The sequence below is a fragment of the Mercenaria mercenaria genome, chromosome 1, assembly GCF_021730395.1.
Source record: "Mercenaria mercenaria strain notata chromosome 1, MADL_Memer_1, whole genome shotgun sequence".
NCBI classification, from domain to species: Eukaryota; Metazoa; Mollusca; class Bivalvia; order Venerida; family Veneridae; genus Mercenaria; species Mercenaria mercenaria.
Window position 1 is genome coordinate 27,202,324 of NC_069361.1, and position 72,089 is coordinate 27,274,412.

At 34.5% G+C, this 72,089-nt stretch overlaps 2 protein-coding genes across 2 annotated transcripts in view; both read left to right on the plus strand.

Annotated features, from left to right (window-relative positions):
- LOC123543029 (uncharacterized) overlaps nucleotides 1-12,833 on the plus strand; it is a 16,773-nt gene extending 3,940 nt beyond the window's left edge. The window contains exons 7-19 of the mRNA XM_045329092.2: nucleotides 1,439-1,543; nucleotides 3,486-3,612; nucleotides 4,053-4,254; nucleotides 4,771-4,915; nucleotides 5,586-5,750; nucleotides 6,133-6,200; nucleotides 6,863-6,944; nucleotides 7,406-7,475; nucleotides 9,066-9,291; nucleotides 10,247-10,337; nucleotides 10,775-10,897; nucleotides 11,540-11,769; nucleotides 12,216-12,833. Coding sequence (XP_045185027.2) covers nucleotides 1,439-1,543; nucleotides 3,486-3,612; nucleotides 4,053-4,254; nucleotides 4,771-4,915; nucleotides 5,586-5,750; nucleotides 6,133-6,200; nucleotides 6,863-6,944; nucleotides 7,406-7,475; nucleotides 9,066-9,291; nucleotides 10,247-10,337; nucleotides 10,775-10,897; nucleotides 11,540-11,769; nucleotides 12,216-12,352 — 1,771 coding nt within the window. The 3' untranslated portion in view covers nucleotides 12,353-12,833. The remainder of the gene's footprint in view (nucleotides 1-1,438; nucleotides 1,544-3,485; nucleotides 3,613-4,052; nucleotides 4,255-4,770; nucleotides 4,916-5,585; nucleotides 5,751-6,132; nucleotides 6,201-6,862; nucleotides 6,945-7,405; nucleotides 7,476-9,065; nucleotides 9,292-10,246; nucleotides 10,338-10,774; nucleotides 10,898-11,539; nucleotides 11,770-12,215) is intronic.
- Nucleotides 12,834-20,220: 7,387 nt separating this feature from the next.
- LOC123543018 (alpha-mannosidase 2-like) lies at nucleotides 20,221-43,623 on the plus strand. Its single transcript, XM_045329081.2, has 4 exons — nucleotides 20,221-20,313; nucleotides 28,049-28,177; nucleotides 28,866-29,323; nucleotides 37,933-43,623. Exons 2-4 carry the CDS (start codon nucleotides 28,065-28,067, stop codon nucleotides 40,605-40,607), a joined length of 3,246 nt encoding a protein of 1,081 aa, XP_045185016.2. The 5' UTR covers nucleotides 20,221-20,313; nucleotides 28,049-28,064; the 3' UTR covers nucleotides 40,608-43,623.
- The last annotated feature ends 28,466 nt before the right edge of the window (nucleotides 43,624-72,089 follow it).

The window sequence follows — 72,089 nt, forward strand, 5'->3', positions numbered from 1 at the left end:
TGTTTTGTTTTCGTTGGATTTCGAGTCACACTAACACAATTTAGGTGATTTGGCGACTTTTCTAACCTGTGATGGTGAAAGAACTTCCCAGGGGTCCTTCTCGGCATTATTTAAAGACGACCATCTGTAAGTCAGTTGGATGTCATCTTTATATGAAGAATTCTGCACCTTAAACGGGGTTTCGAACCCACATCGGTAAGAGGCAAGTGATTCGATGTCTTCCATCTTAACCATTCGACCATAGAAGTTCCTTCAAGAACGGTTTTAGACTATTTACATTTGCCTGATTTTAAAGCAACCCACAAGAACCGTTCTTCATTTTTATATTGCATTCCTGAACTAAACTCTCTTGTTTGATTGTAAAGTGTAATGCAAATTTCTCTTAAAAGATGTTCTCTTGACCGTACAACAAGAACCGTGCTGATCGTAATGGCCGTTCTAAGTCATTTCCTAGTCTGAATTTAAAGCCTACAACTACAACCATCTTGAACGCGCTACAATAGCAGTCGTGAGTAATTCTCACGAACTTTTGGTAAAGTAATAAACGACTTTGAAAGCTGTGTGAACAGATATGGTTAACGGATAATAAAAGCAGTTTTTCAAAAGCGTTTACTTCTGTTCCTATCATGCAATACGTCAGGCCTTACGTGTTTAATTCTATTTCGTTTTTGATCTGTGGACAAAATATACAACTAGGTACATTCTTTCTTTGTTTTAAACCTTTTATTATATATGTGAACCCTATGACCCTATGATCATAATCATGCGGTAGACATTACCTGTACGATCATGCTTTAGATACTTTCTGCTCAACCTATTTTTACAAAGAATATGAGGAAAATTGATTCCGACTAAAGTTTGTAAGCAATGGGTCAATAAATGTTTAAAGTAAAAACAAAATTTGTTTGTGGAGGGCACTAAAATGGTATTGTTATTATGTGTACATGTTTTGGGATGATATAATGCTAACTTTGAAGCTTTATGACGGATTTGTAGGCGCAAAGCGGAAAGTTTTATACAGATTATGTATTTGACGCAAAGATATGGAATAGTTTAACAACTGCATCTCAATATTGTTATTGGATATTTAACTTAGTAGTGACAACTTTTTACGAAAATAACGTTAAAAAGAAAATGCTTGCTGGAAAACCTTTCGAGCTAGTATCTGCTTTATTATTATTTTTGCATTTTTGTGTTCAGCAATAGCATGCCTTGGATTAATTTCTATGATAAATTCCAGTTGAAACTGATTTAGTTACTTCTATATTCTAAAAATAGTAACATGGATTCAGGATATTATTTAATGTCGTTCATGATGTTAAATATAAGTTTCCAATTTAAAAATTGCGGAAAGATGGTGAGAAGTGTTTCATTAGTCTTTAAAAATAATCAATTTAAAAATAGCTTTTGCTTCCTTTATCTGTTTTGATGATTTTAGAAACGATATGAAGTACCCGGACGGCAAAGACTACTTCAAGAACTATATGGATAGTGTGTGGGATCTGTATGTGCTCGTTACAACTTCAAACAACCCTGATGTCATGTATGTAACTATATAAATACCGTAGAATCCTGCTGATATGGTAACCCATGATATGACAGCAGAAGTATTGTCAAACTTAACTTTAAAGATCTTATTTTTAGATTTATAACTCTTGCTTTGACTGTTGTTTGTCGCTCCGTACTCGAACTCAGTGTTGTATTTTTTTCTAGTTCTTTTGTATCATGGAGTCAACTCAACGTCATTTTTGTAATAGTTCAATTGGATCCGCTTCTAGAGAGACGTGAGAGTGTTTATATGTTCCATTACCTCTCCTGAAGAGACTCTGTCAAAGGATTTCGCGGTCATTTTAGTTGCGTTCTTTGTTCACAAAAGACCTTCTAAATATTTATTGACCTTATAACTGTGTCAATAACCACTTCTTGTGACTTCATACTTGCCGTGAATAGTGATAAAACCTTAAACATACATGCAGCTGTTTTGCGGTCATTATAACTATTACAAGACAGAAAAATTATATGTTTAAGCAACTGCTTTATATCATGTAGCAAACGATTCATAATGCTCAAATATTGATTTGAGCATAACAATTCCACATCGTCCAAGCTTAATGCTTAATCTATGCGAGATAGTATTTAAAGATATATGTAGTCTTTAATAGTTTTCACATGACCTATGGTGGGAAAAGATGAAACAGAACAGTTTGAAAATACTAATTAGAAGCGAATGTCCTGATTTAGTGATAACCTTAAAACCGGTCATTTACTTCAGCTAAATAAACATCAAACAGTCTCATTAAATATAACGATTGAAAGACTGAAAAACTTTTGTCATATTGGAAATAGTTTTCACAGGTTAGGAACAATGTCGTTAAGAATGTTAGTCCTTTGAAAGTGTGGATGCGTTTGGATGTACATATTTCCTTATACTAATTATTTTTCTGTTAAAGATAATGACTGAATGTTAATGTATGTCCCGGTGAGCTAATTAAATCAACCTTTGAATCAAGTCATCAAACGACTTAGCGCCATCTATTTGCGTCAGTTTCGCATCTTTGTCATGAACACTGACACTCCTGTGCGTAAACTGAGATCTTCTAACAATGAAACGGAATCACCGATCTACAATATATATCTTTCTCTTTCACAAAGTATGTCCTCAATATTTGAACAAATCATGTGCTTCAATATTGATGCATCAATATTTTTTACTTTCAGCAAAGAATGATCCTGCTATGGTACTGAAATGCCCAGTCGCCATAGGTTCAAACTTAAAATTACCACTTTTCTAAAAACAAATATCTAAAACCACAAACCTTTCATCATTATCAGCACCAAATAATGGTCTTGAAAGTGGCCTTGTATGCTGTTGTGAAATAATAGTGTATCTAGCGATACTTTCAATTCCAAGATCAGTGCTAGCCTTACAGTCACAATTACTCGTCGCACATTTGATTTGCTCACTCTGAAATGTGTTGACAACAATTTATTGTATATTCCAGACCGTAGGCTCCCGATGTCTTCATTGTCCGAGTTTGTATTGTTTTTACTTTGCCCCTTATATGTATAAAGTCCAGTTAGAGTTCTCATTTTGTCATCCTTGGTATTGTCAAAATCCAGTATGATTTGTTTCTTACAGCACATTGTTCTCATTTGCTTGAGTAAATTCAAAATAACTGTTCTGTTCATAAACGATATATATGCAACTGTATAATGTCTAAACATTCTTCTTTCAGCAAAGATGTTTTTTCTTCAATGTGGCTTTGACAGTATCTTCCTACCGCATGTATAATAACATTATGACGAAAAAGTGAGCTGTTATTTCTAGGGACCCCCATTTTAAATAAATTAATTATTTCTTCGATGGTTAAGTCATGTTTAAATATATGCTTGAATGTTGTCGTGTCGTATTCAACACACTTGGACTTATCTCTTATTTTTTCAGTATTATGCCTGAATAAAACTGGATTAATTTCTTGTTTCAGGATGCCGGCTGTAGAGAAGAGCAGGTTCTATTGTGCCTTCTTTTTCGTGTACATACTTGTCTGCTTCTACCTGCTTCTTAACGTCTTCCTTGCTGTCGCCTATCACAGTTATAACGAAAACATGAAGGTAAGTTTCTCGCGGAAATTACAGACAACAGATTAATTCTATATTTCATTTCCCGAAGGAAAGTAATCATTCAAAGATACTGTTTGTGGTTTAAGAATATAAGGAAACTTTTACATATGATAGACTGCACTTGCTACTGCCTTTAGTTTCCTCTGGTTGTGGAAAAATCCTGTTTATTGTAGCTGAAACATGTACATGTATGTTTCAGGTAATACCTTAATTAAATGTCAGCTGATAACTATGTGACTTAATTCTTTCGTTATTGCAGCAAGACAAATTGAAAAGTTCACTAAAGAAACTATCTAAAAACATTTTACTATGCACATACACTTTAAAGAATGATCAATTCTGTTATCGCTGTTGTTGTTGTATTTGTTGGTGTTTAATAAAGAACTCAAATTGATAACTGACAATGGCAATAATGATAACAATAATGACAGGTTGAAATAAAGACAAGCGCTCGAGACAAGAAGAAGAAACTGGTTCAAGCGTTTGATGTGATCAAGATCAATCATAAAGGAGAGGACATGGTTACATACAGGATTTGGAAGCGTCTTATGACCCTTGCACAGCCGAAGCTCTCCAAGAACCAGATAGACCTACTCATGCTGATATTGGATATGAACCGCTCTGGACATATAGGTTGAAATTTTGCACTACGTTTTTCATAGTTTTTGTTTGCAAATATTGAAATATCAAAACTTCCGTAGATAGTGTGTACGTATATCCTTACAATCTCTTTGTCATCTATGTACTTAATGGTTGACGCGTGAGATACTGCACATCGCAGCTTAATGAGAGATAAGGAAAAATATTACATAAAGATGTGATTACTTTCAGGCGCATTTTTCAGACGGTATGAGAAAAATTGGGGAAACAAAGGGTGTCTTTTCGAGAGTGGTTCATAGAAAGTTTTATAGGAATAGAATTATGTGTTGTCTTTTTATTCCGGATAGTTTTCTTCAGCTGTAATTATAAAACGACAATCAAAGAACGTCAGAAAATTTAGAGGAAATTTTCAGTGGAGACCATTATTCTATCACGCTCTTGAAATAAATGCAAATGAATCAAGTCTTAATATCGCTTTATTTTTGTCAAAGTGTTACACTTTGACGGAACACCTAGTATGGTGTCAGCAACTGAGTAACGTTTTTACAGGTAGACGAGAATTTATGAACGTTGCTGATCTCCTAAATGTACCTGTATCAGAAGTTGCTGATCGGACCACATACCTAGAAAAATGGTTTCCGAAGATCTATAATTCCACTCCAGCAGAATACCTCAAAACTTTCGTAGATAGTGTGTACGTATATCCTTACAATCTCTTTGTCATCTATGTACTTACTAGTTGACGCGTGAGATGCTGCACATCACATTACATATCATGATGAACAGACTCGGTTAAACCGGATCTGTTATTATCTTGCTACGGTGCATACTGTTTGTCAAGGGTCTTTTTACAGAGTGCATAGTATCATGGTTAGTTAGAATCTAAGTTAGAGGAAAATATTAAGTTGCTTTCACTGACCGCCTATTTAATTTGGAAATAATATTTATTTTGTTTTACATCACCCTGACAAGTCGGGTATACTTAATTTTGGTTTCACTGCCCATTTTATCGTTCCCAGGTTGTGAACCTATGTACGCCAGAGATAAAATCTGATTAGTTTTACCTGCGGTAGAATGTTTTTATTTCGATGTAAATGAGATGTGGAACCAAAATTTGTAGTCCTGTTTGGCGCCATATAGCCAATACTGTGTTGGTGCGCCGTAAAACCCAAATAAATAAATAAATAGAACAAAGAAAATCGCATAATGAATCTTGGCTTCTTTCACTTAGATTCCTGGTGCGCCACTGCAAGTTGTTAAGCACATTTCCTTAAGGTGTGCATCACCTTTTACAGCCATTTGCTCGTATTATTTACATATTATTTGCAACAATCATTAAAACATATATGTCTTTATTTAAATAGTTTCTTCAAGTTTATGTACGATATTGTCGTTATTATCGAGGTATTCCTTATTGGGTTCGACGTTGCACATATCGACGTCCCGTTCTGCTGCCTGTTTTTTCTGGAGATCCTGATAAAAGTTTTCACTTACGGACCATTGAGATACTTCAAGCGATTTAGCAATTGGTAAATTGCATATTTCATATTATTTATTACTATTATAATAACTACAATTAGATACATTTCTTTTCATACTGACAAGACTTTCAAAGTGTTTTTATATATATCTACCGATAAATGAAAACATACGTTTACAAAATATTTCGCAAAGCAAAGGTTTTTCAACTTTTTATTGAACAGTAAACAAACGGGAAATAGAAACGCCACCCCATTAATAACTTATCTAAATCTACAAAGCAATTTCAGGCCGTCATTTGTACGTTTTTCTAACTCCACTCCAGCATGTCCTACATGGTTATGTTTGTAAAATGTGTAATGGATATATTTTAATACATTCAAATGCAAATTTGTGTTTTGTTTCAAATTATTTCACATTATTTTTTTTCAGGTTTGATGTCTTCATAACATCAGCATCTTGCATTTTTATAATCACAAGCTATGTCTACCCATATCAAGGTACAAACACTAAAGGATCTTTCCTCCAGATGAACATAGGAACTTTTTAAAGAATTTATAGCGACGAATATTTATAACCAAATTTAATGAATATGTATTACCTGAGATGATATTGTATAATTATAATTAGGTTCAAATGTTCGTCTCTATTAACATTTCTTTTGTTTGACTCATATTACTGATGCATTAGAGAGTTTTCCATATTTAGCAAGTTCCGGTCCATAATATAAAAGTTCTAAATTCGAAGTTAGGATCAGCGAAATATAAATATGATATTTGATTATTATTTTTTTTTTCCATTCGGGTTGTTATTTGTAAAACACTGTATGTTGTTACATTACCATATTCAAATAAATTATCTTCACATTGTACACTGTCTGTATAACTAAATTACTAAAGATATTTAACAGATCAGTTTAAGTTACTGGCAACAGAAGTTTATTTCACTCAATAGATTTAGTCAGTTCACTGATTTCTAAAACAAGTCTTATAACAGGAAAGTGTTCGTGATCAGTGCATTGTTTACTTTTATCTGAAATCGGTTTAATGTCCTTTATATTCACTAATATAAGATATTCCTGTGGACGAAAATAATTACATATACATTTTGTATTGTTTATATTTTCGATGTGTATTAATGACTAAATTACTTTCCTTTCAAGGTGTTGTTTTTACAGAAACATCAAAGATTATACAAATAATTAGAATCTTTAGAATCCTACGCCTCCTTGTGCACATCAAAAGGTAAAGATCAACTTTCTAATATACCGCCGAGGATAACTATAACTTCCTGTTTATCAAATCTTAATTGATATCCCTCCAGTACAAAATAAGATATTTTCATGACTTATTTTAGAATCTGATGTGAAACAAAGGTCAATGCAATATACAGTCAAATTTGTTCCAGATACCACCACACCCTTTCTTCAGTGCCTTTTATTTAGTTAAAGAACAAACCAAACTGTGATACAAGCTGTTTTGTTACCATTGCCATTGGTGGTATCTTACTGCAACATACATAAGCAATTTATATATATATATATATATATATATATATATATATATATATATATATATATATATATATGCGGTTTGTTATGTCTTATGTCTGTAAACTTAAATACTTTTTTCTTATCGTCATGGCTGGTTTTGTTTAAGAAAATGTATCCGATGCTGAAAACTAATAACTTATTATATTATTTCAGGTTTAAAATCATAACGGATACATTAGTCAACATTTCTTTATCCATAGTTATGTACTGTGGCATTCTGTTTGTAAGTTGTCATTCTTAAATTCTTGTTTACCAGGTTTTCGTAGAAAACAAGTTATTAGATTGGGCTGTGTCGTCGGGCGGGCGGGCGCTTGGTTTCCGCGCAATTACTTTAGTTTGGAACAAGCTATAGACACCAAACTTGGCCTGTAGAGAGATGGTTAGAAGATAAAAGTTGAGATTGTATTTGGGGTCATTTAAGTCAAGGTCAATGTCTCTTTTGCTAAAAATAGAAAAACTGATTTCCGGACAATACCTTTAGTTTGATGTTTTGGAATTAAACTTAGCCTATAGGTAGGTTATAGAAAAACCAAGGTTGGGATTGTATATGGGGTCATTGGGGTCAAGTTCAAGGTCAGGGTAAACTTATTTAATCTTCATACTTAGAAAATTCTACGGTGGCGCAGGGGCCTTGAGCGTTGGGTCAAAAGCTACTCTTTAGTCAGTGGGACGGAAGGGTGTCGGTTCAAATCCTACTGAGATCCATTTTTGTTTCTTTTTCTTTTTTTTTCTTTGTAATAAAAAAGTCATTTTAATGCCATTTGGGCACGGTCAACGTCACAGTTACTAAAACTAGAATTTTTTCTCAGTGTGATCATTAAAAAGGTGGTTTCGGCTTTATAATTTTAGTTTGGAATTACTTACTGCCACCAAACTTTGTGTTTAGCAAGCTTATCTGAAAAATTAGCTTTGAATGAAATTTGGGGCGACTGTTACTAAAAATAGGAAAATGGCTTCTACTCAATATCTTTATTTTGGGTACACTTATTGTCAGTATACTTGGTGTGTAGATAGCTTTTATCAAACACAAATGGTTGGGAATGTATTTGAGGTCATATGGATCAGGGTCAAGATCAATATAGCTAAAATAAAAAAGTGTCATATTTGAATATTTGAAATAAAAATAGATTTTGTGCTGTGGAACGGAGGGGTGTCGGTTCAAATCTCACTGAGATTCAAAAATTTATATTTCTTTTTTTTTTTTTTTTTTTTTTTTTTGGTGATAAAAGGGTCATTTTAATGCCATTGGGCCACTAAAAATAGAAACATATGGTCATAGTTATAATACAAAATATATGCATAATAGAATATGACCATTTTTAAAGAACATGTTGGCGTGATGCAATTGAAAACCTGGTTTTCGTGGAATTTCCACGTTTCTTGTTTTATTTATATATTCTATTATCTCGTTGGTAAAAGCATTGTTCATGAAATATAATGAAACTTGGCATACTGAGCATACAATAGTAGTATCTTTATTCAGAGACTTCACTTAAAGTTATAACAAATCCAAATCTTACATCAATTGTAGAAAAGGTTCTAATAATGTAAATTAACTACGTTTAATATATGTTTTCTTTGTACCTGATCCGAACCTCTGATTGTAGAAACCGCGGAAACCATGGCCAGATTCCTCTCCCACCGAAATTCCAATCAGCTATCACCGGTTAGGGAAAAGCGCTCTACTCGTACATCACCGCGAGTTCACATGTTTTTGGTGATATCGCACCATATGTAAATTTATATATATGTACTTTTAACTGGTATTTTAGTTTCTTTCGTTTCAGTTCTTTGCTTCATTTTTTTATTTCAGATAATATTTTACATATTTGCAATCATCGGCATAGAAGTTTTTCAAGGAAAGATCAATGACCATACTCATAATGTAACAAATGAAACATTAGAGGAGATGTATTGTGGTGCACTAGAGCTGAAAGGTAGTGCTTTCTACGAGTCCAGATACTGCAGTCTGAATTTCAACGATTTCATCAGCTCTGTACTTGTTTTGTCAACGATTCTGTTCGAGAATAACTGGCATAGTATCCTTGGTTTTTTTCATCATAAATTTGTTTTTCAGTCTGCCATACTTTAGTTAGTATAGCTTAACGTTTATTATTACTATCCTGTGCCAGGGACAGGGTGGAGGTAAAAAGAAAATGTGTAGTCAACTGTTTATCAGAATTGTTTGACATATTTCGTCCTATTTAGTAATAATTCGTGCTCCTGATCTGCTTTAGACGTCAATGTATTTAGTTTTAAATAAGCAAAAAACTGGTAAGAAATCAAGATTGTTTGAAAGCTTGCTATCGCAGATGAGTAAAACTTGTTTTAAAACAGCAATTTAATAAAAAGCAAGACAACTTTACATTAGCTTATGGTTTCTAAGATGTTGCAAACAGTCGTAGGTAGACGATCTTAATTAGTGTTCTTCCTACTTTCTAGTTATGACCTCTATTCGTACTAAAATCCAGTCATATTCATCATTTGAGCCGCACCATGAGAAAACCAACATAGTGGGTTTGCGACCAGTATGGATCCAGACCAGCCTGAGTATCCGCGCAGTCTGGTCAGGATCCATGCTGTTCGCTAACAATTTCTCCAATTCCAATAGGCTTTAAAAGCGGACAGCATGGATCCTTACCAGACTGCGCGAATGCGCATGCTGGTCTGGATCCATGCTGGTCGCAAAGCCACTATGTTGGTTTTCCCATGCCACGGCTCATTTACCATGTACTCAATATTTCAAAGCGTATATGATTCCATAAATTTCTGAATATTCGCGTTAATACTTACACTTACAGAATTGAACTTTATTAGTTCATTCATATGACACCAGTACTGGTTTTTCCAGGCAGCGGACTCGGGAGTGGTTCCAATAAGCTTAAAGCTTTCCATCACAATCGAGCTAAAACAAATTAGTATAAACTAAATTAAACGTGAATATTCTACAATCATCATCATTATCATCATCATGATTTCCTTGACATGTTTAAGTCCTTACACAAGGATATGTGTTGGTTGCTGGCAAAGCGGCTCGAATCTATTTTGCCGTCTTCTTTATGTGTGTCTCCGTCGTTGTCATGAAGTAAGAACTCTTTTATTTGTAATGTTATAACAGTTGTTACATATTTCGTTTAATAACATCTTGTGAAGTTTACAGTATAATTATTTACGTATTTTAATTTTCTTGCTAACTGACATCTACCACATCTTCTGGATCATAGTGATGCACAGACACTGAGTATCAATAGCAGATCATTCAGAAAATGTCAGGATGTTAAATTTCGTAAAAAGTAACAGAGACAGTTTTTTATATATTTTTTTGAAAAGCTGTTTAAAAATTTGTCCTTTGATTACTTAAATGTAACGTTATTTTGGGTGGCTTTCACCTTTCCTGTTTGATCGAAATGATTATGTACGAAAAGAAATACCCACTAATCGAAACCACTGTTCAATCTTTCGATTCTTTGAACAATTTGCATACGTAAAGCATTTTCATTAAGAAAAATTATCGTATTCTAGTATTGTGACGGCGTTTGTAGTTGACATGTTCATGTATGAATACACGATCCAAAAGGAGGGTAAAGTTGACTCTACAGTCGAGAAGAAAATTAAAGATCTAGGACTCGGGATAGACGCCGAAACGTATGTATAACAAAGATACAGCTACTGAAGATGTAGTAAAATTACTGTAAAGTAAATGGAATATTGGGAGCAAAACCATTTAAGTAACTGATTACTCCTTTAAAAATGTGACATGATATATTTTGGACTGGCAAATTCTAAGTCATTGGTTGTTTATCAGATTTCCACTGATTTGATCGTCGGTATGACTGCATGTATGTATTTCGTATACATGATATGATTGAATAAATGCTGATTAATACTCTAGGTACCTTTTAACAAAATAACAAAGCAATGTTCATCTTACAAAACATTCTGCCAACGTGCTGACCAGTATATAGGTCTTAATAAATGTACATGACTGGACTACATGGAAAAAAAGTGAAAGGTCATTTTAAAGAGAAGCCTGTCTTGGATCAAAGAGCCTCTTCTTCAGTCGTTTTACTAATATCAGTTTTGTGTTATTATGTCTGATCCTTGTAAATTATGAAAACCATCAATTTGTTTTCGCTTAAGCTAACGCTGTGGACGTTAAAGCTGTTGCACTATTCATTACCTCTTATGAAAGACTCAACCAACAGAGTTTCTATTATTTTGCTTGATCGTGTTCTATGCTTCCAATAAGCGTTGCTGCAGATTTGATTGTATATTTGTTTTATTTAGTGGTCTGGAGATTTCGGCTCCCCTATCCGACAACGAAATGGAGGAGTTACTAAAGGACGGCACTATTCAGAAACCAAAGCAACACCCTTGGGTGGAGAAAGCTACAATGCATGGATTACGAAGTGCTGAAGTTAGATTCTCGGCAATCAGTTCTTTTGTTACCAAACGAAAAAGTTCAGTTCCAACACTGAACAGATTCGATGGTATTCGTTTCCACATAAAGAAAAGAGGTCAGTATACATAAAGATTTCAGAAATCCTGAAAATTAACCTACAAATACAAATCTAATTAACGAGTATTCTACAACGTTAATCATTACCTATATTCTCCAACTGTAGTATGACAATATATAAGAATTACATGTAAGGCAAAGATAGTAGGGCAGTTAGAAAAAATATGAACGGTGAACTTTAGCGAGACATGTAATTTTTCATCACGAACCTGCTTTCCTATTATTGCCCCTTACTGTATATGTGATTATCATTCTGCTTTTTAGACATTAAAATATGCTATCAAATGATGTTAAGCAGTAATTATGTGTGCAGTTGCGTTACAGAAATGGAAGAAAGGACGTAAAAAAAAGGAAGTAATCATCAGGCAATATTTAAATCTAAAATTTAAAGTATCATTTTCATTGTTTTTGGTTACTAGTTTCGTGTTGTCATGTGTATTACAGGTTGGACAAAGATAGAAATTCTGTTGCAACAGCTATATGATGTAGAATGTGACATTGTGGAGGAATGTGGTATTGATGTAACTGTTAATCATACAGACCAAACGCAGAATAACAGATTAAAATCCATGATATTGTGAACGTTGATATCAGACGTAATTGTTGCTTATTCCGGAAACTTGGATACGCAAGAAGTGACCAGATTAGGTCATATCTTAATAAAAAAAAAGTTAACATACGATAGCAGAAGATTGGCGGGGTATTTTCGTGATCTTTAAACACGTCTCAGATATTCATTGGTTTATTTAATAAGTTATAAATTAGCAACACTTGTGTGGTTATTTTGCATTATGGCATTAATGTATGCTTCAGAACGAAAGTATTATTTAAGACCAAAATGTTAACCCCTAGAAATATATGCAATTAAGCATATTCCACACCCTCTAAAAATCAGAAAAATAAGGAAGTGTTTGCCTTATTTTTGACGTTGCCATCCGCACAATGTACTTTTTGCAAATATAGCGACAGACAGTTAGAAGCAGACTGTACATAATATAATGCTTTACTTATTCTATAAAATGTTCTTTCAAATGCTCTCAACAGATTAAACAGTTAAAAGAAGTTGTGTTGATTGATGGATAGATGGATGGATAAATGGATGGATCGATCGATCGATAGATGGATCGACCGACCTACCAATCGATCGATCAGTCGATTGACTTATTAATTTCTTAATTACATTTTGTGTTTAAAACCTTTATACTTTGCTAAAAACAGTAGTTATGTCCACTGGTATAGATTAGTTTTTTTATCACTGAACATGAACTGTTATCTTAAAAGTAAAATATTCTTCATGCTCAAGTACAAACAATTTAAGATCCATCTGATATAGCTTTGCCGGCCTACTAGTCAGAAGTCGACGTCTCAGTGCACATAGTGGAAATTAAAAACGCAAGAAAATGTAGACCCGAGAAGATTTAGACAAGCCAAAGCTAACAAGCGTAAACCAAGATTTACTTTTAACCGGCTTTTGTTTGGCTTGTGAAAAAGCATATGATGAATTACCGACCAATCTTTTCATTTACAATGGCAAGCATTTGTACTTCAAAGATGGTCACCGTCATTTACGTACAAACATACCACGGTATTTTAGTAACATTTTTCAGTTTTCGTTTAATCTGGTATTAAAAAGATAGAAAAGCATGTGAATTATTGTCTATCATAAACTTTTGAAATTTGCCCCATTAGTATTTGGGTACTTAAAATGGTTTATTTATAGTCAATTTTTACGTTTTGTTAAAAGTAACATAAATGTAACGATGGGCAAAAACAGAATTTGAGAAGCATTCGGTCTGTTTAGATTCGTGGTATGGGTGGGATGATGTCGGTTTACATGGACTAGGTAAAGTTTTATTTTACAATCGGATTTAAATGGTAAATAAACGGTCAATAACAAGACCCCTATAAAGTCAAATATTTGCATTTTTAATGAGTGCGGCCGTCATTACCTCTATCAAAACTAAGCAATTTATGTCTCACAAACTTTAAATAATTTCAGATAATCTTTAGAAAATGTATTCTAAGAGCACTGCCAAACTGCCTTGGAAAGAAATATTAATAGTGTTCTGGTGGAAAAACGTTAGTGCACAAAAGTAGTGCAAGCCGTTTCACTGTTAATTCAGAGGCTACAGGCTACAGAATACATTTAAATTGTAGAGACATTTCTTAAGTTTGAAAGCTATCAGTTTAAGAAAATGTGATATATTTTATATTTTCAATACCAGGAGAAAACATTACGTATCTAAGAGAAAACACAGTTATAGGGACCGTATGCATAACGCAGATAAGAAGATACGTATTTACGTGTTTGAAATATATCTTCAATATATCGAGAGCTCTCTTTTGTTGACATAGACAACAGTTGACGTAAAGGAGGTGGCGGCGATTTAAAGCTAAGAACCAACACTAAAGTCTTTATTTGAAAGAGATAGCTTGAGAATGTAAAGTATTTTTCGAATAGATGGCGGAAAGTAACATTACGGAAACAAATACAACTAATCACTATACAAAATCACTATACAAAATAAGTTTCACGGCAGTTACGAATCACCATTTTGAAAATAAACAGGGCTCCTGGCTTAATGTGTGCAGCCATGTCATACAAATATAGCTTTACATCAAACTAGATAAAGAGCTTTGGACTGACTCTTACGCAAGAATGTACAAGCATGCATTTATATATAATTATATCCACAAGTAAACTTCAAAAATTGTTTAAAACAGTAGTTCTGATATAAACCAAAAATAGAATTATACGTATAATGCATTTTCAGCACAATTTAAGCTGAAATTGGATCCTCTACGGCAAAAATATGTCACTATAGAGGCAATACTTCCAAGCTGATCTATATGAATTCTGGCCAGAATGCTTGACTTTATAAAACCTAGACCAAATAAGAAACTGAGTTATAATGAGATAAAAACTAGGTCCCGAAGTGAAATCATAGAAAAAAGATTGTTAACACTCTAAATGCCATATATTTTCCACTGGATCTACAACAAACCTGCTCAGAATTTTAAAGAATCTAGATTTAATTTTTAACTGGATTATATGGAATCCAAAACTAGGTCAATTCAAAGAAAAATCTTGTTGACGCTTTAGAGGCATTATTTTTTACTTGATCTATCTGAAACATGATCAGAATATTTATCCTGACGAATTCCATTTAAATTTCAAAACTGGATCATCTGAGGTCAAAATCAAAGTCACTATTTCAAATCATACAAAAACATTGTTAACACTGCAGAAGCCATATTTTCTATCTGATCTGCTAAAACATGGTCATATTAAGTTTAAAACTGAGGAACCTAAGGTAAAAAAACCAATGTCGCTAGGCCAAGGTACAGAAAAGATTTGGCAACACTTTAGAAACCATATTTTCTAATCGCTTTAAAAACTCATTTGAAAGAGGGATAACTGACCTAAAAACACTATTCTAGGTCACTGGTTCAAATACAGTTGAAACTACTAAGCAGCTTGAAACTCATTTTGTATAGACTTTATTCTTTTTGCTTTTATTTAAAATATACCAATTCAGATCCTTCTTTATTTCATATATTAAACAATTAAATCTTGAGACCTCATTTTCAGTAGTTTAGAGAATTTCAATGATATGAAACCATATATAGCCAGTTAGTATAACATGTCTTTTTACCAAAAATAATTAAGTATTGAGATGTAATGTTATATACACTGTGATAAGAAAAATAAAAGATAATCTTTTCTGAAAAACATCACCCTCTGAAAATGCTCCCATGAAACTTGCCGTTTAGCAATATGTAGACATTTTGTGAATTAAACTAAAACCTGGAAATTTGCAATGAAAGTGGTCTAGAACTTTTTCAATACAATAAGCAATAAAACTAAGCCAAAAAAATATAACTGTCACATCCTTATATGACTCATTATTCCACATTTGATCATCAACAACATGGAACTACGTTTTGGACAATTTCACGCGTAACACTAAGTAGTCAGTTCCTATTTGATGTAAACAGTCCTACAGAGACTTCATAAAGATCCATGAAAACAAATGCTATCTAGTGTGTTTTTATATGATTTGACCTAGTGACCTTGTGTTTAGCCAAGATTAACCAGTTTAATACTTGGAGGAGAAATTATTAAGGCAAACATTCTAACTATGTTCCATTACGATCGGGCGAAAACAGTGATCTGTAGTGTGTTAAAGGTGGAAGTCTAAACGACGGATGAACACGGACAACGGACGGACACAATGCTATCACAAAAGCTTACACAGAGCACTTTGTGCTTAGGTGGGTTAAATCCAAAACCTTAGGTGACAAACTTGCAATGTTATATAAATTCATATAACATTTCATGACGGTAGGTAATATACTTTTTCGGGCGTGTGTCTCTGATGGACAAACGGGCTGACAGACGAACCTACAAAGTCAAATCCATCGCAAAGTGGTGACATAATATGCCAGATCTTATTAATGTTAAGCCGTACATATACCTATACTGAGATTATCCCTTTTTGTATATCGATTGTCCTAGCAGTACGCATTGCACTTCACTTCACTTCGTCTTAATTCGAAAATGGCTAAGAATCATTAGGGAAAACAGTGCTGTTTGTAGCAGAACATAACAAGCGAATTACAGGTATATGCAAAACTGTTCACCTTGGTCGATAACTCTTGGGATCCCGAAAATATATTGGTGTGTGACTGTTGTTGTCTGTTTGAGAAGTGAACATGAGCAGTGTAACAGACTATGATCAAAGTAATTTGCTTCCACCCGTGCCATGGCACAGTGAGCAGTTGTTATTTTCCCGCCCTTAAGCGTTAAAAAATAGCATTATAAGGCAAAGCGGCGTTTCATTACAATTAAATGATATCTATAATAGTGTTAAGGAGATAGCTCCTTTGGTTTAAGAGCTAACACACCTCACGTGACAATATGTCTCCTACGTTTTTACGATATTTCTTTAAGTTAACGAGAGAGAGCACTTTTGCTATGTAAGATGTTTCATTTTAAGACCTTATTATTTTAAGTTATCTATCCAGAAAAAAAAAGCAATCGCCATGGCACAGAGATAAGTCTTTCAGAATAATTACAGAGATGACGCTACTCTCCCTCTCTACTTGGTTCTTAATGATGATCATTTCACTTCATAGTCTCTGTCCTAAATATAGATTTTAAAAAAAATGTATCTTGTGTCTTTGTATCGCTTCTATAGGTTTCCGCTTTGGGTGTGGAGGGTCGGGGCTCGACGTAAAAAATAGCGCTTGTAGCTCCCTTGCTAGGCATTCAGTATTTAAAGGGTTGTAAAATAAGCACAGGTAATTAATACTGGATTCCATGTTGGTCGCACTAGAGCTTCTTAGCTCATATTGTCTGTTGGTCGTATGTGATGTTACATAAAGCTTATATTATTTCAGTAAGTGCTCTTTTTTAAATATCATCTTAACATAATTCATCAGTGGACTTGTTTTTGGTGATTGTCCTGTTTCAGTTACTTTAATTTCATTTCATCCTTGCTGGATTTTTCTTCCGGAAGCCTAATGACCAAATCAGTTTAGGTACTCAATATTGTTAAGAGACTTTTATCAACCTAGTCATTAAAATTATACTTTAATAACATTGCTTTTGTAAATAAATAACTTATTTTTATTTAAGTATTGCAATGATTTTACTTCCATTTTACCTGCAATTCTATTGTCTCCCGAACTGTTCTTGTATCTATCAACTGCATTTTTTCAGTGACTGGGATTTTCGTCATCTGTTTAACAATATCACGTGATCGAAATATACATTGTACCACTATAATATCACTTTTTGGAGACAATGCAAAACATTCCTAACAAGTATATTGTTTTCTCGTTTAGAGCAAACCCATTATTATATCTGAGGACCATACGCCGCTTTTCATGGAATTACACGCTACTGTATCATTGAAGGTCCCGTGTACACCGCCGTACGAACACATCTGCTGATGTGTCTAAATTGTTTTTGTACTTGTAGCATATGTAAATATTGTTTTGCTCAACCCGGGGCTATAGGGAGCGGACGTGGCATCCACTTACACTACCGTTTACTTTTCGTTTTTTTTGTCGTGTTGAGCGACCTGTGGAGTTTTATATATTTCAGACTTCATTTTAAACAAATATAATAATCGGCGAAAAATTTTAAGCACTTTTTCTTAAGGCACAAAAAAGAAAGTAAGGCTAGATTAAGAAGACGATAGACTTTATTAACCAGAATCAACATGAAATATTCTTTTTCCATATATGGAAATGTCACATTTAACGCTGCTAGAGTAAGGATGGTAACTGGCATGTTAATTTTCACTGGCATTACCACCATACAAGTGACATAATTTTAGAAAAAAAAGTTTTAGCAAATTTGTTATCTTTCTAACATTTTAAATACATTAAATTGATAATTACATATTTATCAAGAGTCAAAACATTTGCAAACATATTGTATTTTACAAAACCTTATTGGTCACTGAAACAGTCTATCATTATGGGAGCAGAAATGGAAGATGTCTTTTAACATATGCAAATGTCAGGTCCAGAAAACCAGTGAATACTGTCTATATCTTACATGATCAGCCTCTGTCTGTTGTCAGCCAATTTATTTACTTCGGTGTAGAAGTAACATCTAACTTATCTTGGTCCCCTCATATAAACAAAATATCTAGTAAAGCAAGTCAAAGTCTTTAAAACGTAATATACATTCTGCTAAGAGTTGTACCAAAACAGCTGCCTATAACACTATTGTTAGACCAACTTTATAGTATAGTTCCAGTGTTTGGGATCCTTATCATCAGAAGAATATAGATAAATTTAGAAAGCATTCAGAGGCAAGCTGCGAGATTTGTAGTAAATATTTACAGCAAGACCCCGGGCACAGTCACAAACATCCTAACAAATTTAAATTGGAATTCCCTCCAATCCAGAAGGCAATATAGTAGGTTAGTTTTATTTTATAAAATGGTTCATAATCATGTTGATGTCGATCCTAAACAATATCTCGCTCCAATCACACGACAATCTAGACATCACCATCACTTAGCTCTGCAAATACCTTAAGCTTCTACCACAGTTGACTAGTACAAATACTCATTCTTCCCCCGAACTGTGGAAGAGTGGAACATCTTACCATCTCATGTAGTCAGTGCCGAAACAGTCCTCAGATTCAAATCAGCACTGGCTGCATCGATGTTCCAACCATAATTACTATATATACTTGCTTTTATCCTGTTTTAACCTTACTAATGCACAATAGCTTATAAATGTGTGTACATGTTTTACATTTTAAATAAAGGGCTATAAGGTGTTAGGTTTTGCGCCTTTTTTATTACCAACTGTCAGGGAGTACTAGGTGGATTGAGTAGCTTGAAAACCTGAGAGTCTTTCACGTTTTACCCACCAACCGCCCCCCCACCCCCTCCCTCCCACCCGCATGGCCAAAATGTATCATTAATTGAACGAGGCAATTATCGTAGATGAATAATAAGAAGATGTCCTACTCATTTTGTGGCGGTAACAGTACATGCAGGTTAAAAAAAAAAACAAGGCTGGCTGTCTTGCTGATTTTTGGAGAAATTCAAAACAACTGAACCAATTCGTTTAAATGTACAATAATCACTTATTAATGATATATCTTGATCAAAGAAGTATAAAATGTACATTTATTTTTTATAGCGAGCTCGAAGAGCAGGTCCAAAGGGCCTGCTCGAGAATCGAGCTTTACGGTAACGCAAGTATAGTTTCACACTTGGTGATGGATTTGAAAAGTTTCGTCGGAAGTTCTTAAAAAGCGCACCCTAGCGGACAAGTGCTCACAGGAAATACTTCTTTCCGCAGTGAATACAAAACAGGATTCAATTGCTAAAAATTATTCATCACTCAACAATAATGCAAGAAAGATTTCCAGTTGTTTGAAAAAAAAAATAGCTCTATTTTCATTTAAAAGATCAAGAATCGGCCAGAAAATGGAGAGAAAAAATATCAATAAGCAGAAAGCCACGGGAACGCGGTAATGACGTCACTGTGACACCGGCTTCCCATAAATTTTGCAACATATGATATTCACTGTTACAGGTATGGTGACACAATATGTAGACATTTTTTTCAAATATATACGTTCTCGCGAATTCTTTTGAGCAGTGAATAGTGTCTTTATGACAAATAAATGATGAATAATATTTTTAGCTAAATCCGATTTTTTTGAGCTTGCTTTTAGGATTTGTCTTATTTCATATTAGCTCTTTGATCTTGATGGTCAATGAAACTGTGTCTTCAACGATACAATGTTCAACAGTGTTTTACAAATATAGTTTTGATATATTCTAGCAATGTTAATTACAAATGCATCGCATTTCTTAACGAAAAAAAAAGCTGTGTATTTTCCTGTAAACAAATTAGTCGCGAAATTTTACAGTACAGAAGGGTACGGTACAGTATAAATAGTACAGAAATTAGGCATAACTAAAAGACACGATCGCCTCCCTTTGCTTGAAACACCCCATTTGCACGATCAAGCAATTACTCATTGACTTTGGATTATTTTGTAAGTGAAACTATTGAATGAAGTCTTTTTAACTGGTTATGGCTTCAGGATATACTTTAAAGATGGTCTGAGGAATTTAGGCTAACTAATAATTTTAATCAGTTTAAATATGATTTCTTTCTTGAATGGAAAAACTAGATGTGTGGTAGTTTACTAGTTAGCTCTGCAGATCTGGAAAGTCATGAATCTTTATTTTAACCAATGATATCCCTAGATTTTCCACTTATATGCTTATTATTCGCTTTGTGTATATGCTTTTCCGTAGTTTTTTTTTATTCTTGTGTGCTGATTTTATTCGCTTACACTGTTTGCAGCTATTTTACGGTACTAAGGGAATAAATGAATAAAGGAAAGAAAAAGCAACATGATGTTGCTATTATTTCCTATTAACTTCGTAAACCTTCTCTTTTCCACTATCATTTCAAGCAGAAAATTATTGTTCTAGTCCTTGTTTACATTTAAACCCGTCATGTTTCCGGTGCATGTGACCTTCACTTTCGCCAAGGGAGTTAATTCTAATTTCGCGGTACGGCATCCAACTTGATACAGCGCTTCCTGTGAAAGCAGTGTTTTTTTTTTCAGTTTTGGGGGAAGGGGGTCAGTGCTCTTTGGAGGGGGGAAAATACGACGTAAAACTAAGAAAAGGAGAATTTTCATTTGTTTTGAAATAAACTACAGTTCCAAGTTTATTGATAAATTCAAGGCCCATAAGAGCATGTGACATGACATATAACACAATGTAGCATATCAATACCAGATAACCAAATAAATTTTTCAAATGTGGAGGATAAGACATCCATCAGTCAGGGGTGTAACTGTTTCAAGTTATCGCAGTTTATAACCCATCTGAGTTATTGCTTAAACTTTCATAACTTGTTTCAGTTATCATAAAATATTACAAAGCCCTCCTGTGCCAATTCCTCATTATGAATGCAACTAATGCAATTATTTCCTGAATCCTTGACCTTTTATCTTTCCAGCTATGCAGTAAAAAATTTTACGCAAGGCTGATAAAGTTTTACGCATATGTTTTAAAGCTATAAAACTCTTAATATCCCATTATGCTTATCAGGTCATGCTCAGACTAAAAGAGAATTTGATTAACCACAGTTTGCTACTAATTTCACTTTAAAGGTCACTTTGTGAGAACAGCAAAAAGACTTTTTTTGATTAACTTACCTGAGTCAACTATATTTTATAACTAATACAGGTTATAAAATGCTTGAAAAAGTAACTGAAATAGGTAACATAACTTAAAACAGTTACACCCCTGACTGTTCATTAGAATACCAAAATTTGCAACAGACATTAGGTCCTTTCCTAAACAAGTCGGTGAGTGGCTGTTTTTTATTATTGTCAAATTCTGACATTTGCAGTCACTGCTACATTTGACCTGTCACAATAAAAAACAAACTGTAAAAAAATGTATGCGTTGGACTAGTCCCTTCCCAAAGCATAAAATCAATCCCTGACTGACTAGAAGATGGAAAACTCAACACTACCCGGCCAAACAAATAGAATGCAAATCATTTACAGACTAACATTCAACAGCGTTGTTGTGCAGAATAATAAAGCGCTTCGATGATTCTGATTTATCAAGGGAAGTTACTTCAACCGGTGTCGATGTAAACAAAACGTGAGATACTGCGGTGAACTGTTTTTTATATGAAAATAAATAAAATAAACTAGTGTATTATGATTTAATTGATTGGCATTTCTTTTTTATTTTCGGAGGGAAATTTTAGGCATCGGAAAGGGGGAAAAACGTACTATTTTGAGGGGGAATGGGGCCGAATTTCGCCGAATATTTTCGTGAAAAAAAACGGAAAGTGTAAAATGTATAGGACCCCTAAATTTTCAAAATAAATTTCGTGAGTATTAAGACATTAACAATTACTGCAATGTAAAATTAACACAACTTGGAAGGTTAACTCCGTCAAATAGTTGGACAACACACAATTCATTACCAACTTAACTGAGTCAAATGATCGACGAGGGCATTTAAAAATAATTGACCTACGTTTACAAAAATAGGATGTGAAACGTAATCAGCTTCCAAAGAAGGTCAAATTTGTTTACTGTAGTGCTGCACATAGTTGTTCTCGCAAAAATCAAATACTGCGAGACAAGATGTAACGCAAAAATAGCAGAAAATGATATAACTGTAGTGATAGTAGGTTAATAGGCCACTCCTTGCTGTTGGGTTAACCCTTTAGCGACGTGGTTAGAGTGTCCGCCTACCAATCTTGAGGTCCGGGTTCAAGCCCCAGTAGGGACCTTGGTATTTTCTCTCCCAGGGTTTACATTAATGGTGTCAGAAGTGTTTGACTGACTCATGTGGAGTGTCATGCTGGAGAGCTGGTAAGCTCTGAAAAGTAAAGGGGGAGAAGTGTAGTGATAGTAGGTTTATAGGCCACTTCCTTACTGTTGGGTTAACCCTTAAACGATGTGTTTAGAGTGTCCGCCTACAGATCTCGAGGTCCGGGGTTTGAGCCCCAGTAGGGACCTTGGTATTTTCTCTCCCAGGGTTTACATTATAACTATGCTTGTGTTTTAGTTCCGATGCAGGACATAGTGTACCACTGCCCTAATAGGTAGCGTACCATTTCAGGCCAAAATTAAAATTGGGTTTGTTTGCTGTCTCCTGACTGACCCGCGAAAAACACTGCGCTCCAAATTTTTTTATTGGCCCACTGAGCCGAACATTTTTTTTATAAGTTCCAATCAGCTGCAGAACATTAACCCAATCTGCATTCACTTGACAGAGCAGCACTTTCATTCAACCTCCCAACGTCTATCACTTTCAGTTAACACCCAATTTTCAATCACTGGCTGATAATTACATCAGCCAGAGTGTTTGCATCACAAGATGTGAAAAATATATTAGATGACTGATGATTACTGCATTGACAAGCTTACAAAATTAGTTTCATGTTGCCGACAAGTGCAAAATAGCAAATTTTCAAAGTGCGAAATACTATACTTACGTCAGACCATCATAATATTTTTCAAGATGTAAAATGTTATTTTTGCTCATACATTTCAATAATTATGTTGCAAATAAGAACCATTTTTTGTCGAGCCTGCTTGCGGAAGCGAAGACATAGTTGTCCAAATGGCTGTTCGGTGTATGTGCGCGCGTGCATCCATCCGGATTTGTTTGTCCGGACTATAACTTTGACATTCATGGAGCAATCTCGTTTATATTTGGCATGAATGTTAACCTCAGTGAGACAGAGTGTCATGCGCAAACCACAGGTTCCTATCTCAAAAGTCAAGGCCACACTTGGAGGTCAAAGGTTAAATTCAAAAGTGACTGTTCGGAGCATTTCTTTTTCATGCATGGAGGGATTTTGTTGTAACTTGGCACAAATGTTCACAACCATGTGACGGAGTGTCATGCGCAAGAACCAGGACCCTAGGTCTAAGGTCAAGGACACACTTAGAGGTCAAAGGTCAGAAACAAGAATGACTTTGTCTGGAGCATTTCTTTTTCATGCATGGAGGGATTTTGATGTTACTTGGCACAATTGTTCACCATCATGAGACGGAGTGTCATGTGCAAGAACCTAAAATTACTTCCCTTTGTTTTTACTATAAATAGTTTATATTGTATTTTTTTTTATAACTGGTCGTAGGGAAAAATCAAGACCACTTTTCTGTACAATATGAATGTTACATCCAATTTTGAGGTGTATTTTGACCTATCTCTACTGGTAAGGATTTTTGTGTGGACTTAGATTTTTTTTAAAGATTTACTTCCCTTTGTTGTTACTATAAATAACTTATATTGTAACTTTTTGCAATCATTTTTTATTTGGCATAATAGTTTGCCTCAGTGAGGCAGGTTGTCATGTGCAACTCCTAGTCTTTTTGACAGCTGGCGGGCTCGACATGTTGCCCGTGGGCTTATAGAAAGTGTCGTAAAAAAGAAACAACTGTCCAGGTGCACAAAGTCGTCTGCTGCAATATTGCTGTCTGTCCTAAAGAAAAAAACGTAATAACCACAAAAAAATATATACAAAACTGTAAGACCCTCTTGTTTAACATCTTAGGATACTTTTGGTAAATTTGATTGTGCACGCTTTCGAAAATAATTACGTTGTGGGTAAGTTATTATAATTTTGGCGAGAAAGAAGCACATGCGTTTCATGACTGATATTGTGTTTGCGGAATGGCTACTCCAGTCTCTTTTCAGGTCAATATAAATCAAAAGAGTATTTACAGCGGGAACTATTATTTCCTGTCCATTTCTGGTCCTGAGAAGGGTAATCTGTCTTATTCATTTCATTCGTAGGCGCTGCCACCGAAAACGTTATGGATGCCACCATTTTCATTCAATGTCGCCGCACAAAATTCATCAACTTATCAGATGTTTATATGAAAATTACAGAAGCATGGAGGGGACATCGGATTTTTATGCCCCCGAAGGGAGGCATATTAGTTTTCAATTGTCCGTCCGTTAGTTCGTCACAACGTTAACTTTGGCACTTTACTTGCGAACCACTGCACTCAGGACCTTCAAACTTCACATGCTAATAGTACTTATTGAGTACACGACCCCTATTGACTTTGGGGTCAAAGGTCAAGGTCACCAGGTCAAAGGTCAAGGCGCTGCGGGGGCATTTGTCACCATTAGTGACAGCTCTTGTTTAATTTTAATTTATCTCGTGGCCACGAGTTATAACTAAGAAAGAAACGAAAAACAAACAATGTTATCTTGTGGCCACGAAATATAACTAAGAAAAAAACAAAAAACGATTTTTTGCTAATTCGTGGCCACGAAATATAAGTAAGAAAGAATGTAAAACGATTTTCGCTTATTCATGGCCATGAAATATAATATTTCTTGCTTATATTTCGTGGCCACAAATTAGCAAATTGTTTTTGTTTTTTTTTCTTAGTTATATTTCATGGCCACGAATTAGCAAAAAATCGTTTTTTGTATTTTTTCTTAGTTATATTTTGTGGCCACGAATTAGCAAAAATCAGTTTTTGTTGTTTTCTTACTTATATTTCGTGGCCACGAATTAGCAAAAATTGTTTTTTGTTTTATTTTCTTACTTATATTTTGTGGCCACGAATTAAGAAATCGTTTTTTGTTTTTTTCTTAGTTATATTTTGTGGCCATGAATTAAGAAATTGTTTTTTTCTTAGTTATATCTTGTGGCCACGAGACAAGACGTTAAACCCGAACACACACACATAACATTTCTTTTTTTTTTTTTTTTTTTTTTCTTAGTTATATCTCGTGGCCGCAAGATAAATTAAAAAAAAATATGATGTCACCTCCATGCTTCCGTAGAAAATAGCTCAGAATCTCACATTTCATGTAGATTGTCTTAGTACACAATATTTATGGAAGGAAATTTTTAAATTGACGTCCGGAGATTGGGAGTGTGACTTTTTTCAGTGAATCCTTTTAAACTACATTACCACGGATCCGTAGCCTCATCAGATATCACTCTCTTTCCCCCTACATTAAGTTTGTCTGTTAAAAACAAACATGAACAAAATTAAATTATTAAAAAAACTAAACCCTACGAAATGAAATACGTTTTACACAACAACACATCCTACCCATACTGAGGTCCACCTCTCCCACATAAAATGATAACAACAATTTAGAATTTTAGCCATTGTTGTAGAAGAGCAGAAAGAAATTTAATTGTAGCATTTAATTCTTTTTTCAAATATTCGCAAAAGCATCAACAAATCAGATATAAAATGACATAAGATATCTTTTCATCTTTTATTCATTTATCTTCCTGAGAAATATAAAATAATTAGTTATAAGTAGCACTGGAAAAAAAAAATTTGCCTGCCTACCTACCCAACTTCACAGAGTAGGTTCAGGAGACAGCAAACAAAGATTTTTTAAAATGTAGCCTCAGGATGAGGCGTACCATATATGAAATATATAGTGAATTCACCAATAGTGGGACGCAATTAAGATTGGTGTAAATAACACATATTAACCATCAATAGACCAGACTGAGAAAATTTGAGTAAATTTTGAGCTTTTGAAGTACTTAAGATGTTTGAGTGTATTAGACAGAACTCCTGAAAAACTGTCGCTTTCACCAAAAACATAAAATATAAACATATATTACATGCAGTACATTATAGGCAACTGATTAAAAATGAAAATGTAACAGCAATTTGATTTTCAAAAGTAATATATTTGAGATTATAAGCTTACCTTGGTAGATATCTGTATCTTTGTTGGATCGCAAGGGTGATTGTATTGGATAGCACTATGTATGAATGATGTTTGGAACTGTTTCACCCATGCTGGACACCTGTGGGTCTTAGTTCGCACACTACAAGTCTAGTATATGAGTCTGTTCTTCTTGGTTTTACGCTGAAAAAAACAAGACAAAATTACAATTTGTTATATTAAAAAATGAAATACGAAAAGATATTAAGTGATTTATCGGTAAGTATCTTGAAAATTACATCCTTCAATGCTAATTCAAAAATAGTAATGGACTTTAGATAACAAATAACTATGAAACATTTACATATAAAATGTCATTCAAACATTAACTTTTACATACCATACTGTTTTGTGAACAGTGGTCCTCTGACAAAGGCTGTTCTTCTTGTTTGAGAATACATGTATACTTGTTACTCTGTTGGCTGTTTATCACAGTGTAAAAAAATTGAAATTGGTCTATTTAAGACAGCACGCTTTGGATGAATATTGACATCTCTGAGCTCCCTGGTATGTGCACATCGTGGAGAGGGCACATATGGCACTAGCTGGATCAGCACCCTAACTAGATTAACATCTGGCCATGTTATCATCACGCGACAAAGACCAGGGAGTGTGGCCATAAAAAACGGACTATCATTACCGAATCTGCATTACAACACCATCATACCTATCTGCGTGCCTGTGCAGTGGACTTCTCCAAATTGACATGGCGGGTGTTTTAGTATATAGTTTTAAAGTAGGACCATATGCCAAACTACCATTTATCAGCTGTTGGCAACATCGAGAAGACGTGCTGCAGAGGACCAAACCAGAGGCCAATGAGGGAGTGCAGATCCAGCAACCATACCACTTGTAGCGGACTTCTCTGAATCATCACAGCAGGCATTTTTGTCTACCTTTTACCCACTGCTGATGACAACAAGAAGGCAAGCTACAGAGGACCGGACCTGGGGACCATGAGGGAGAGCAGATACAGCGTCCATACCGATTGTAATGAACAATGTAGACACTATAACTAAGAAGACTCGTCTAACAACACAGACACAACACAACTATGCAGACACAACATAATTACGCAGATATCACATAATTACAATTTACCATGACTATGATTATTTAACTGTGCTGCACCAGCCACCCATATGGTTTTAACTGGTTGCACCTAATAAACTCGGCACACATGCACAATGTATACTCAGTCCTTGCAAGCAAAAGGTTTTCGCTTTATGGTATTATTGAGAAGAGTTCTTTCTCGCAAGATTATTGAACCATTACCATACTCGATCCATACTGTCAGAACTGAGAATTGCATTAACATACAAATTAGTAACAAAAATTTTTTTTTTAGTTATTTTTGGACTTTCATTGAGATAAACTCAGACACATAGGAAAATAATATGTATGAATTCCACTGCTATGATGCATTACCTTCTTTATAAATGTTAAGTTTGTTACTTTTTTACTAAGGGGTGGATTGGGATTTTTTCATTATTTATTTCTTTCTTTTTTCTTCAGAAACAGTAGTAGATGAATGAGGCTGAGAATGAAGTTTAGACACAGAGTTGTTGTGATGTCAGTGGCAGGGACACTTGCAGTGGTATATCTGTTCCTTATGTACACAGGACTCCTACCCAAGATATTCAGGTTTTGTTTTATAATTGTTCTTAACCTTTACCCTGCTAAATTTCTAAAATGGACTGGTCCATCATTCAATTTGGGCAGTACCACTAAATATTCAAAGGGATGTTCACTGAATATTTACTAACTGAATAGCGAACAGTGCAGACCAAGATCAGACTGCATGAATAAATTTTATTTTTAATAGTTAACATTGTCACTACTGCTATTGATCTGCAGTTACTGAAGGATATTTGGCATAGAGTCCACCCCTAAGATTGAAAAAAAGATGACATGTCATGGACTTTGGCCTAACATAACAGTATGATTCTATTTTCAGCATGAATAAAATATAATCTATAATTATGTGACCTAAAATAAATTATGATTACATAATAATTATGTTTCTGTGATATAATCAACTTCTGTTGGAATTACATGTACATGTAATTGCAAATATTTTCGTGCTTGGAACAGGCCAGTACTGTCAAGGAATTCGGGATTATTCCAGTCACTGTATAACATATACATATATACTGTTGATAAACAGTGTTACACCAAACAAAACCAACAAACAAACTTAAAAAATCATTAAAATGTGCAAGTACATAGTTTGGTTTTGAGTAAGTCATTTATTTTTGTGATTAATTTATAAGAAATTGAATCTTCGATGAAGATCTTGTTTGATTTACATGCTATTTATCTTCTATTTTAGTTCACATGAAGACAAACTGAAAAAGTTTATGGACAAGAACCCTTTATCATTCAGTTTTAAGGGATGGAAAGTGAATGCTGGTCAGTGTAGAGCTGACTTTTCAGTGCCAAAGGATGTTATAGCTACACAAGACTTAGCAGAGAGGACAGACTTTAACACTTATGTGAATGGACTTTATAATCTTCCACATGCAGAGCTAAAAGATGCAGCTTATGGCCCAAACTTACGTCCATTGAGTGTTATAATAGTGCCCCATTCACATCTAGACCCAGGTTGGTTGGAGACAGTAGATGAATATTATAACAGAAAGGTGAAGTTTATTTTAGACCACATGGTGCGAAAACTGCATCTATATCAGGATATGACATTTATTTGGGCAGAGATTATTTTCTTCCATAGATGGTGGGAAAGCCAATCTAAGCTCATAAAAGAACAAGTCCATGATCTTGTTAAATCAGGTACGTATCAACACTAGGGAGGAATTTTTTACATAAGTTGTCAGTTGGTGGCATCTCAGATTGTTTTCTATCGTTTAATGTTTCATAATAACACAATGTTTGAATGATGATATAGTTATTCACTGAACGCAATTTTTAGCAGATGCACCACCTTTTTGTGACAATGATATTTTTGATATTTGAATTAAATAGACGATCAACAATTATAACAACAATTAGTTAAATTATATTCAATTAATTATGTCACCTGGGGAAGACATGGTTTTTGCCTTTGCCGTCTGTCCATCCGTCCGTCAGTCTGCATTAAGATTGTACAGCTTTCAGCGGGCTGGATTTTGACAAAATTTCACAGGAGTGATCAGTACTATGCCTAGTCGTTCATACCGTCTGCATGTTCCGCTTTGCTACACAAAATGACTGCAAGAGCTAAAAATAAAGTTTGTACGGCTTTCTCTGCTCAAACTGCTGGCCAGATTTCAATGAAACTTCACAGGAGTGATCAGTGACAATCCTGGTTGTGCATATCTATGGCATGTTCTGCTTTGCTGCACATGTTTTGCATATTGCTGACACTTTCCGCTTCGCTGCACAAAATGGCCCCAAGAGCTAAAAATAGAAAAATCTTGTCCGGCTTTCACAGGTCAAACTGCTGGCTAGATTTCAATGAAACTTCACAGGAATGATCAGTGACAGTCCTAGTTGTACATATCGCTGGCATGTTCTGCTTTACTGCACAAAATGGCAGCAAGAGTTAAAAATAGAAAAATCTGGTTCTGCTTTCACAGGTCAAATTGCTGACAGATTTCGAGGAAACTCCACAAGAGTGATCAGTACCAAGTCTAGTAATGCATATTGTTGAAACGTTCCACTTCGCTGCAAAAAATGGCCGCCAGAGCTTAAGTCATACATAGGGGGAAGACATATGTTTTTGTGCCAAAAACACCTTTTACTTATATAATTGTTTTTGAGATTTTCACAAAAAGTCATTTGGAATAAAGGGTAATTCTTAGCTCGGCTATACAAAGTATATAGAGCTGTCCTACTTGACCCGGCATCCCGGTCGGCATCGGTGTCCTTCCACGTCTGCACTTTGGTTAAAGTTTTGCTGCACTTTATCTTTACCTCTGTAATTACTTGATGGATTTGTTTCATTCTTAAAATTGTTATTACTCATCACCATCCACATCAAATGGCAGAATGGCCATAACTCTGGCACCAGTATCTCATGAATTATCTCCCCTTTATACAAAGTTTTGGTGCACTTTCACTCTAACTCGGTTATTACCAAATGGATTTGATTCAAGCTTAAAGTAGTTGTTACACATCATATGACACAATGTGCATCACCCTTGCACCAGTATTTCATGAATTATGTCTCCTTTTTGCTTAGAATTTAATGTTTTGATAACTTTATCTTTATCTCTCTTAGTCTTATTACTTAATTCTTTTGACACAAACATTAGCTATTGTCTAATACCTTTGTCCACATTGGAGTCATTAAAAACTCCAACGACTGCTCCAGCTTCCTCAGATGTGCCCATTTTTTGTTGAGCCCACTTCTGATGAGCTCGATATAGTTGTCACTTTTGGCGGGTTGGTGTATGTGTATGGTCTGTGCATGCATGTGTCCATCCGATTTTGTCTGGACCGTAACTTTGACATGCATGGACCAATCTTGTTTATATCTGGCGTGAATGTTAACCTTAATGAGAAGGAGTGTCATGCGCAAACCTCATGTTCCTATTTCAAATGTCAAGGTCACAGTTGGTCAAAGGTAAAATTGAAGTTTGTCCAGAGCATTTCTTCATAGTGGGATTTTGATGTAACTTGGCATGAATATTCACCATTATGAGATGGAGTGTCATGTGCAAGAACCAGGTCCCTAGGTCTAAGGTCAAGTTCACACTTATAGGCCAAATATGCTGGCGGGCTTGACATTCTGCCCGTGGCATGCAGAATGTATTTCTAGTCACTATCAAGCATCAAAATAGTCTAGCGTGCTGTCTCTTGTGACAGCTCTTTTAATAATTCCAGTAATTTTTAAGAATAATTTCTCAAAAGATAAAGTTACTATCTAAATGGGTAATTTTTAGCTTGACTTTACAAGGTATATCGGGATTATTCTACACGCACTGGAGTCCTTGACCACATTCACAGCTTGGTTAAAGTTTTGTGTCAAAAGTGCCATAACTCTTTACAAATATTTCATGAATTATTTTGCCTAATTTTTAGTTCATCTGAGTACAAAGTGCTCATGGTGAGCTATTGTGATCATGTTGTGTCCGTCATCCATGCAAGTGTCTGTCTGTCAAGTCCAATGTTGGCAAAAAGCCGGTCAATATGAGTATTGACCAGGCCGGCAGTCAATACTGGTTAAAACCGGTCAATACTGGTCTATACCGGTCAATACTGGTCGATTCAATACTAGGGTTATTCTTGATCGGTTAATATTGGTTTGTTCAACACTTTTATACATTGTACATTCACAGATTAGCACAGGCTGTAATAGTAATATAAAAATAATAAAGCAATTTGAATAATATAAAGTTTTGTTCATTAAAAAGTATAGTGGTCAATACTGGTCGATTCAGTTTCGGTCCTTGGCAATGTGTCCTGGTCAGGCTCCATTTTGGACAATATACTTAGACTGGTCAATACTAGTTTATTCAATGCTTTTATCTTCTTACAGTAACAAGCTTGATTTTAAATTAATTAAAGATTTTATTACTGTAAATTACACTCAGTGAAATGAACAGTACTGGACAATTCAAATTTTGGTCCTATGCAGTTTTCCTGATCAGTACATGTACTGGTCAATACTGGTCAATTGAATATTATGATGGCATAACCTGGTACTTAATTTTAAAATAAAGTTACCATGTTCAAGCATTGAGAATAAAACAGTGGGATTATTGATCATGACAGCTAATTAGTGACTAGATAAACAGGCCAGCAACATACCTATTGTATATTGTAAGACATGTGTCAATTAGGCAATGTGACAACTGCTCTCAAAACACAAACCACTTCCATGAAAGGGACCAAGTGTTCACAGCAATTTTTCATTAAATTATTTATTCCAGTAAAAATAATTAGATTCATCACTTGTGAATCAAACACTTATTGCTACAGTTTATAAAATACTTTTCAGTTAAATTAGCAGCTTTTCAACTTATTGTGACAATTTTGTTGAAAAATAATATATCTTTGTAATTTAATCTTTCAGAAAATGTTCAATAACCAAAATATTCAACCAGTATTGACAAGCCGACCACTTCTGACCAATTTAGGAGTACTGATAGGTTGCTTTAACTAAATAACAGTGCCTGCATTCACCATAATCAAGCCCCAAATGCTCTTAGACAGTCATTATTTAATTGTTTATAAACTTTGCAAAATATTTCAACAGTCAGTTTTGACTAATTGACCAGCGACCAGTATTGACCGGTATTGACCACTTAAGGGAGTATTGACCGGGGCGGTTTAAACCGGTTAAAACCGGGGGTGGTCAATACTGGTCAATACCGGTCAATACTGGTCGATTCAATACTAGGGTTATTCTTGATCGGTCAATATTGGTTTGTTCAACACTTTAATACATTGTACATTCACAGATTAGCACAGGCTGTAATAGTAATATAAAAATAATAAAGCAATTTGAATAATATAAAGTTTTGTTCATTAAAAAGTATAGTGGTCAATACTGGTCAATTCAGTTTAGGTCCTTGGCAATGTGTCCTGGTCAGGCTCCATTTTGGACAATATACTTAGACTGGTCAATACTAGTTTATTCAATGCTTTTATCTTCTTACAGTTACAAGCTTGATTTTAAATTAATTAAAGATTAACTTTAAATTAATTAAAGATCACTTTTGCCTATATGTATATAGTAGAAACTTAGTGTGACATTCTACAAATATTGTAAAAGATTTCTGATTTGTCAAAAGACATGGCCGCCAGAGAGTGTGGTCACTTTTTATCAACAATTTCGTTAAAGAACATCTCCTCCAAAACCACTGAATGGATTTTGATGAAACAAATGATCTCTGGGTAGTCCTCTCTCATGTACGATCCAGAACAAGAGAACAACCTTCATAGTGGTATCTTTCAAAGTTCTTCAAATGGTTCCAGTTCATTAAACATAGTGGTCTTTTTGGTTAAAAATAGGTTTTCAGCCATCAGACTTTAAAAATCTTTTTCTCTAGAGCTTTGATATTTGGCATGTGATATAAGGGCTTTACTCTCTACCATTATTGTCCAAATTATTGCCCTAAGGTCAAAAATGGCCAGGTCCCTGCTTGTTACTAGTACTTTACTATAGGCTTATATATAAGGAACTTTGAAAATCTTCTTCTCAGAATCAATAATAGCTAGAGCCTTGATATTTTGCATGTACTCTCTACCTTAATTGTTCAAATTATTGCCCTAGATTTGTGTGACATGTATATAATATAGGCTAACATAGAAGAAACCTAACTCTGTAACAAACACACCTGAAGCCTTATACACAGGTGAGAGCTTGAGGGTCAATTTTGATGCACTTTCACTCGATCTCTGTTATTACCGAATGGATTAAAACAGTTATTTATAGTAATCTTTTACATCATTACCCACATCATGACCCAACGACCATAACTCTGGCACCAATATTTCATGAAATATGGCGCCTTTTAGTTAGAATGTCGAGTTAAAGTTTTAATGCCTTTTCACTGTTTTGAATGAATTTGATCACTCACATCATATGGCACAAAGGCAGTAACTATGTCACAAATATTTTTATGAATTTAGACCCTTTTATACTTAGATCTTCTGTCTTATGGATAATTGAATGGATTTGAATCTCCCATATTATTTATGACAAGGTCCAAGAAGTGTAGGTGTGGTGTATGGGCGAAAATTGGGAGCACTCATACTCCCCTATTTTCGTCACTTGCTGAATTTAATTTGTCAGAACAGAAGATTTGTAAATTAATTATTCTAGTGACCCCAGTTTCCTCAGATATGTCCCATTTTACTATCTAGCATCCAGATAAACAAGCACACTGTCTCCTTGGCTGTTCTTAAACACACAATCAAAATAACTTTCATTAAAATATTTTGAAAGTCTTTACAGAGTCATCTGAGAAAAAAATAATGTCATGTTAAACAGTTAATGAAGCTATCTTGTCATTTATTCTAACCATAATAACCCGCCCGCTTAGCTCAGTAGGTAAGAGCGTTGGTCTACGGACCGCTGGGTCGCGAGTTCGATCCTCGGGCGGGGCGTATGTTCTCCGTGACTATTTGATAAACGACATTGTGTCTGAAATCATTAGTCCTCCACCTCTGATAATTCATGTGGGGCAGTTACTTGCGGAGAACAGGTTTGTACTGGTACAGAATCCAGGAACACTGGTTAGGTTAACTGCCCGCCGTTACATGACTGAAATATTGTTGAAAAACGGCGTTAAACCCAAAACAAACAAACAAAAATCTAACCATAATCACATGGGTGAAAGTTTTCCGGAATACTCCGGAAGTTCCGGATTTTCCATCTCGGCCGGGATCCTTTTTCCAAATCGTCTAAATCCGGGTCGAAATTCGGGGGGGGGGGGGTATTGTGTCATCAATCAACAACGCTTGAAAAATCAGTCGATCGGCGACAAACACAATCGACTCTGTTTATCACATTTGCCGTTTGCAGCGCATCTCGCATATTGTCAATATGTAACGACAATTTTGATTGGCCCGCATAGGCGCTGTACTTCAATGAAAACAACTGTTACGTTTTTCATAAATTTTACATGCGCCGAAAAGTTCCCGCGCGTCAGAATTTGCACGGACTTTTGTCTGCAGCATGCATTTCTCGATTTCTTGCATGCAATTTTATCTTCAAACACCACGGACATGTAGCCGCCTCGTATATTGCGAGTTATGTCTTATACGAGTATTGGTGGGTTAAAGTCTGGATAGGGACGAGTGGACCTCTCTGTATGCTCATCCGATCGGATGCGTGGATTTTACCTCGTAACTTTACCAAATGCAGAAATTACATCCCTAAAACTAACCTGGATGACTGGAATTTACCCGCGAATCGTAAAGATATCAAAACGTCATACCAGTAATTTTCCATTCCACGAACACGTGCGACCTATCGTAATAATAATATCTAATTTAGGCTAGATCGCCGTTACTTTTGTTTATCGACACGTACATAAAAAACGCGCGTAGTGTATTCATTTTTTAATATAATCGCTTCAAATTTTCAACACCGCTTGAGAAGTAATACAGTTTGAATTCTATAACGATTTTAATAAGATATCGACAGAAATGTAGGCAAAAGTCTATAAAAACGATCGAATTTTCATACATTTATTTGTAAAATTTCAAACAGCGCGATCTTAAATATTTATTTATTTCTAAAAGTAAATAAATACTACATTCTATGGTCATAAAATTCAGACTTTTGACAAGAAAGTACAAAAAACAGAATTAAAAAATCTTAAATAATAAAAAAGCGGCAGCTATTTCAATACATGAGTAAAACAATTTTTGGCAAACAGATTTCTGTGTAATGCGGCAGAATAGGTTACGTGACCTCGTGAACGTAAATAGAAATATGGTTTTAAAATAAAGCAGTATGATGTCGCTGTGGTTTTAAATAAGTTTGATAAGTAAATGAATATTTGTAGATGTATTTTTGACACGACACTATGTGAGATATTCTTCTCAAACAATAATGTAAAAAAATTTAGGGCAAATAGGTCACTTATCGTTTGACACATTTATCTGTCAGTTTATATGGGATATTGCACATTCGCTTTTAAAAAAATTAAAGAAGATACTTTTTTTACTGTTTTAAAGAACCGAGGCGGTACGATCAGACAGTGATGTGTCACATGGCGCGAAAACATGACGTAATGCCATGACAATCTCGGGCAACTTTGATCTCCACTTCAGATGCCATGATACCGACACACTTCTTTTAGCTCTTTAAGCGGGTTTTAACTGATGACGAAAACAAGGCCAGTACTTCTTTTATCAACAGAATATTTACCGATAATTGTTAATGTTTTTTCCGCTTTGAACAGGGGTGGGTTGATGATAATTATTTTTCGGGATTTTCGAATCCAAATCAATCTAGATCAGGTAGGATACAAAAAAAATTGTTTCATATTTAATGTTCGTCCAGGCAGTGCAGGACCGAATGTCCGGCCATTTTTGGCAACTTTCGTGATGTCTGGATTTTATTATACACACCTTGTAAAGAGTTCCAATTATAAAACAAGCGTCAACCACGGAAAAGTCACTTTTATAAAAAAATATTGCAGTGATGATTACTCGATCCCGTTACGTACCGAAATTTACTTCATTTTGTGAATGTTGTGCCAGAACATTAAAATATGGTGTCATGAAAAAACAAAAATGTTGCTAGAATTTTCAGGTAGTTTCAGTCTGAATCTTACAAAAATATGTTGAGGGTATATTGTTGAAACAAGTCCTTGACTTAGAAAAGTTACTGTTAACTGAAAATCATGCATTTTGTGCAATATAATAAGTAAATTTTTGGCACACATATAAGGGTAGAATAGGGCTGTTCTAAGCGTTCAAAATCACTAATTCTCAGAAGCTTCCGGGGGGCTTTGCCCCCCTGGCCCCCCTACCAGGGCTTTGCCCTGAGCCCACCGGGGGCCCTTGCGGCCCCCAAGCCCCCAGCAAATTTTTCAGGATTTTCAATATTCCATACTTTCACCCATGTAATCACCAGTGAAGCAAATGTTTCAAAGATTAGAGATGCTTAAAAGTGTCTGTCTTATTTACAATTCTCCTTTTAAGCCCCCAGCATCTACTGATGCGGGAGGCATATAGTGATTGTCCTGTTCGTCCATCCGTTCGTCCATCTGTCCGTACAAGGTTAACCAAATGGGACCGTTTCGTCTAGCATCAATACCCCTTACTAGAATGACTTGATACTAATGCAGATGTAACCTGTGACCATTCCTCATCTTCAGACATCACCTGACCTCAGTTTGACCTTGACCTCATTTCGGACTTAGGTTGCTTTATATGGGCCATCTCTCGGTTAACAAAATGGGACTGTTTCGTCTAGCATCAATACCCCTTACAAGAATGAATTGATACTAATACAGATATAAACTGTGACCATTTCTCATCTTCAAACATCACCTGACCTCAGTCTGACCTTGACCTTGACCTCGTTTTGGTCTTGGGTGCAAAATCTATCGACAAGGATGCCACTGGGGGCATCAAGCGTTTATTGAACGCAGCTACTTGTTTGCATCACATTTTACGTATATAGATAAATGATGAAACAATTGATTGGATAGTGTCATCCCAAAATGTCGGCTAAGCAATGCATGTGTTTTGTGCATTCATTAAATATTATAAGAAATTGAATCTGTGTTATTGATAAGCTACAAAGAGTTTATCATCTGTTGGATTCCTTATCACTAAACTACGTCTTTTTCTAGGCCATAAGTTTTACTGGTTCGATTTATTCAGAGATTCGTAACAACAAACCACAGAACATACATCTTGCAACATGTCATGACCACCAAACAAGAGCTATCTTTTTAATCAACAATAACAATGTCTTTTGTTTATTTTAGGTAGACTGGAGATTGTTTCAGGTGGATGGGTAATGCCAGACGAGGCATCCACTCACTACATCTCGGTGATTGATCAGCTGATTGAAGGACATCAGTGGGTATTTGAGACATTTGGTATCAAACCATCCAGCAGTTGGTCCATAGACCCTTTCGGCCACTCAGGAACCATGCCATACCTATGGAAACATTCTGGCATGTCTAACATGGTAATAGGCAGAATCCATCAAGGTACTAAGGGTAGATTGGCCTTAGAGAAAAGTCTGGAATTTTACTGGAAACAATACTGGAGCAGTTCAAACTCGGATGATATTTTATGCCATGTGATGCCTTATATGTTGTACAGTCTTCATCATACATGTGGACCTGATAAGTTTATATGTGCCATGTTTGATTTCAGAAAAATACCAGGCGAACCAGAATTCAGCATAATTCAACCTATCACCAAGGAAAATATAGTGAATAAAGCTAAGGAGTTGTATGAACAGTATAGGTTAAAATCAAGCCTGTTTACACATGGCACTATTTTTGTGCCTTTAGGGGATGATTTCAGGTATGACCATATTGAAGAATGGGACCAACAGTATGAAAATTACAAAAAACTTATGAAATACATGAATTCGAAACCTGAATGGAAAATAAACGTAAAGTTTGGAACAATAAATGATTATTTCAAAGAAATTAAGAATACTGAAATGAGTAGCTTATTTCCTAAAAGAGAGCTCTCGGGTGATTTTTTCCCATATTCTGATCACGATAAAGCTTACTGGACTGGCTATTTTTCCACCCGACCATTTGATAAAAGATTTTCTAGGGAAGTTGAAACTAGACTGAGAGCATCAGAAATACTTCACTCCATTGCATTAGCCTATAGTGACTATTGGAATGTTAAATATAAATTTCTGCAACGGGCACCAAGGTTACTAAAAGAGGCTAGAGACAATCTTGGGATATTTTTACACCATGATGCGATTACGGGAACATCAAAGGCTTATGTGGTAGAGGATTACGAAGAAAAGCTTCTTCTGGCTTACGACAATGCAATGCACGTCATGGGATCAGCAGCTCAGTTTTTATTAACAAAAGGAAAGCTTGACAATGATCCATCTATACTGGAACCAGAACTTACTAGAGCTACCTATAAGCAGTCGTCTATGCATCAGAAGATATCACCTACTAAAGAAGGTACAAGAATAGTACTCTATAATCCAACAAGTCATTTGCGTTCCGAGTTTGTTGAAGTGATTGTTGATTCAGTTGAATTTCAGATCAAAGATTCAAAAAGGAAAGAGGTTCCATTTCAGATTAATCCAGTATTTGTATCAGGTACTGAAGTAGATAGAACAGTTTTTGAGATCGTCTTTCTGACTGAAATCTCCGCATTTGGCATTGAGACGTACATCTTACAAACTATAAACAGGACACCAAAGAGTTTCTGGTCAAAAATTACAATTTACAATTCAGAAGAATTGATAATTGGTCCTGAATTAAAATTCGAGCAAGAAAGGCCTAGACATAGAGGAAACCTCAACGAAGCAATTCTAATTGAAAATTCTCAGATAGCTGCTGAGTTCAAACCAATAAATGGATTACTGGACAAATGGATTGAAAAGGCAGATAATAAAACAAAAGTAACGAAAATAATGCTGGACTTTAAACAGTATACATCCCGGGGAAGTGGAGCATACATATTTTTGCCCACTGGTCCTGCTACTAACATGCTGCAGGGAACTCCTGTAGTCCGTGTGATAGAAGGACCATTTTGCACAGAGGTTCAGTCAGTATATGTGCATTTATATCATAGAGTCAGACTTTATCACCATCCAGGCTTACAAGGCAGACAACTGTTTATTCAGAATGCATTAAATATGTTTGTTCTCAACATGCGAGACAGGGAGCCTATCATGAGGATTTTAACAAGCATTAATAATGAAAAAGGTAGTTTCTTCACAGACGAAAATGGATTTCAGTTCATTGGAAGAAAAAGACATCCAACGGATGAACAGTATCAAAGTATTGAAAGAAGCTATTATCCTGTGACAACGATGGCTTTTATAGAAGATGGTAAAACTAGAGTGACAGTGCATACAGGGCAAGCACATGGGGCAGCCTCTCTGGAGAGGGGATGGTTAGAATTTATGATTGATAGGCAGTTGTTGTACGATGATGAGCGAGGTCTTGGAGAAGGCATATCTGACAACAAACTTACAATGACCAAATATATGTTAACAATCGAACACTATGATACCAGTACATTTGAAGATAAGTTCACATTCCCTTCCATGCAAGCAAACATTATCAACGAATTTTTGAATCATCCAATTCAGAAGATGTACACACCGATAAATTCAGAGATAGTTTCTCCGAATTTTGTTCCATTAAAACAGCCACTACCTTGTGATATTTTTGTGGTTGGAATGAAATCATTGTATAAAGCAGACTTATCATTCAATGGTACTAGCTTAGTCATACACAGGAAAGGGTTTAGATGCGGTTATCCCAGTGACGGGTTACAATGCCCTAGTACTAATGTAAATGTTGCCCCTCTCTTTCCTGGTGTTTTGAAAGGTAGTGTTAGAGAAACGTCTTTAACACATCTTACCACGAAACAGTCGAAAGTAAACCTTGAAAATCTGCAAGTTCCTCCAATGGAAATTAAGTCCTTTGTCATCTCTTAAGGATTAATTTGATGCCAGTAGTTCTGTGTTATATTGGAAGTTTAAAGTAAATATTCAGGCTTAATATACTATACAGTGCGATGATGGGAGTTATGCAAAGAAAAGTGAGAGCTACTCTGCCACCTGTGTGTCGCATATGGTTGAAGTTTTGTGTTCAAGTTCATATTTCAGTAACCATTGCGTGTTTTGGATTAAGACATAACACAATGTTTCCGAGTCATCAAACTTTCTGAAATTACGAAGTTAGAAAACTTTTTGTTGGATTTGATACAAATTATGGCCCAATTTAACTTTTGTTTTTACATTATGTTATTGTACAAACATTAGTGTATGTTAAACTTATACCTGGTAGTGACAATCATTGAAGCCTAGAAGAAGAAGCCAATCTAGTTGAGACAAACTGCATATAGTTCTGCACGTTTCATAACTCTGAAGTAATAACGTAATGTCATTTTCTCACTTATCGGACAGAAAAATCTCTATTTTTAGAAATGCTGGAAAGTCTTATCTCACATGGGTTATCCCACACTCCTGTGCCGGACTACTTCATGCACTGAATATACATATTATTTATGTAAAATAATTAAAAAACTGGTACCTTTATCTTTTCTCTCCGTTCCTTATAGTGTATTTCTCGATTCAAAATTCGTTACGCTACAAACGATAAAACTGAAGTGGAACTTTGTTATTGTGCGTCACTGAAACGTCATGACGTCTTTTCTGCTTACGGACGTCAGTTTCCCGCGTTTTAAATAGTTCCATATTTTCATGCTTGTTTTCATTCTTTCTGTTGTGGTAAGTGAGAAATAGAATCCATCATTGGTGTTCGGTGAAGATCGGAAATCCCAACCCTCGGGCACACCGCTCAAGTCTTAAACTCGGCACAGCCTCGTTTAAGACTTGAGAGGTGCGCCCTTGGGTTGGGATTTTCTGATCTTAACCGAAGACCAATGATAGATTCTCTATATCCGGATAACGAAGAATAAAGCCTGGACTCTATATACAGAAATGGAAATTTATTGTTTTATGAATTAGTGGCAACACGTTCGTAAATTTATTAAAATGACAACGTTTCTATATTTCCTAAGAAAAATATGATATCAAAACGTTCGACATGTTTCAATAATTCCAATTTATTTATTTTGTTGCGTTAAATGTCGCACCGACACAACTATAGGTCATATGGCGACTTTCCAGCTTTGACGGTGGAGGAAGACCCCAGGTGTCCCTCCGTACATTATTTCATAACGAGAGGGCACCTGGGTAGAACCACCAACCTTCCGAAAACCAGCTGGATGGCTTCCTCGCATGAAGAATTCAACGCCCCGAGTGAGGCTCGAACCCACATCGATGAGAGGCAATGATTTGAAGCCGGCGACCTTAACCACTCGGTCACGGATGTCCCTCAATAATTCCAAACAGTTTTAAAACCAGCGTGTAATCCATGTATGTATCGGAATATTTGTGCATACTGTCTCCTGTAATTTAAAACTGATCGAGATATTTTCGTAATTAATACATTCTTATTACCCCTGTTTGTGTACCTTAGAATGATATATGATATATATGGTACTGTATAATATTTAAATAGGAATGTGTGTAACAAAATATCTGACTCAATAAGTAAGTGGAAGTATTTGAAAGGCAGATTGGTGTAGCTATTTACGTTACCATGTTGCTGTTTAAGCTTTGTGGTTAAATTGTTACTCAGTATTTGAGTCATGTAAATATGAAATCTTGCGTTTCATGGTTTTTACTTCATTACCCAGTTTGTACAGACTCATTTTAAGGAGGCAAAATAAAATGTGTAATATTCACTTATTTAAATGTAAGCACGGGCATTGTGTTACTCTTAATACACTTCCTGCACACACCATATTATGTATACACTTGTTAAACTACGTTATATTTTATAATGATGTTGTGTTTATTTGATTGTTTATATTTTGTCTTTTTATTGTGGCTTCAATTGTTCATAAAAAGTTGCTAAGATGTACATGTATGTGACAGCATTTAAGTATTGTCATTACATAGATTAAAAAACGTTTTAAGCTCTGATATTTGAAGGTAAAGGAGGGCTATTGTATTTGCCATGCAGAAGGCATTCAGGTTAAAGTTTTATGACAAGTTTCTCGGTTTCACTATATCTTCTTGACTTCTCTCCCAAAAATCATCAAACCTCACATACGGTTTGATCTTAGTAGGCGAGAGGGAGGGGACATTTATTTGTTTAAGGTCAGGATCCTTAAAGGTCAATGTCATTTGGGTCAGATTTGGTAGTAGTGTTGGTTAAATTCTAATTTCACTTATCCCTCATATCATCTCTACTTCAAACCCTACATCAGCTTCTTCCTCCCCTGTGTCCATTACACTCCTTACACTAATTGATTCATAGATTCCCGCATAATACAACTCAACCCTCTTCCCCGAATTTTGAACATTGCAACCCTTCAACATCCCCACTCCTCCCCCTCCCCCAACACACACACACACACACACACACACACACAAACACGTGTGCGCGCGCAACTTCCTCACCGTTCAGAAACATACATTTCTCACTTTTACTCATATAATTTTAATATCTAGGTAAACTGTTTTCGTATACTAGTAGTGAAGAGTGCTGTCCTTCCAACAGCTCTGGTTTCATTTTAAAGTTATCTTGCAATGTACTCGAAGTTATGAAAATATGTGAGTTGTGTGTCAATAATGTTAGTTTTGGCGAGTGTTAGGTACATATATGTACATACAGTGTTACATTTTGAAATAATAGGGTTGAATTTACATGGTTTACCATATCAGAAAAACAAGTCACCTGGTTGTTTTTATTTTGCAGTAATTTACGTGCGTTGTTTTGAATGTGATTTTTATAGCATACATGTATAATGTAATGTATTTGTAAATATTTCACAGATATCCATACTTTCATTTATTATTTACAAGAATGGTTGTTTAATGTCTTTCGATTTTGATGATTTACAATTATTTTTAATTAAATTGATATACAATCCAATAACTAGTTTTGTTATTGATTGTGGTAAACTGCACAAAGCGAGATAACTCTGGTGCTAGATGCTCTTATTCGTAAAATTGTATCGTCTCCCATACACAATGCCTAGCCTTAGGATAACTTAAAACTTGATTGTCTCCCATACACAATTCCTAGAGTAGGTCATCTGCCCCATGTGGTTCTTGAACGATCTGTGTATGAAAAGAATTGGAACCACTGCCTTACCCTTGCATGATCGTAAGAAGCGACTAATAGGGTCTTTACATTTGGTTTTGCAGTAACTCTGTGATTCCAGCAGGTATGCAAATTTTGATTCCATTTCGATGTAAATGAGATGTGGAACCAAAATTTGTAGTCCTGTTTGGCGCCATATAACCTATACTGTGTTGGTGCGCCGTAAAACCCAAATAGATAAATAAATTGTTGAAAATTTATGCAAAGGCAGCCGGAGTGTTCCTGTAATAGGCTTCGGACAGTTACTTGACACAGACATTAATTGGTCGCATAGTTGGATTTGCCATTTCTAACAAAAGCTAACTTGTCTTCTATTGTGTGAAAATTTTTTACGAAAGTGAATGCATATTTGCCCGTATATCATTAGTGCTTTAGAACTGCTGAAAATAGAGGTAAATGAGTGTATAATTTTATTGTTGCCAAGAAAGGATGTAGTTGAGAGTACTAAATACGCATTGCATTTGATTGTTTCTTTTGAAGTAAACCGAATAACAAATGACTAGTATCAGCTAGACAATTATTGCTTCATTAAATGACATCATTTTATCAAAGAACTGTCCAAATGAAAACGTTTTTATTCCTAGCTTCATTTAAAGTAGAAACAGATCTTTGTGTTTTATTGTTTGATATTTTTTGATGTGTATGGATTTAATACGCGATAATTTTACTCACTCGCATTTCTTTTTGATGTTTGTCATGAAAAGAGAGCAGTAATAGAAAATTATATGTTTGTTTTCGATAATGGTCACTATGGGACCAGATAAATCTATTGAACAATCTGATGATTTTTTTTCATCGGAAATGAACCTTAAAATTTTGAATTTACAAATATTGATAATTACAAAAGACCAGTACAATAAAACATAAAAACAATAAAAGAAAACACAATTAGTTCCGAATAGAAGTATCATCTTTCAATTGTAGGCCTGCAAAACAATAAATTAATTCGCTTATCAGAAAATAATAAGTCTTCCCTATTTATTATAGCTGTACTTTTAGTTCATAAATCGTGATGGAATTGTGTATAACATTTACATGTTGATGAAGATGCACTCTGGTAACTGTAAATGAAATTTCATGCGCTTTGCAAACTTATTATTAAACTGGTCAATTAAAAGATACATTAGGTTAATGAATACTAACTAGTAGGATGGTGGTATTTTCTCTACGGAATCAGTTGGAAAATGGTTTAAAAAAAAGAACTCCACACTTTCTTGTAAGTTTCCAGTGTTTTTAATAAATGGAAAAAAATTGAAACGTGAACATCGGATACTGAATGTATTCTCTCAGCAAAACGTGAAGCACTGTTAAGTTAATTAAGGCACTAGCTCATAACAAACGTTATGAGAAAACCGACAGCCTGTTTAGCATTATGCCACTGAAGAAAGTACCGTTTAAACCCTTGTTTGCACTCAATTAGCGACGACACACCTTTCTGATCAGTCACAGGAGCTGCCAAAATGAAAAGTATTGTCCTTAACCCGCGTATTGATGCGCATTTGATCGCTAACCAAAGGCCAAGGTTCGCTCATTAAAGACAAGACACCGCTTTTGTATAGCAATGAAAAGTTCAAGTATCGTGTTCGGAATAAATTAGCTAATTTTGGAGCTTTCTTCATTATTTCAAAATATGATATATTTGGCATTCGGGTAGTGTCGGTGTGTTTCAATGATTGTAACTGTTGCCGATTTCCTAGACATGATTTGAACAGGAAAATGAACAACACTTTGCGCGCGTGGAGGCACGTGACTCTTGTTCTCTAATCTCGCGTACTGTTATTTGGCCTGACAGATATATGTCAGTGACCACCCTACTTAGAATAATTTACTGGACAGTTTCATTGAAGTAAATGAAACATTGTATTCAACGACGGGTGCTTAGTGTGAAATACTGCGATTGGGTTTCTTAATTTAGATTTAAACCGTTTTGAATTTATTCTCATCCAATATTTATTGACAAATTTAATTAGCCAGATCGACGGGGCATTTATGGTATTTTCTGTATAATATAACTTCTCGTGCGCACTGGCCCTCGGGGTGTGCCTGTTTACATAGGTAACTCGGGGAACTTTCTTCCGTGGACGTCTGGTGAAAGTAGACCGGTAGTCCGGTACCGGGAACGAGGGTTTACGACGCATACCAATATAGAATTTCCTTTTTTTTTTCGGTGTTTATGTTATTGATCAACTGTATACCGCACTGGAGGTAACTTTAAACTCTTAAATGAACAATGTAATAGTTTATTCATCACGAATTGGTCTACCACAAAGATGTGGTTTCGGTAACAAAACATTATTTGTAATCTTGGGTTAACAAGAATTTGCATGAAACTTTCGTGCAGACATAGCATTTTAACGTAATTCATATACATCTGTTGTTTGTTTTTTTGGTGTTTTTTTTTTGATTGCTTTACCTGCTATTATACACAAATGTAGTATCTTAACATTTGAGCCGTGCAATGAGAAAACCAACAAAATGGCTTTGCGACCAGCATGGATCCAGACCAGCCTGCGCATCCGCGCAGTCTGGTCAGGATCCATGCTGTTCGCTAACAGTTTCTCCAATTCCAATAGGCTTTAAAAGCGAACAGCAGGCTGGTCTGGATCCATGCTGGTCGCAAAGCCACTATGTTGGTTTTCCCATGGCACGGCTCATTTACTGAAGTCATTAGACTGGAATCAATTTACTCTGTAGACAGCTTTGATATTTTAGAAACGCTTAAATCGTGGATATCTGTAAAAACAATTTATTAATTTGTAAGACTGGTTACAAGAGGGATTAGAAATGTCTAGGTCGAGATAACTATCCAATATTTGAAATATTAGAGACTACAGACGTTCTAAGATTCGTTAATATTAGTTTTCATAAATAAGCGCAACAAAATGTTTTGTTGGCGCTAATATTACGTCTGTCTACTTCAAATTATATTGAGAATGCATGTTACAATGCATGTACATAATTAAGACGGAGACTAACACTAATTACTTAATATTTTCTATTTGTTATACATATTCTTTTGTATGTCAGGAGAAGAATAAAATATTTCTTGACTCCTACGGATTTTCGTTAAGCGTGATCGCGGCGACACGAGATAACGTGTTCATTAATGAAATCCGCCTTATCGGTAGGCTGTCTGCATCTCTCGTGCATCTCCCGTGCATCAGACATTCTCTCTAGATAGCAGACGACAAATTGTCTTAATGTATCCCTCCCATCTTCCATCTTTTTCGCGTTTCCGGCCGCTGGTTCAAAAAACAAAGGCCGTTTCCACCAATAATAGTAGTTAAAAATTTTAACTGACCAATAACTGACCGGTTATCAGTTTCCAAGTGAATATCTAATGAATCCCGAATTCTCAAATGACCCATGCCTAGACCAATCAGAACTTCAGATCTTGCGACGTATGATCGTGGAGCGTGCATAGCGGTCATTGTGCGTATAAATGGTGACCGATAGCTCGCTTATTAGCTGATTATCTCTAACGGTAATCAGCGGCAATACACTGTGATCTTAACAACTTCTAAAATATTTATCAAAATTGACAGAGAATCCCTCGTAAATAATGGTCCAATTGTACGGCTGTAACTTTATTAAAAAGGGCGAAATTATCATGCAACAGATAATGATTCCGTTAATCCGACTTACCGACATTACTCAAATATATGTCATTTTGAACTTTCTTTTTTTTTTGTCATCTTATTTGGACTTTTTTTTAAGCATTACCAATTTTAGTTATAAAGGTTGGAATGCAAAATTATGAAACAGTGAACACAATTTAATAGAACTCTGCTACATTTTCATCAGCATATAGCTTAGCTAAAAGTGGTCCATGAAAGCGCAAAATCAAGGTTGATGTATGAAAATCGCAATACGAATTTAGGGCAAAGAATCGGCAGGTATTTGAACCCAGTTTGGCAAATATATTGAAATAAAAGCCTGATGATCATCTACATTTGATTCATACGATGACTTGTCTCCGTAGTCGGATTGCTACAAAAAAAACCAAACTTTTCCCGCCAAGCGGTTACCACATAAAAATTATTTCGCGTGACAGTACTATCATTTTCTTTCAATTTGCGCATCTTTAACTCTTGAACGCTCGTAATTAAATTCAAATAAAACATTGGGCTGATGCTTTCAAACAACCTTGTACTTTTCATTAATTTCTATTGAATTACCATGTTAAATACTTAAATGTTAATACAATGTCTTAAATTAAAGAAACATTAACATCATGTGGTATAATCTCTTAAAACATTTTAAGATCTTATTTCATGTAACTGTATCTCCCAGTCGGAACCTGCCTTTTGATTGACTTATCCATTTTTCATTAGATTAATAGAGCGACACCTGGGTGATCAACGCTTTAAACAGGTATGTTCACCTGGTACCAGAAATTAACGACGCTGGTACTTAAAATAAAAAAAGTAACCGATTGTTTCAAGAAACATAAACGCTTTTGTCTGTCGGTGGTTTCAGTTTTTGCCACAACTTGCATATCAATAGGAACTATTTTAAGGAATAATAGCTCTTTAACTCGTGTTTTATATCCGATTGTCTTGTTTTCTTTTGTTTGAATAAAAGTTTCCAAATACATTATAACTTAATTAGTAACAAATTGAATATGATGTAATAAAACAGTTTTTTTTTTTTTCAAACTGACTGTTTTTAGGTTTTGAACAAAAGTAAAGGCTCAGACGTATTATTTTTCTGGGGTCAATCGTTCTAAACTTTCAGTCATAGAGTAGTCTGTAGTTAGATATTCCCGTTGAACCTAGAAAACAAAGGTTTTTTTGTTGTTTTTTTTTTCCAGAGAAAATCGAGCATTATTAAAGATTTCTTGATTTGAACATTGTATTGTGTACAACACAGCAACATCTATGTGCAAGACTGGAATGTTTCAGGGAATTTTGTTCTTCAATTAAGTAAGAAACTTTTTCACTTGGGGAAATTTTCTTGGTTGAAAAGTTTTTTTACTCTTCAGAGTTGGAGGCTGTAAAGTGTTGACATCTTATACACAATTTAATATTGCAATGTAGTTCTGAATATCATTTTCATGCAAGTTATAATGTTTGCGTGTCTACAAATTGTCTCAGCATTAATATCACCACAAAATATCTATTAAAATGATCTTCTTAATTGCTCTCGTTTTATTCCCATACTCCAAATTTTTAAATTCTCAATGGGGTACTTATTTCTTGAGATTTTGGAAAGTTTCAGATTTTATGTCCATCTTTAAGAGAAATAGAATAAGCGTTGAGCAATAAACAGAACAAAAGTTGTTAAATGAACCAAAATGTGACAGAAAATAGATTCGTGATGAATTCAATTTTGGAGATGACATGGCAATTAACTAACTTTTAAATGTCATAAATGTCAAATTAGTGACTTGTGGATATGGGGTAAATGATATTAATTATTTTATACATAGGAAGTCAGTTTTTAACTTAGCATTAAAGGTATTTTGAGTCATCGTTTGTTGGGACTTGGAAAGAAAATCCAACACCATGAATCAAGAACTGAAATGTTTATAGGGAAAAAGAATCACGTATTTTCATCAATGTACCATTACAATTATGCATTTGGAAAAAATATCGTGTTGTTACACTTTGTGCGGTAAAGAGAAATGAAGTTAATTTAGAGGTAGAAACATGACTATTGAAGCAAGTGCTCTAAGGAAATTTTACTTACAGAAGTGAAACATAATTACATTTGATCGTTTTCCAACGAAATAAAAGACTTTAAACAGGCCTGCGGACTAGTTAAATTGCCGTCCAAAAATACACGTGACAAGCCCAACATGTTGCTATGTTGTAAATATCTGGCAAAACGTGCCAAACACTAACTATAGAATAATCCTCATGATCGCACTCCCACTTGTTTACAATGTTTTATATCTTCGACATAAAGATTGAACGATAAACCAGAAAGATAAATGTTTTACCATCAAGAAAACATAAGCCTGTACCTTCCTCGGTGACACTTTATATCATTTTCCACTTTTTAAATTTTATGATTTATAACGTGTCTTCCTTTTGTTGTTTATTCGTGTCAAATGAAGCCTCTAATCTAACAAATCGGTGGTTAATCGGACCGATGTCACGTGCCTCTGTGTTAATCAGAACTTGTCTCCGTACGGTAGCTACCGCGGAGACAATAGGACGGACGACCGGAACACGTCCATCGGGTTTTATTCCAAAACGATTTCAGAAATAAAATAAAAAACAAAGGAAATGTTAAGCTCATAAAGGTAACACCTTATCTGCCATTAAACGCTATTAGGAACAGTGAATGTTTTTGTTACTCCGAAGAGATTGACGTAGAATATTCCAGGAAAAACCAGGGAAGCGAAATATTGACTTTTCCCACGGATCGGATTGTTAGATAAATAGAAAACATAGAAAATACAAAATCTTTGGAAACTGAATTAAGTACAATAATATCAGTTTCCAACAATTGTAATTCTTCTGAATCCTATTCAATAAAAGAAACAAAGACTAAGTGCAGAAAAGGTTAATTAGACTGTTCTTTATTTCCCAGGGAAAGTGATAATTTGAACACATCAGAAACGATACAGATGTATAAGCAATCAGTCCATTTAAGTTTCCATTAATTGTTATTGGAAGTCCAGCAGGGGACCAAGTGTGAAAGCGACAACCGTAAATCTTCATTGAAAAGATGAAAGACATGTATAAACTCAGCCTGAAAGAATACATTTGCCAACAAGTGTGGTCATCAGAAAGTACTATATCAGTCAGTTTTCACTGTGAGTAGGTATTAAGAAACATTAAAATCCTTCACCATGCCCGGTAAGTAGCGGCTCACTCTTATAGAACAGTGTACATGTTTGTGATTATAATGAAAAATGATGATAGATCATTTGTCTGTTTCTGAGAAGAATTCTCCAGGTCGACTTTGATTTCAAGTAACTAGCATGAAACGCCTGTCAGGGGATATGAGACACATATTAATAATAGAAGTTCACCTTTGATTCATTAATCAAAGACGTATAACGGGAGATCTTGCAAATATTTGGTTTCGTGAAATCTGTGGGCCTATTTGATTATATGTTAACAACACAGGTTTTGATAATATTGACTTGAAGGAAGAAAAGAAACTCTTATTTGATTAAAATGCCTATTTTTATACAAGTATATATTCACAAATATTTACAAGAAGTTCGAGTTCTGTCCTAACCTGACCACAACACTTCCAGTTAGGGTTTAGTCTAGTATTGGGTTTTCACAGAAAGTGCATTCGGGAATGACTAATAAGCTTCAATCGAATTAAAATTAGGCAATAGAAAATAAAGTGTTTGATTCTCATCCCACCCACCCCTTTTCTAAAACCTCTACGTGGTGGAAAATAATACAACAGATTTCGGATATCCAAAATTATGTATTCTGATACCATTAAAGACACTTTATACACTAATGTACAGGACATAATCAACCAAATTTCTGAGCTCATGTCTCTATTGTTTAAAAAAATGATAAATAAAAGATATAAAGTGCTCTTCTGTCCCATCCTTTTTTCAAATTCCGGATCAGAATATAAAACCATTTTTCTCTGGCCCAAGTATTGAGAACTTCATGATAAAGTACCGTGACAATTGAAAAAAAAAATAATAACGCATTCAGCAGCCACTTCTCTTTGCTTGAAACGATGTATTATCAAATTCAAAGGATGATGAAGTGTTAAATTAATCTTGTTAGAATGTAGTAGAGTGCAATTTTCGCTAGGATTGCAAAATCGCAGGGGGTTAAGGAAACACTTACCTGGAAAAATATTGAATTTTGTCCAAGGTGGTGTAAAAGTTAAAAAGGAAATTATACCCCCTGTCGTTAAATCTGTTTTTCTCCAACCCGACAAATCATTAACTCTCTTATAAATTTACTGTACAATCAAACCTGAGCTGCAGTTCACCTACAGACACCAACTGAGTCAAACAATGCTATAATAACCTCATTCTCGCATATCAGAGGTCTACCATGGTTCCCCGGTAGATGCTGTGTTCGTCTCGAGTACCATGTCGAGCATCCGATGAATGAGAATGTAATAACCTTTAAAATTTAATAATGACTGCGAACAGAGGACATTCTAGCGTTTCCCGAAAATGATCAGTAAACGTGGCTGCAGAAGGAAAACTGTCGAGTCAAAACCTTTCCGAAAGAAAAAAAGTGTTTTCCAACAAAACGAAAAAAAAAGGTTGTACTTTTAGGGATAGGCATAGAAAATAAATGATATCCATTCAATTAAGGTGGTCTTCAGGGAGGTTCTTGTAATACAGGTGTGACTGTATATTTGAAGGATCTTTGAAGTATGAGTAATATGAAGAAAGTGTAAAGTGTTATTGAAATGTCTGGAAATTCTAGTTTTATGGTTTTAGCACTACCAAAATAGAAGCGCTAAGCAATAATTTATACTGTTTACTCAGGTTTATATAATTTCAAGTAAGTTCAGAAGAAAATGCATTTTCAAGAGAAACAAGGAAGAGATTTATTGACTTTTTCCTCAAGCTTTACTTCAACCTATTAATAGTTTACAGTGTTGACTAAATTGTTTATAATTCAACTGAACAGCGAACAGGACTGCGTCTGCTGGTCTGGATCCATGCTGGTCGCAAACGCACTATGTTGATTTTCTCATGGCGCGTCTCAAATATCAGACCGTGATTTTCTTTCTTCTTATTTCGAAGAGGCGCATCAGTACAGCACGTACTCCTGCCTATGTGTATGCATAATATCATTTCTCTTTTACAGTTGTTTTTACATAATCTTTTTTTTTATATAAATTTCTTTTTCTTACATTTTTTCATTACCTCTCGTCTCTATCTAAGTATGAGCTTTTTGCAGATATATCAGTATGGAGAAAAAACAACAAAAATTGTTAAAAGATCCCTTGATTTTGATCACAGCTTACTTTGTAAGTCTTGTACAGATGTTATTGCAGTATATTGCGCTCGTATTTTTCCCCTGCTGTAGCGAAAACCATATTCCCCGTGGCTCCGATTAGCGTTTGGTATGTTCCCGATGCTGTGAAAATCACACTTTCCGTAGATCCTGTGATTAAATGATCGTGATTATTGACACTTTTATGAAGGTGGTTGTCATTATCATTGTTTTTGTATGGTAAGTGCAATGAACAGTTCACAAATATCATATATTTGTGCACGTTTTATCACCCGATCTATGATTTGATTTCCGCAAAAGGAAACTAAATTCAACGGTTTGTGATATCTTTCTTTTATAGCTAGCTATTATCGTGCCACATGGCAGCCGGCTTGAATAAATTTTATGGCGCAATACCCGCCGAAGTGCTCAAAACTTAAACTACCCCTTTCCTGTCGCGTGCATTGTACTGGCTGATTTTGCTAGCCAGATTTTGTCGATAGCGTCGACAGATATAGCTAAATGATTTATGTATGTTTAATTTTTTTTATTTTAAACTATTTTTTCAATCAGAACTTCAGAAATTTCCGAGACAGACACCGGGAAAAGTAAATAACACCCTTAACGCAAGTTCTTGGTCTGCTTCAGTTTGGTTGGCGGTACAAGAGGGCTTTTAGTGTTGAAATGGATGTAGTAATGAACAAAATTATGACCTGTCGCCCATTTAAACAAAGAAAGAACGACATAATTTCTCCTCTACGCCTAAACAGCTTCCAGTTAATATTGAAAATCACCAGGAATTAATACCTCGTTGAATAATGGCATGGGTTCATTCTTAAAGAGATGTTAATGGGGATTTTTGTCACTTGATGGCGAGGGGTGGCGTATTGTCAAGGGGTGGGTGGGGATTCCCCAAGGAGTCGAGATACCTTATCTAACACATATTGTAACAACATCAGTCTTTTAATGCCATTATTTTTCGCAGAAAAATAGCCCGACATATTTTCTTGAAACTTGGAAGGAAAGATGGTTCGTTTAGTAATTTAAAAATATTCACTAAAGGAAACATAACTGTATGCTGTACCGTTGATGTAATCCTATTTATTAAATCTTACATAATAAAAACATTAAAACACCTTGATGAACATATTTTCATGAAATTTAATATCAAGAGGAGAAAATAGCTTTTAGTTGTTCCACTTCATTGTAATATTAATGAACATTTTCTTTCATATTCAGCATTCTAAGGTATATTTAAACGCCATTATTAAAGGAGTAGATATAAAAAAATGATATACATTTTTGTTAGAACGTTGAGTCATTGGATAAATCAAACTGAAATAAAATTTAACAATTTTGAGGAATGCACCAAACTGTATATTATGGCTGCGTAATTCAAAGCATTTTATCATGAAACGTTAAAGAACTAAAGAGTTTTATCACATCCTCTTCGATCTTTATAGCACTTTGATTACACCTTCAAAACTCGCAATTAAAATCTCAAACATTATTAAACCAGAGGAATACAAATCATTGCAATCTTAAATGTCTTTGAGAAGATGTGATTCAACCCTAAAGATAAACCATATTTAATTTAATTAATAGTGTCTAACTTTTTGTTAGACTGGCATCAGTTGTTAGAAATAAACTTCATTACAGATTACTTGATCACAACAGACTTTGTAAGTCTTACTTTTTGTCAGTGTTTAATATAATAATGAGCCGTGCCATGGGAAAACCAACCTAGTGGCTTTGCGACCAACATGGATCCAGACCAGCCTGCGCATCCGCGCAGTCTGGTCAGGATCCATGCTGTTCGCTAACAGTATCTCTAATTCAAATAGGCTTTGAAAGCGAACAGCATGGATCGTGACTAGACTGCGCGGATGCGCAGGCTGGTCTGGATCCATGCTGGTCGCAAAGCCACTATGTTGGATTTCTCATGGCACGGCTCATATTATTAGTTAAGAAATGATACAATTGTTTAGACATATCCAACTATTATAAAGAGATTATAAAGCGGAATAAATCACGAGGGAGGAACCCAAATGAATTACATACGCGACGTATAGCCAATTCGTTTTGTAGATGGTTCTGATTTTCAAATATGTCTTTCATGTAAGCAAGTAGATAGAAAAGAGAATATTCATTTAGATATGGCTAATGTGTACTGTCATTAAGTTTTCTTTCTTTTAGTAACATAACATTATGATCTATACATAGACGGGATAGAAATAAACATGTATATTAGCAAGTTTTAACATTTTTACGGACTTCATTTTATACGAAAAAGTCTTACTTTAACGAGTCACCTGTACATCAAACATCAGAAAGAAGAACGGATTTGAAGGCATGACATCTGGCTTTCGATTTTAACCGAAGAAATCCGAACATTGATTATTTCTAACGTTCTCGATACACGTTTTATTTATTTTCTTTGATATCAAGTGTCTATTAAACAAAGCAAAGCGATACGTCTCAAACTTATAAAAGCATATAACGGCGTATTTAATGATGTTTAACAGGGTTTCAATAACAACTTTAGAGGACTGAAGTGCTCATTCTTATCCACTGAATTAAACACAAGAGGGACGAAATGGCGAAGAACGAAGAATAAACGGAGAATAAACGCCATTTCGAAGTGAAAACAGATTCGTTTCTGATTGAAAATCTTGATTGATCTGTCTTTTAATGGTTACAAACGCTCAATTATCTGTAAGAGTTCGTGCCGAATTAACACATTAGAAAACGATAGCAAAGTTTGATTAGTTCTTGGAATCGCTGGCAAGTGACTATAAATCTTTTGATGCTTCACAAAAAGACAATCAAATGTTTTCAAAATGACGAAAAAAATGACTAAAGTTTATTAACTCATTATATTAGATTTCGAGTTGGTTATTATTATTGTAATCATTTTTAATGATAAAAGTGTAAATTGTTTTTTACTCGCTGAATTTTAAAATTACACGGCCCAAGTCATCTGGAATATTGAGCTTTAAGGTATTCATTGTTAAAAATATGTTTAAAATATTGTTTAGCCTATACACATTAAACAGAAAAATGTTTCACCTTTGACAATTCAAGCTGCTCCAGACAGCGATTTTACAAGTTCATTTGCGACTTCTCCGTCAGTATGTAGATTTTTAGTGATACACTTTAATAAAACACATTTGAGCCGCACCATGAGAAAACCAACATAGTGCGTTTGCGACCAGCATGGATCCAGACCAGCCTGCATCCGCGCAGTCTGGTCAGGATCCATGATGTTCTCTTTCAAAGCCTATTGCAATTAGAGAAACCGTTAGCGAACAGCATGGATCTTGACCAGACTGCGCGGATCCATGCTGGTCGCAAATGCACTATGTTGGTTTTCTCATGGTGCGGCTCAATTATGATCAAAGACGACAATTTTTATCCAAAAACGTGAAAGAATAATTAAAACTATGCGGTGTTTATTAGAATGATGTGTGACTTTGCTGGTAATTTTCAATAATGAAACACACGTGTATACTTCAGGCTAAAAAATATTTTCCTAATCGCATTGAAAAGTACATATGTACCGGGATATTTGACACGAGCATTTCCAGTTAGCTGTTGAATAATTGCTTATTAAATTCAGCCGACATGTATATCATATCCGGTAAGGTGTGTTTTAAAGCAAGCTCTATCATTTAAGCGACCAGTTCAAAGATCATTATCTTCACTAAATTCATCTGAAAAATGGATTTTTTGTAAGCGCTATTTATAGAACTTGGTCAGGTCATAAATATCAATTAATGAAAGTAGAACGGCCACATGAACAATACAGAATTTTCAGTACAATACGGAATTTGTTTTCTGCCTGTTCGTATTTAATACAAGCCATATTTTATAAGTTCACAATACAACGCATTTTAGATTTGTGAAATATGGCTCAAGTTTTTATATAACAGAGGTATATCACGCAATGTATTTTAAAGTCCACCCTGTTGATACTTTGTTTCATCATATTTCTTTGGTAGTTTTTTATGTATTTATATTACGAATGTTATTTTTCCTGGATGAACTTGAATACTTTGTACACGTGCTTAAAGTCTGGTAAGCCCTATGTTCGAAGGTCACTTATTCTTTGTAAATATAAGTTATAACACTTTAATATAATAATTAAGGTAAAATCAATGAAAGAATAGAAAGATTAACTTCTATAGACATTAATTTACGGAAAATGCCGTATTTTTTTGAGCACAAAGGCAAAAAAATCGCTAGCAGACATTTATAATTAACATTCATGTTTATTATCAAAGAATCGCAATGATTATCAAACAATCGTTTCAGCTACAAAGTGCTACTCTGTTTTTTTTTTCTAATATAAAAACAAAGGCCTTTGGACAAATATGATTGATATGGCCATAGTTCGGCCGATACAGGAATCCTTTCTAAGCGTAGAATTATCTCATGTGTCATCAAGATTGGAGCAATGTATTGAATTTAAGGATACATTTAACAATATCTTGTTTTACAGTGACCTCAGTGATCAATGAAAGCAGAGAAGCATTGCCGCGGGCTGCCGATATCTTGTCACAGCATATGGTACACCTTCATGGATAATTAGGGGTCGCATACCCGCTATAATTAATGAACTTGCAAGACCGGACATTGTCAATTAGCGATGATTCAGTCAAAGATTTCATCTCTATTCGTGAATGGTCAAGTAGTAATGAAGACCTTGGCAATCAGAGGGGATTTTTACAATTGGCGATTGTTGACGTTGTGCTGCATTTGGTATTTTGCATATTAATCAGACAAGGTACCAATTTCTATGCGTGCCCACTGTATTATCTGGAATTTGTCTAGATACTTATAAAAGATCTGAAATTAATATTGTAGCAATAGCAAGGAAGGGTGCCAGTTTTATTTCATTTAAAGATCGCCGATGTCTATTTCGGAAAAAAATCTGTCATCTCAGAAATTCCCCATATTTTCATTTATCATGTACTCAATTTAGCGTCATTTGAGACGTCAGTTTCATACGTGTCGTCGCGTTAAAATATTTCTTAACGACGGAATTTTCAATTTAAAACAGATTTATATCATTTAAGTAATGATATAAATGTCGTATTTGTATGTTAGGTTTGTATCGAGATATATACTCGTTCTTTCGCGGAATAATATTGCGCACCTAAAATTATATATTTGATATTTCCGTTGCAGAACTCATGCATATTTCCCGACCTATAGGAAGAAAACGTGTATATTGTCAAAGGAAATCCAAATCTGCTTTACCCGCCTTACAGTGTGCTTATCAAAGGGACATAATAATGTAGCCTCTGTCATTCTTCAAGGGAGACCACTCTGATGAACATCATGTTGACTGTACACATTTTCGTTTTATTTCACACCAAGGCAAGCAGGTATATTGAAAGACGGGGAGAAAAGTTCGATTCCAAATATTTCAGTGGCACACTTATATATCGCTCAGCAGTACACAAACATTATCAGGAACGACCTAGACTAGTCACATATGAAACATAAAAGAACTAGAACCATACTTGCACGCGACATCACCAGGTTACCTAATATACACTGATGAAAATAAATATATTTTGATGATACTCTTTAAATTTGACCAATATCAGGCTACCTTATTCTATGCCCTATTTTAGCAGTTTCGATACAGTCTTAACGTATACCCTTTAAATGCGTATCTATTTCCAGGCAGTCACAAAAAATACTCTTTAAATGCGTTGAACGAGCGAATTATCTTTAATGAGACTACCGATTTTATCATAAAAATAGGATCAATAACCAGTATTAAATGAATTCTCGACATAGGTATAATTTGTGTTTTTATGACCCTTCCCTCTCTCCATAATCAGTAATGACGTTATTTATGCAAATTTCATGTCTAAAACAATTAAATAGAATTATATAATACAAATCTTCGATGTTATTGAAACTGCAATATGTAATCAGCTTCCAATACTAGCTATAGATTCTGAATTTGCGCGTATACAAGAGGATGGTGTTCCAGATTGAGGATTCACCTTAAGTCAAAATCAATACAAACACTCACATGATATGAGAAAGCAACGAGTAATAAACATGTTCAATGGTATTTATATCTTCCTCACCGTGGGAACATTCTTAAATAACGTAATACCTGAACATCAGTATTGTTTAGTAAATATGCTGCAATATTCATGGTTGGTAAATATGACTTTGGCACCAAGACAAACATTGTTAAAAGTATCACGTGAATGGACAAGTTTGATTCGCAAATATCTTTGTCGCGTATTTGTCACAGATGTTATAAACTAATGAGGGACAAAAACAATGGTTTTTGCGACGTCATTTAGAAAGATTGAACGTCAAGTCATGTTACGTGTATTTACGTCAGTATCTGACAGAACGTTCACGCAATTCTCCGTCATTTAAACGATGATTTAATTTTAGATGGAACGATCTGGATCAACGTATGGAATAATCATCAATATATCTAGCTTACGTATTTCATTGCGTTATGTTCTGATCTGTTCGTAGTGGACAGTAACTGTTGTATAGTTATGGTGGAGATAGGACACATGTGAAAATTTCGGTTAATTTTTTTGACGGAATTTGCTCAACATTTGCGATACTAGATTTGGGTGAACTCAAATATGTTGTTGTTTACTAATAACAAAAGTAACTTATTTTTTATGATGTTTATATTGTGTCATACAAAGTCTTACGGAATGGCAATTACGTGTATACGTCAGTAGTGATAAAACAATCACATTTATCAAGCAAAATGTGACCTGATATGTACCTGCCAAAAACAACCCAGCTATTCTCTTAAGCACCTGGCTGATAATCATGGTATAGCTCGTACACTCAGAACAGTCGGATCTTTCCTGTATTGCTTAAAATATCTGTTAAAATTCTAAATTAAGATGATGGTCTTTTTAGTTATCAAATGTAAGTTAATCACCTTCAGACATGTAAACGGTTTTTCATCTGTCTTAGAACATAATGAAAATGCAAAGTGATTTTGCTTCTTCTGCTTTCCATTTAGATCTTTTTTTATCAGTTCAGAAAATAATTAAAGCTAAAACATAGACCATTCATTAAAAGTCCCAGATTATTCTGAGTCATAATAAACTCTTTAGCTCCTCACCTCTGTGGGTTCGAATCCCCGCATGGAGTGCATAATTCTTAAATGTGAGGAAGCCATCCAACTGGATGACGTATGACCTGCGATTTTATTGGTATGCCCATGAATGCAAAGAAAAGAAAACGTGTATCTAATGCTTTCCCACCGTGTGTTGTACTACTTGAAGTAATTCCGGTCCGTCCCATTGGGTCAGTATTACGATGGGTTTTTGTTTAAAAAACGAAAAGGACGGAGCTTTCGAATCACATGGAGGAACTTTTACCTAGTTGCAAATACAACGGAAACCTTTGAATCAGCTATGAAAGTTGTTTCCCTTTTTGTTTTGTTTCCCGTATCTGGGGCCGTATTCATAAAGCATCTTAAGTATAAGTTTTGACTTAAGTTGAAGATTTTACTTAAGTTTGTGGTGGTTTCAGCTTAAGTCTAAGTAAAAAACTTAAAAGCCAAGAATTACTTATTAAGTTGTTTTATGAATAACAAATATACTTAATTAAAAAAAAAATCTTACCTAAGTAATACTTAAGTAAATAATCAATTTCTTATACTTATACTTAAGGTAGTTCTGTACGTTTGAAAAACCGGAAGTGATGGCGTAACGTCATTTTCCCGGAAAACGTAGAATAAAGCCTGGATTCGGCGTACGGAAATGAAAGTCAGTTTATGAATTAATCGAAACCTGTGAGTAAATTTGTTACAATGGCACTGTTGCTATATTTCTAAAGTCAAAATATGATATTAAAACATGTGGCACGTTAAAAAATTCAAAATAATGTCTTAAAATTAACGTAAAATGCCCGGTTCCCTTTAATCATGGTCAAATATCTCAAAAATAAGCACACGGACCTATACATTTTATTTCACCAAATTATAGGCCATGTGTTTATTTACAACTGTGAGAAGTTTCATCAAAATCTACATTGTAGAAAAAATTCTATCCGCGAAAAGTTATGAAAGTTATGATTTTCCCATAGACTCCCATTATGAAATATTGCGTGAGGTCCAATTTTTCAAATCAGCCTAGCAAAAAATCAAGCACACGACCCTATCTTTTTTATTTGCTGAATTTTCTAGGTATATTCTGAAGTTTTGAAAAATTGGAGTTTAATCAAATTCTACATTGTAGAAAAAGTTTCGATCCAAACGTGCAGAACTACCTTAAGATGCTTTATGAATACGGCCCCAGGTCTTTACAGATCTTTCAGTCTCAGCTATGGCGAACACTAGCATAACAAATGGACCGATGACTATCTTTTACACAATGTTCATCTTGTAGTTATCTAAAGACGGCAACATTTTGTGTCATTTTAATTAACGTTGTATGGCGTAGTTGTACAGTCGGTAGCAGCCTTATATGAACAGAACTGAACAAAAATTGTAAATAAATATACTGTTAGATCCAATTTTTCGTAACAGAGATTTTCTTGATTTCCCTTTTGAATGAAAGACAAATTAAATTTATCTTATGTATCATTCCAAACAACTTCCAAGAGTGGTAACAGGAATTTGTTAAATCAAAATGTCTTGATTTCTTTTGAATTTATCACCAAGAATATTTTATATGGTATTTTGTATCGTACCGTTTAGCTATTTTGAACAAACTAAAAATAGAATTTTAATTTTGACTTTATTTGTAGGTAGACTGCTTTAATACTTTCAGGATATCTTATTAGGCACACGCGTCACAAAACTTCTGAAATTTTAAACTGTGCGCTTCCAAAATGTTTCCTTGGCCAGAATTTTAAACAGGAAAGTACAAAGTTTAACATGAAATTAACCACCGTTAGAGACCTTTAGACTGATGTACAACTTCATCTTGCAAAATAAAGCCGCAATTCACACAAATGAATCCTATTACAAATTAGGAGGATCAGACAATAGGTCGTACATTTTTGAAGAAATCTGATGAACCTAGAAAAAGTTCTTTGATTTAAAATAAAGTTCAAAGCAATGGTGAGATGGGGCCAACTTTTCTCTACACCAGTATCAAGCCCTAATAGCGTCAAATAGTTGGAAAATGACCTACATATAGCGTCTCCCTCCATATAATCACTTGAACTTCGCCAAATTGTTAGAGCTGAGGATACAAAACGTTAAGCAAAAGCCGTGTAGTATCTGCAATACTGGTACATGTCAGGATTTGGTTTACAAGCAATAAAGGTACTTGATGCAAATAGATTTACTGCCATGAGTTTCAGCGACCATTCAAAAACATCTGAAAAAAGAAAAAAAAAACTACAATCTCAATACGGATCTTACCATTTTATTGGTCATAGTGTTTTTATCACTTTACTGTAAAATCCTTAATATTCTTAGGGAATTAATTTTAGTAGATTTCAGGGTTGCGCGAATAAATTAAATTCAGACTAAAGTTTGATCTGATTTTATTAACAACAAAAATATTGAAACTGAAATATTGATAGAATTTGATCATTATTATTCAAAGCAAATTAGAAAAATGCATTTCACTCTCATTAATTTTGCCCTCTCAAAAATCTCGTGAAATCTCGAAATGAGTGTTTGTTCTCCCTCGATAACTGGTGACAATTTATTTCACAATGATAGGGGGAATAAAACGCATCAATTACTTTTAAACTGTCCCAAGTCATTCGCTCATGCCAACTTGTTCTTGTTTATTAACCCAACAGATCTTTTGCATTTTCATAAATTCTGCGCAAAGCGGAAAATCTGTCACTTTTATCGCCCTATTATTTTTGAGATAGTAAGTTTTGCGATCCTGTTATTCCATAAAACCAAATTAACCGGAGGAAAACACTTCCAAAAAATGGCAAAATAGTGAAATCAACACCGAAGAAATGGCAATATTTTATGTGAATCGGATTGGAAAAGTGACACGTGCCTGCCGGCTTTGAAGTGCTGATTCTAGTAAATATTAATAAAAGGGTATCTTTTACATGTAGTGGGGTTATTAATTGAACGGAATGTTTTTGTTTTAATGGTTGTTAATGTTGTACAGGAACCCGCGTGGCAATTACGCCATCATCAAGTTCTGTTGTGGCTTAATATAACAGACAGATTTAAGTAATCAAATTCTACATTACAGTAATTCTATAGCAAATATTTTATCATAGCGACGCGGTGTGCATTTTATCTTATTTGCAAATGACATTTGAAAAATGAATAAAGCAGAAAACTGAACTTCCGTTGAGTATTTGGTTTCACGTTTATTGATATAAGCAGAAAATATACGTGCGCTTTGACATTCATGAAACAAGTTTGAAATTCTAGTACAGTTGAACTCGCCGTAGAGGCCGCCTGTAATAAGCAGTTATTTGTCTTAAGCAACCAGTCAGTTAACATTCCCAAATTGACTTTTTGTTTTTATTTCAACTTTTTTTAAGCAGCCACGAAACAGACGGTGCACCAGGTAAATTCATTGTTTTACGACAATGTCACTCTGAAATAAGATGGAATAACAAAAACCAACTGTTAAGTAGGAGAGGAATAGCAGAGAACAGGGTGATCAAGCACACTAAGACATTGAGAACGACATGCTCGGGGTTTCTTTGAGTGGATTATAAAGTTAACTTATCTTTAGAATTCAAAATTTATGTTTTGAAATAACAGCGCCAATGCAAGAGGGTATCACTTATTTAAAAACATCCTACCTGGATATTTTACGAGCGTACAAATAGTTCGTGTAAAACATAAAACATGCTGTTCAGATACTGTCACAATTTGATAACATTATTATTTTACATAAAGACCTTTTCTGTTGAATCAAATGTATCTAAATTCAAGCGTAAGTCAGGCCTAGATTAGTTTATCATTCCATTTGCAGGTTGGTTTGTTACCAAAGAATATTATATTTTTAACCTATATTTTCGTTGCTGTTTTTGTTTTAAAAGCAATATGTAATATATTTTATAGACTTATATACTCATACATAATTCTTGGACGCATTTGACCCGTTTAAAGATACCTTTATGTATTTATTTATTTATTTTCATTTATCTATGTATTTATGTCCCTCAATTTCCCTAGTGTTTACTTTACAGTTTTATTCATTAGCTTCGCTTGAGGGTATTAGGCGCCATTTGCACGTGCAGCGGGATAACGTTTCGCGCATTATTTTTGTACCTCTTTTATGACGTTATTACATGTGACAGATTAATCAGACTGATGTAGAGAGCCTCTGTATACGTGAAATAGACACCTCATTCTCTATTCCCCTGATAATTCTCCCGAGACACGCATTGCACGAGAGAATGGAGCTCGTATCAGAATCGTTTGTCTTCATTACCCGTGCCAGAGTTTATCATGTTTAGTTGCCAATTTAAAAGACAGATGCTAATTTGAATTCTGACAGGTAGCTAGAATTATTGTGGGAGATTATCAAATAATTTGTAACAGTTATGTTTGTGGGGATGTTAAAATACATTCTTGAGATAATGTTCTGATAAAGACCAGTCATAAAATATTATAAACATAAGCACTTGTCTGTCAGGCAAAAAAAGATTCATTATGGGTCAAACGTGTTCAGTAGCTGGTCGACAGCCTCAAACCCTCAACATACACAGACTTTCTCTATTACTTGTTAATCATGAGAAGAAAAATCTAAGTTTAAAAACATGGTGAACAAGGACGAAAGCGTTTTATTCATTTTTTTAAAATGACAATAGCCTGGTAAAGATACTCTTATTTCGTGATCTGGTGTCATTTTTTCTGTTTAATTTCCAGAACTAGAATACACTTATACATACATTTTTTTTTTCGTTTTTCTATTATTCAGCTCTTGATTAGGAAATAGCGTGTAAGTCAAAAACTGAATATACAATGTATGATTCAGAATATTTTTAATTATATTGTTGTTGTTTTAAAAAAAGATAATAATAAAAACATAAAAGTTTGTTATTTTATTGGCGCAGGTAGAACCCATTATGAACAGAAGGCAGCAAGTCCAGTAACAGAGAGATAGCGATATCATGCACATGCGCATACAAAATGTGAATTAAATTTTTACAAGTATACGTAATATTCAGCGTATGCCAAATACTTTCAGGTAACCTTAACCTGAGCAGAACTTTAACGCTTACGCATAACTTATTTGTGAATATTTTTTCTTGTCTGATTTTTGTCGCTTGAGATGTTCTTTGAACCTACACGTATGCGTATCCGCCCAAGTGCAACATCACGACCTCTCTATTACAAAGTATACAGCCAGACCTGTGTTAAGCAACCCACAAAGGAATGAACCCATGAAGTTGCCAAAGGCAGGTGGCTGTCTAATTCTTGATGCAAAGGCCAGCTTAAGATCGGTTGAGATCAAGGTAGAACATACAGATATTTTATGAGGTTCGCTATATCTATGTCGTTTTACGACGTCAGTACAAATATTCTTAACTATTCTTATTAGCATGCACAAACAACAAACACAAAGGTAGATGGGAAATGGCCGCGACTTTATTTCATTGATATCATGGCATATAGCATGTTTACATTTTAAGAAATGAATATGAACACATAAACAAACAATCACTAGCTAAATGTCATAGCAACTTACAGGCAACGCAAAGTGGCAGAAGCCCATTTTATAGGCTGAAAATGAAGAAACTGGCAAATTGCAGAGATTTCTCCATTCACAGCCGATGAGAAAGTGAGGCGAATTGCTCAATGTTTACTTCAGTTCATAAATTGCTATATGCCATACCGAAATGCACATACGGTCACATGTATATTGACGGCCGTAAACAAGATACTTTTTTACCATTTATAATGTCGTTCAATCTGTATTTTGTTTTACCATAACCGCTACCTAAAGTTATATTTGTAGCTGAAACTAGACGACATGTTCTCTTGTACTGAAATTTAAAACAAAGGCCTTGACGAATTAAGAACATTTATAAATTGTTACATCTTAATGATTTATAATTGGTAACAAATAATATATGAATCTTTAAAGTATATATGACCCAATATGAATCAAAACATATGCCAATACCTGGCTTGCTAATACTGTTACTGACAGAAATAGTATGAACTGGACATCATAATCTTTTCAAGCTCATATCCGAATGCCTGCAATTTCATAGCTGCATACTAGTCAAAGCCGATATCTTTTAACGGACGTTAGAAGCGGCTTATGATAAAGACAAAAGCGTTTGTTGCAGTAGAACAATCAATTTGACTTTCCTTTTTGTAAGGCAGTTGGATTGCTTCTTAAATGCTGCATGTAACCCTGAACGTGGTTCGAACACCAAACAGAGCGACAAGTGATCCGTACCTTATGACTAATATTTTGTTGACTGCAATGTCCTATTTAAAATGTATTATATCTTATACTTTCATTCCTTTTAAATTAAGTTTCTGAAATATTTACCAATGAAAACAGTTTCACACAGCTTCAAAACTAAGTCAAACGTAATTTTACCTTTTACCTGACGTTTACCTTTTACCTTTGATTCATTTTACCTGATGTTTCCCCCTAATGTTGGAGTATTACTAGCAAACTGAAATACTTAATGATTACAATATATTAAAACGAATTAGTAATATGGAACATTTTCATAATCATTGAGATCAATAATTGTCAGCATCATCAACATCATCATCATCATCGCCATTGTTGTCTTATCATCGTCAGAATATCACCATTGTCATCTTTACCATCATCGACGTCACCATCGTCCTTAACGTACTATAATGTACCAACATGATTTCATATAATTATCATTTCGTAATATCACAATCATTATTGTCATCATTATCATGCCATCACCATCATCATAACAGATTCGTTATACCATATCATCATCGTAATCAACATAATATCGTGTAATATCATATCATGTTATTCTCATTACGTACCATCATGGTAATCATTATCATCTCAGCATTGTTGTATCGTCATATCATCATCATGTTATATCATTATCATCATCATTAATTATAATTATTATCATATTTATGATCGTAATTTAATCGCTATCAACGCCATATTGTCACCAAATCATCATCATACCATCATCATCATATCATTATGATCATATAGACACCAACTGTATATCAACATATTATTATAATAGCATAAACATCATCATCATGAACAATATTATTGTCATATCGTCATAATATCATAATCTTCATCATACCATCACCATCATCATCATCATCACCATCATAATAACATTATCATACTAGATACATATCATTGCATATCGTCATAATCATCTACAATGCGTGTCACCACCCCACATCACGCTGACAAAACTGAACATTTTTAATACCGATATTTTATCAATATTATCATCATTGTCAGTACTTTCGATTATCTCAACTTACTTTAGATTAAGCTTTTGTGACAAGATAATTGTCCAACTATTAACAAACATACATGTGCGCAGAGCTGGAGATTTTGAATGAACGTTTATTATAAGCTGAATATTGTTCTAAATCAAGCTTTGTTATGCACGACAATAACAAAATTGTATAAAACTTATCTTCCTTTCGTGTCCCAGCAACCATTCTTTCTCTAGAATTCCATCCAACCAACGTAACAGCTTAAATTCTTACTACAAGGTAACTTTTATACAGCAATTTTTCTATCAATGTTGTTCGGACGATTTCAGCTAGCAAACTGGTTCAAGGGCGTGGCAAATACATGCACTGACTTCTTGTATTTTTTGCCGCCAAGTGTGTAGATAATAGATAAACGAAACAAACCGTATAACGGAATGCAACAAATAATGAATAATAGCCGACAAGTAATCTCTTTTAACATGACAATAAGTGCATATATATCACCAAAAAATAACATCATTTATTTCTACTAGAGAACATAAATGCGTTTAATTGCAGTCATCTGTGTACATATGTCAGGTATATTGTTTGTTGACTTGAATATATTTCAATGTGAAGTTTATTGTGCGGAATATTTTAGTTATAGTTTTCTATTTCAAAACAAAAAATCACTTAAAATCTCAAATAACGGTGACAAAACATTAGATTCAGTGCACAAATTCACAGATATCCAGTTCATTTTAAATCTAATCAGTATTTGTAAGTATATTCTATACAGTTTTGAACAATAACATTTAAATTTTGACATAAAAATTTGGTGACACTTCCATTATTTATCTACACGAATCTCATATCTTCTCCAGACCCAAGTATTGTTTAAGTTGCAAATGATAACTACGTATAAAATAACTAGGTATAAATTAGGGCAAATAATAAATTTTGCTGTTGAACACGTCACATTTGTAATGTTTCCATTCTTACCATTTTTATCAATGTTGATTTCAGCATATTACACTTAAGTAAAATTATCATTAGTTGATATTCAAAGTATTTCTTTTTTCTTGTGAAAATTATACTACTGAACGAAACGAAAGTTTATCTGGTGACAACAGCATGCACGAAGGAAGGTGTTTACATGAGTAGTAACTCTGACGTATCTGAAGTCTTTAATAATCATAAACATAATTATAAAGCCACAACAAAGAATGTGTTTTCTCCCTGCAGCTTTGATTGAAATCAACAAAATAATATATCAAAACATAAAAAAGGGCAGTCATACCTAGTCATGCATCCTATATCTAACAAGTACTATAGATGTTTACATGTTTACGTTGATTTACTCGTGGATATATCACACAACATTGCTGTTACATGTTTTGGTATTATTGTCAGTGTTTTTGCTAATGAACCGTGTTGCTCATCAATTGGAATTATATCGAACGAGTTTACCGATTCTTCAGAGTCCGTGGGAAAATATGCACGAGTTTTCTAACGCAATATGTTACAGATGAAACGCATTTATTACGAATAGATCATGTTAAGTATACTGTTGCCAAATATGTTACTACGTACAAAATAAAGTTTTGTGCAATATTTAACAAGCCATGGGCATATTTTCTCCAAGATTTCGACGAGTTTTGCGTTCAAAGAAGTTCAATTTCTAATAAGGTTTCCTGTTTTTTTTTCGCACTTTTTCCCAATTGTTTCTCATTACATCGATTTTAGAACAACCTCATACACAAACGGTTGATCATGTACCTGATTGATTTGCACCCAAATCGTACAATTTAACAACAAATATGACAATTCTGTACTGCATAACATGATCTTAAAGTTGCTGATAATATTTATTTTTCATCAAAGACTACCAATAATGCATTGTTTAAAATTTCCGTTTTGATTTCTTTAGCCTATTAATTTAAATAGTTTCGATAATTTTGAAAATCCAGTCAGAAGAAGCTTCAATTTGAAAATGTTACATTTTTAGCAGTAATATCTTGATGTTTACACTTATTTGATTAATTCTATCATCATGATACTTCTATACTTCAGGTTTGTCACAACAAAAGATAGGGAAAGAGTCCCATCGGATTTTAAAAATTTGCCATGCGAGCCATAAATCCAGTGGGATTTATGGACATTTTTGACAATTAACTCGGATATTGCTGAATGATATACCACGCAATCTTACTCCTAGTTTTCTCGTGTCGATAAAGTAGTATAAAATTGTCTAATGTTGGTGATCTGTTGTTCGCGTGCACGAAAACAAATAGTACACTCGGAAATAGGTTCAAAAGAATAAGGATGCTATTTTCATTAGGAAAAAATGTAAATGTTTCATTGAAGATAATGATATTCCTGAATAATTACTATATTTTAGATATGAAAGACTGGGAAAATGATTCTTATCAAACTATATATATCAGGACAAACATTATTTCACTCTTGACATACAATGAAAAATATTTAATTAGCGAATAGTCTCAAATGAGGTTTTAATTTGAATAAAGGTATACAAAAAATACACGTATTTAACTTTAGAATACAATATGCACCAATACGATAACAGTTTCATAACAATGTACAACGTTTCAACGTTGATTTTAAAAGTTTTTGCTCATTAACTTCAAAGATCTGACAAAAACAAAGCAAAGATTAGCAATATAACATGAACAGAAATATAGAAAAATGGAAGCGAGTATGTTTAACGTGATGGCATATGTACCATAGGTAGTATAAAAGATAGCATATAGGGAGAATGAGAATGATTGAATATATCTCCTTGTCTGTCGATATTTTTTCTTCAGCAGTGACTGATATTCATAAGACCGTCCTTCTTTTCTCTTTCGGCTGTAACTTCGTTTCATCTTGATCACTAATATAATATGTGCATGCAGTAACTCCTTTAAAGGTTTTTAAAGCTGCTTTCACTAGAATCTACGATTTATTTTCGAATTGTGATAGTACTTCTGTTATGTTAATTACTAAAAATATAAGATTAGGTGTGGTTTAGATTGCATACATACACAAGAACATTCGTATTGATGTAAAAACTTTCTAGTATGATCATGATGTAAAATAGCAGACTGACGTATAACGCAAGGGAGTCCAATTACATTTTATGTTTTCGTTTGTTTCTTTTGATTTTTTTATATTTTAACCCACATTTAGGAAATTGCAACCAGTTTAGTGCAAATCAAATGATGCTAGAACTAAATGATCAAATAAATGATGTGTATAGCTGTACAGAGTTTCTGATAAACACATGTACTTTTAAACAGTGCTTGTTTGTGGTTACGAGTAATGAGGTATTGTGTACTTTTAAAGTACAATTTGCAATTACGAATTTAGCTGAAGCAGAAGCAAGCGGCGTTATTCCCTTGCGTATGTTTAATAATTCATGAACAACTTCTGTCGCATTATTTTTTATATAATTATATTTTCGTTGTACAAACTTCCATGTTTTTAATAAAAATACTCTAAAGTGGGGACATTTAATGTTTTAAATACTAAACAAAATATGAATGTTATTTTTTGGTTGGTATTTAGCTTTATCGGTTTACGTAAACGCGAAATTCACGAAAATTAGACCCCCACAAGTAACAGTTATCTATCTTTTTGTTAAAGGGAAAGGTACATATATTTTCTATAAGTCAAAAAGGGAGATGTGACTCATAGGTGTAGTGGGATATTACGTAGGTTGGGAATTATATGCATCGTTGATCGTAACTGATTATTCTATTGTATTCTTGTATTTCCATAAATGCACTTTTATGAAAGTTCGAGGGACAGAGATGATGTTAGTTTTGTCCAGCTCTTTCAAACACATAATAATTCTTGGTTACTAAAATATCTTCCTCGAAAACACATCAAATTGAAGCCATTACGGTTCATGTTATATAAAGTATATATAAGTCTTAAACGTTCCATATTTATTAGATAGCCAGTCAGACAGATAGAAAGACAAACAGACGAAATGACTACCTTTTATTTTTGTCTATTGGAAAGTGATTAGCGTAATAATGACAATTCCATAGAAAAAGGGATGTTGACTGTTATAGCACATTAGACACATTTACAACCCTGCAATGGCCGCAAAAAGCAAGCTAGTAAGTACTTTCACAGCAACTGGCATTTTGACCATATAAGGCGAACAGAATAAACGACAACGTTTTGTTTGTAGTTATTCAGCTGTGTCATTCAGTTTGTCATCAATGGCTGCAAATTACTTTTATATATATATATATATATATATATATATATATATATATATATATATATATATATATATATATAAAATGATATTGTTAGCTCTACGTGCAAAGGTCAAAACAACAGAAACCTTTTTCAGTGTGCTCGTTCACGAATAGTTTTTTGTTATGCTGAATAGGTAGGGGAGAGTTTGGTCTGCAAGACACCGTGCATTGTTTGACTCATACTTTTTTCATTCCTTTTTGCCACAAGGCAAAATATTGAAATATTTTGGTGAATTGGGTCATGTTGCTAACTGCGCATAGACTAACGAGTGTTATAAATGGAATATATCATTTATGGATTGAGAAGAAAACTAACATTTACATAATTACTATAAATGTTATTTCTTTCAGGTCCCTGTGTTTGGATGGTTTCTCCTGACCCTAAGGAAGGCTGTCTTGGAGTCTGCTACCTTAGGAAAAAGGAAAAAAAAACATTATTTAAGTTTTCGTTACATGAATCTTTTACAACAACGCCGGGTTATGCACTGAACTTATTTCGTATCTAGACCACCTTTGTACCAATTAAATGTTTCTGGAAATTTCTAGGAAAATTACTAGTTGAGTTTATATCTCATTTAAGCTATTGTGGAAATATAGCAGTATTAGCAGTTAAAGTATGAAAAGAGTTTAAATGAATAAGACATGAACTTTTGTGCGGACAGTTTTCGAAGCTTCCAGTTGGATTAATTATATTTCAAATTGGGG

Coding starts and splice junctions, on each gene's coding strand:
- LOC123543018 (XM_045329081.2), top strand. CDS start 28,065: ATGAGGCTGAGAATGAAGTTTAGACACAGAGTTGTTGTGATGTCAGTG. Junction 28,178..28,865: donor CTCCTACCCAAGATATTCAG/GTTTTGTTTTAT, acceptor CTTCTATTTTAG/TTCACATGAAGACAAACTGA. Junction 29,324..37,932: donor CCATGATCTTGTTAAATCAG/GTACGTATCAAC, acceptor TGTTTATTTTAG/GTAGACTGGAGATTGTTTCA.